The 72,089-nt window shown below is 36.8% G+C and overlaps 2 protein-coding genes across 4 annotated transcripts; one reads left to right on the top strand and one right to left on the bottom strand.

The window, feature by feature from the left end:
* Nucleotides 1-24,203: 24,203 nt before the first annotated feature.
* LOC135775286 (solute carrier family 41 member 3) lies at nucleotides 24,204-45,983 on the top strand. Of its 3 annotated transcripts, none has more exons than XM_065285362.2 (11): nucleotides 24,204-24,418; nucleotides 26,046-26,360; nucleotides 32,684-32,791; nucleotides 33,633-33,704; nucleotides 34,419-34,563; nucleotides 36,016-36,162; nucleotides 36,655-36,799; nucleotides 39,680-39,759; nucleotides 40,725-40,859; nucleotides 40,972-41,120; nucleotides 44,598-45,983. In XM_065285362.2, the coding sequence occupies exons 2-11, from the start codon at nucleotides 26,070-26,072 to the stop codon at nucleotides 44,769-44,771; spliced, it is 1,446 nt and encodes a 481-aa protein (XP_065141434.1). In that variant the 5' UTR covers nucleotides 24,204-24,418; nucleotides 26,046-26,069; the 3' UTR covers nucleotides 44,772-45,983. The 3 variants fall into 3 exon arrangements, with proteins under 3 accessions (XP_065141434.1, XP_065141433.1, XP_065141435.1); XM_065285361.1 differs by lacking the exon at nucleotides 24,204-24,418 and adding an exon at nucleotides 25,037-25,176; XM_065285363.2 differs by lacking the exons at nucleotides 24,204-24,418; nucleotides 26,046-26,360 and adding an exon at nucleotides 29,568-30,608.
* A 1,269-nt stretch (nucleotides 45,984-47,252) lies between these two features.
* LOC135775287 (carbohydrate sulfotransferase 11) lies at nucleotides 47,253-71,695 on the bottom strand. Its single transcript, XM_065285364.2, has 3 exons — nucleotides 71,222-71,695; nucleotides 52,502-52,584; nucleotides 47,253-50,507 (listed from the first exon to the last, which is right to left on the bottom strand). Exons 1-3 carry the CDS (start codon nucleotides 71,313-71,315, stop codon nucleotides 49,662-49,664), a joined length of 1,023 nt encoding a protein of 340 aa, XP_065141436.1. The 5' UTR covers nucleotides 71,316-71,695; the 3' UTR covers nucleotides 47,253-49,661.
* Between the last annotated feature and the right edge of the window lie 394 nt (nucleotides 71,696-72,089).

Here is a 72,089-nt window from a genome sequence, read left to right as displayed (position 1 = left end):
TTGTGAAATACTCAGACCGGCCTGTCTGGCACCAACAACCATGCCACGCTCCAAATTGCTTAAATCACCGTTCTTTCCCATTCTGACATTCAGTTTGGAGTTCAGGAGATTGTCTAGACCAAGACCATACCCCTAAATGCATTGAAGCAACTGCCATGTGATTGGTTGATTAGATAATTGCATTAATTACTAATACAAACCTCAGAGGTACTAATATACACCCTTTGGTACCAAATATGTACTGCTGAGGTACTAATATGCACCCTTTGGTACCAATATGTATATATTTAGTAACAATATGTACCTCTGAGTTACCAATATGAACTCTAAGGTACTAAAATATACTCTTTAGGTACACTTTTTGAAAGACTACTGCTGCCCTAGTGACAGTTACCATTTTTTTCTGACACTGTATGAGTTCCTTTGAATAAACTGCTCAGAAAGACTCATGAATCAGAGTAAACCTCATGATGTGTAAGGCTTGTGAGACTTTTTGTTTAAGTAAATGTGGTTTGTTAAGATGAGTTTAGTTAATAAATAGCATGAATGTTTAAAAAAACATTAACAAAAATGTTCCCAAAAATAGTTTCCACAAAAGAATTGTTCATGAATAGTTTGAAGGAATGGATTCATCACTCAGTGCTAAACAGCTGCTGTACTCATTGTTGAACTCATATGAGCAAATGTACCATGTTTCAGAGCCAAAAAACACAGTGTAAATAATTCTGTGGAGGAATGAGAGAGAGTGAAATTAAACTTGGTTTCAAGCAATCAAAGCTCAATCAAAACCAGCTTGTTTTTTGTGTAAGAGAGAGTAAGACATACTTTAACAGATGTTGTCATATGTGTTTAGTACCTAACCAATGTACAGTATGCGAACAGACGCACAGTTCGGTCACAGTGGTGTGACAGTCAGCTGATATTAGTGGTGGAATACCAGAACACCCCCCCACTGTTTCCACAAACTTTCTGACATTGTGCCAGGATCACCGGAGAGCCTCAGGCTGCTTTGAAACCTCAATGACGGAGCTGAAGTCACAAGCTGGTTCTGCTGATCTTGCATGGTTGCGTTCACGTGCAGAGGTCTATTTATTTATTTGCTATTTCATACAGTAATAAAACCATGCAGCTGCATCTCAAAAATGGATGAAGAGAGTTTGTGTTAAAAACAAAAGCATGTGATGGTCTGAGGAATAGTGTGGTTTTCTTGTGGTTTTCATTAAGCATGTAAATTCTAAAGGCATGAAAACCTCCAAGGACATTCACAAGGGCTTTGATGAAAGTCACAACACGTTATTATGTCATTGCCCTGAATATAAAAAACATCCCACCCAGATTACACTAAGCACAATACATTACGGACACATAGACTGCCATTGGGACACACTTCTGCTTCAAAGCTACTCAATGGGGACAGTGTCTTTGTCTAAAAATATAAATTTACATAATCACATAATTTGTAATTTAATCTGAGCTGTTAAAAGGACACTCAATTTGTTTGAAAATATGCTCATTTTCCAGCTCCCCTAGAGTTAAACATTTGATTTTTACCTTTTTGGAATTCATTCAGCTAATCTCCGGGTCTGACGCTACCACTTTTAGCATAGCTTAGCATAATTCGTTGAATCTGATTAGACCATTAGCATCACCCTAAAAAATAACTAAAGAGTTTGGACATTTTTCCTATTTAAAACTTGACTAACTTACACGATGTAACTACAGAAGAGTCAAGTTTTAAATAGGAAAAATATCGAAACTCTTTGGTTATTTTTGAGCGTGATGCTAATGGTCTAATCAGATTCAATGGATTATGCTAAGCTATTCTAAAAGTGTTAGCGCCAGACCCGGAGATCAGGTGAATTGATTCCAAAAAGGTAAAAATCAAATGTTTAACTCTAGGGGAGCTGGAAAATGAGCATATTTTCAAAAAAAGTGGAGTGTCTCTTTAAACACTACTCTTTTATGAATAAACAAAAAAAAAATTAGCATAGCTAAGTTTTTATAAAGTGCTTTTTATAAAACATCAAAACAATTTTTGTGTCCAACATGAATGACTTTGCTTTATCCATAATGGCAAGTTTAGTGTTCTGGCTCTGGTTAAAACAGAGGAAAAGAGTCTTTCTGGATTACCTTACCTTGTAAACATGGTCATTTATCTTGATGGGGTTTTAAATTTGCGGTGCATGAGTTCTGTGTTTTACTGTATCCATCTGGATTCCAGCCTGCAGGCGCAGTAACGGAGCTGCGGTTTGAAAACTCGCAGTCCTAAAAACATTACGGCTGCAAAACTTCATTACATGTTTTCATAGTGTGGCACGGCCCGAGGCAGAAGTGCTGTTTCCTGAGCAGGCAGGGATTCGGCCCCACAAACACGTCGTCCCCCCTTTGGCCACTTATATTTACTGTACTGAATGTGGTTGAATATATACAACACTGGAAAATGGCAGGCATTTAAATTATAGTCATTTGACTCTGTGTAAATTAGACTTAACTGAACTGATACCACAGACTATTATAAGCACTCAGACTGGACCTGCTTTAACCAGTTATAGTTTTAATTGAGAGGGTGTACTGATCTTTAAAAGTTTTGTAGCATTTTCATTTTTCATAGTCTCCCAATAACGTTACTTTTGCATGAGAAGGTTCTTTGGGTGACCAGAAATGGCATTGAAGTGAAGGACACATTTGTTTTTAAGGGGTATGTAAATGACAGTGTTCGCATTGAAGGGGGCTGGTGGTCCCGGACCTCCTATAAGCATTGAGGAACCGCCTATAATGCACAAAAATATAAATTAGGGGGGTCCCCTAGTATTTATTAAAATTAAAATAGGCCAACTACATTAATTTAAAGAGGATATATCATGAAATCTGACTTTTTCATGTTTAAGTGCTCTAATTGGGTCCCCAGTGGCCAGTGCTTCTATCAACCTAGAAAATGTACAAAAGATCAACCCATTAATTTAGTTTTGGTAAACCATTTTCTGCAAGCATGTCAGAAAATAGGTCATTGAAATTTTGGCTCCTTTTGTGATGTCAGAAGGGGATAATACCACCCCTTAATCTGCACTATCCAACCAAGACACTTAGTGCAGGGATCAGCTCATTTGCATGTTAAAGACACACCCAAAAAAGCCAAATTTTTGCTCACACCTACAAAGTGGCAATTTTAACATGTTATAATAAATTATCTGATATTTTGAGCTAAAACTTCACATACGTACTCTGTGGACACCAAAGATTTATTTGACATCTTAAAAAAGTCTTGTCATGCTGCCCTGCTACAAAACAATACTGTCCATTATTTGTCCCAATGTCGCAATACTAATCCAAAAGATTTCTGTCTGAAATAAATGTAACATCTCAAGTGCGCCTCACACTGTTTTCTGAAGGAATTGACAGATTATTATTTCACATTATTCGAGGGGAAAAATGGTTAGGGTTTGAGTTAAGGGTAATTTGGGGTTTCTTTTATTATTGTTCCAGGGGGGCCCCCATTTACTTCCATAGTATTCTTTATTCCTACGATGGAAGTTAATGAGGTCCACGAATGGTTTGGTTACAAACATTTCTCAAAATATCTTCCTTTTTGTTCATCAGAAAAAATACATTTATGCAGGTTTGTAACAACATGAGAGTGAGTAAATGATGACAGTATTTTCATTTTTGGATGAACTATCCCTTTAAGGGACCATCACACTACACTTTTCTCTCCATTGACTACCATTCACAGTGTGGGGAAGTTGCTTTTAAAAGTAATGCATTACAATATTAAATTAATCCAAAATAAAGTAACTAATTGCGTTACTTAGTTACTTTTCATGGAAAGTAATGCTTACGTTACTTTTTCTTCTCTGAAGCTTGATCTCTTTCAGGCCTTGCAGATGTTTTTTATGACTGTTCTGCATATTTCATCACAACAATGTCGAGCTCTGGCCTGCCATCTCTGTTTCTGACTCAAACTGTTTCCACACAGGCGTGTACGCATAATCTGACTAAATTTAGTTTAATTCAGTACATATTTTTTTTAATCGCATTAATTAATTAAACTAAAAAGTAACTTGCATTACTTTTTTGAAAAAGAAACTAAAATATTAATGTGTACATTTAAAAAGTAATGCGTTAACTGGTTAACTGGTTACTTCAGAAAAGTAATATTATTATGTAATGCACGTTACTTGTAATGCGTTACCCCTGACCATTCATACGCATGTGAATATGTTACGCAAATGTGTTAGGATGCGATTTCATTGGTCTAAAAAAGCGCATGCTCAACGTCTATTGTGACCGCCCCTTTACACTGCTTTCTATGTGTACATATTTTAATGTGTTGCAATACCCTTAAATATATGATATTTGTACTCATAAACAATTTAATAAGAAATAATTTTGCATTCTACTGTTTCTGATTCGATTACATATTCATTGTTTCAACTCAATAGAGTAGTTCTTAAAACTTAATACAGACCTGGTTTCTATGGTTTAAGGCCTGGAAGTCTTTATTGAAGAGTTTGTTAAATGCTTTAGGAAGAAAATGAATGGGACAAATACTTCCAGAACCAAGATTGCCTAAAAGTTGGCAGTAACTTTACACACTTGATGATATTTAAATGACCTTTTTTGCAGTTTAATTTCTATTAAAAGTTTGTTTGCGAGGCAGCTGTGTCGAGAACCTTATAGTTCATTCAACACAAACTTTGTCATATATGTAGTGTTTCCGTAATATGTCTTCTTTAAATCTTTCTCTGCTTGTTTTTCAGTGCACTCTTTCATTATGCGAGAATCTGAATGAATGCCATGAATGTGTTCGGTTCTAGAAAGTAATGAAGTCTGGCCATCGCCAACATCAGAGATTATTTCCAGCAGCCACAGTGTTTGTGTTCTTTATAGACTACACATTTTAAGCCGCTATTGTATTTGCTTTTCTCCCCCCAGAGTTTCCTGCTTGCAATTGTGAATAGTTTAAAGCTCTGTAGCGTATTCCGGCTTGAACGTCTTAATTTAAAGGGACACGTATGATTCATCATCAAGGAGAGATGGTTTCATGCACCATTAAGACAAAAGAGTCATTTTTCTGCCACAACTTCATTTTTCAAGTATGAGTTTTCGTTCAAGTGAAACATGAAGAGAAGAAAGTGTTGCGTGTGTGTGCAAGAAGGGTGTCAATTTTTCTTTGATCACTTGACAGACAGACACATGCGCATATGATTTTGCTTGCATTTGTTTGCAACACCACAACAATCCAAATTCACCGGTGCAAATATTCAGCAAAGTCACTCAATCTGTTCACAGATAATTGATCAAAAATTATCATTCTAAACTTCAAATGGCTGGCCGGTCACAATTAAATGATCTGAGCCACATATTCACCATCTGTATCAGGCCATAATGTGTTTGCATGTCTCTGCAGTCACGCAACCACTCCCTTAAATCAATTTTTATTCAGTGCCTTTTTTAATAGGAAATGCATGCACTGTATTTTGTAATGGTGATACTAATGGACATTGCAGGAAGAGAGAAAGCGAACAGAGTGAATTGTCTGCTGCAAGAAAAGTACACGAGTTGGCAGTTCAGAGGGGAGATTGTGCCAGAGTCTCCATCAGAATGTCTGGAGGTGAAAGAAAATACTGAAACACAGCACACACACACGCACGCACGCACGCACGCACGCACACACACACACACACACACACACACACACACACAGAAGGTTTTGTACCGCACCATATAATTTGCGCTGGAATTTTGACAATGGCTCTCATAACAACTGTGGCTTGGCAATTTTGTAAACAGAAGTACAATGAAAATCAAAGTGTCAGGTGTGAGCGTTTAGCGACTTGAGATGGTAAAAGGTAGAAAAAACTTTACAAAGACTGAGGCATGTGGTTTCAGAAGGTTACTTGCTGTCCTTGTCCTACTTTTCATTTTTCTCACTTCATTCTTAAAGGTGCCAAAGAATGCATTGAAATAATGGGCCCTATTTTAATGATCTAAGCACAAGTCAAAAGGGGCGTGTCCGAATCCACTTTTGCTAATTTAACGACGGGAAAAAAAATTTTTTTGTGTTTGTGCGCACACGGTCGAAAAGGGTTGTTCCTATTCTTGTAATGAGTAATGGGTGTGTTTTGGGCGTAACGTGCAAAAAACCAATGAGAGTCTCAGCTCTCATCCCCTTTAAAAGCCAGTTGCACTTGCGCTATGTCTAATCCCTATTTAGATGTCGGACTTTGTAAACTGAAAAACAGTTTAACCAGTTTAAGATTAATGTTAAATAATTGTGTTGTTTTCATTTGTATTGAAATTGTTATTTAAAATAATTTACAAGTATGTAAAAAAGATAAAGTATTTACAAAGGTGCGGAAAGCCGTTTCAGCACTCGGACAGCGGCATGAGTTTTTAAAGCATTACTTAAAAATGTTTCTAATATCACCATATTCACAGGTACAGAGTCATCATATACAATAAATCTGTGTGGTAGCATTTAAAAAAACATTTAAAGTAGATGCAATATTTGCATTTGTTTAAAGCAAAACATTAATTACTTACCAGGCTGCAGGTAAAACATCTCTTTACGCCTTCTAACATCTCATAATCGGTCCTCATTTATGTCCAAGAGACTTAATAATAATCGTTTACATTTTAATACTTAAATTTTTCATATTATAAAAAGGGTTGTGTTCTGCTGCGCATCCATATGTGTGATTAATGTCATCCCGTATACGAACACGCTCATTAAATAACGAAACAATATTTTAGTTGCCTCAAAATAGCAATGTGCCTCTTTGTGTATGTAAACATTATGTTTGAGCCTTTATCAGACGAAAATACGAAATTTAAGGAATAATTATTATAATTGTTTGGAGATTGTTAATCGAAGTTTCTGAGTGGTAAGTTTGTGTTTACTGCAAAGTCAATAGTAGAACTTCAGCCTAAACGTTAGCATATAGCATGAACTAGCATATGGAGCTAACTCAGCAGTTACAACTTTGTTTTTAGCATTGTAACAACATTGTACTTAAAGGTCTCATTCTTTCTCTGTTCTTGAAGCTTTGATTGTGTTTACAGTGCGCAATATAACAGAAACGTGTAAAGAAACGTGGTATTTATCAATTTACTTATCTGTATACCGCTGTTTTCAGTGTCCTAAAAACGGGCTGATGACTTCCTTGTTCTATGAAGTCCCTCCTTCAGAAATACGTAACAAGTTCTGATTGTATAGCTTGTTTAGTGTGTTGTGATTTAGGGCTGCAACAAAAGATTATTTTGATAATCGACTAATCTATCGATTATTAGACCGATTAATCAACTAATCAACAATTATTTTAACGACTAATCAGTATGTTTTGAACAACTATTCAGCTTTTTCAATTAGTAAAAACATTAAGTTATTCATATTCTAACTAATAAATAAAAAAAGAAAATCACTTCAGCATTGGAAATAGTTGTTTTAATGAACTTTGAGCAGGTCATTCTCAAAGTTTTCGGATTTCTGTCCAACTCAAATTACAGACAAATTCTTTCTAATCGTTGTTTAAATATTCTGTTCTCTTAAAAAAAAAAAAAAACACTAAGCAGCATCACAGACAATATATATTTGCACTTGGTTTATAGAAGAAGATGGAAAACAATTGTGTTTGAAGCTTACGATATGTCATTACAATATACAGAACTCTTATTATTCATCTATAAATGCAGTTTTTCATTCTACGGCACCTTTAATATCTATATATAAGTGCATCTGACATATGACAAAAAACTGAAAGATAGTAAACACGTTAAAGGTTAAAGCACTAATTTTCCTCCTTAAAGGGACAGTTCACCCAAAACCCAAAAATTCTGTCATCATTTTCTCACTCTCAACCCTGTATAAATTTCTTTGTTCTGATGAACACACAGGAAGATATTTTGAGGAATGTTTGTAACTAAACCTCATTGACTTCCATTGTAGGAAAAAGGTACTATGTTTTTTTTTTTTTTGGGGAGGGGGGTGGGTGAACTATCTCTTTAAAGCCTGAAGCCAGGACCCGCAGTCTAGTAAACTATTCCTGGAAAGAGATTTTCTAGGAAACGGCAACAGAGAATAGTCAGGAATTTAGACCTGTTCAATCAAGCATGAGTAATACAATGCACTGATTCTATGTAATGCTTATTTGTTTCATTTATTAACATTCCACATTTGAACATTTTTGACATTTCACAGCACTACAAGAATGCAGATGATTTATTTTCACTTTGTTGTCGGAATTTCTTTCTTATGTGGAGCACTAAAGTAAATTTTAGGCATGTTGGTGACTGACAGGCTTGGTATTCACTGTCATTGCATGCACAAAATAGCAGCACATTTTTAATGCACTTTCTTCAGATTTCTCATTTTGTTGTGGCATGCAAGTAAGAAATTTACACGAGCATGGGTTGACATAAGGGTGAGTGAATGATGACATGCTGTTCTCTTGAACATGTACTTCACTTGAAGCTTTGCAATGCACTTTGGGCTTAAATTTTGTACTTTAGCTCCTATAGAAGAAGATGAAAGATCAGGGTTAACACAGAAACTGAAAAAATATTTATTTTAAGTATACTGTGCGTCATTATATATGGATAAATGGGTCTAAACCATCTGCACAATCCTTTAATATGGTGTTTAATGGAAGTGCTGCATAAGCACCCCACTTACCGAGATCAGTTTGATCTTCTCAGGGATCTGAAAGGTGACATTATTTTGCTTCCAGAAGTGTTCGTAAATTCACCCTTTGAGTTTAGATTTTTATCTATTTCTTTCTGCGTCCTTTCATTTCGTTTACTTCGTTCATATTTTATATGCTTGTTTAGGTTGGAATGGGACATGGGTGTGCTTTTTGCACTAGTATCGCTACAGTGTGCTTGTTTTTACAGTAGAAATCAGTTCTCTGTTTAATAGTTTTTCCTCTTATGTAGGTTCAATCTGCAGGTTTGGCTCCTGGGAAATGCTTTCACAAGTCACAGAGTACCTAAAGGGCCGCCTGATTCATAAGAAAACTTGATAATGCTTACAGTAAGTTAAAAGCACAGTGATCACATCCAGCTAAGGGTGATACTCGCTGTTCCCAGCACTGTTGGATGACGAAGCAAAACAATGTATCTGTGACTGTGTATTCGACCTGTGAAATCCTATACAGGATTGTTTTAAAAGTGTTTGAGCAAGAACCAAAAAACTTTCATACACGACCAATGAGAATTTTAGATAGGTGGGTCCATTTTTGCGTCGGCCAATGAGAATTTAAAAGAGGCGCGTCAAAGCCAGTATTCCTATCTGTCACGCGGACACTAAGAGTTGTGTTTACATTGCAATGATTGTTTGTTCAAAACAACTGTTCTGTTTTGGGATCCTGAAAAGGCAAACTTTTGAGTACAGGGGTTTCAAAATGTATGTTTTTGATAACAACGCCTCCGTGTAAACTACAAAAGCGTGAATCTGTGATAATGGTGACGTCATGCACATGGGCATACACGAGTATAACCAAAACATGCTGCTCATATTGCGTTTATTTATGCGTCTCCAACAAACTTCACACAGTTTTGCCACTTTATAGTCCATGGTCACTTGTAATAAACCAACTTTGTCATCCATCTAAATGGGACTGTTTGATGCTTTCCCCGTCTTTATTTAAAAAAAAAATAAAGTGTTTCTTTACAAGGTAACATCGCCATCTACTGGTCTGTCATGAATAAAGCACTGTATTTAGTCATCTTTGCGTATACGTGTAAATGTAGATCTATTTAATATTGTCTTGTGAAATTTGTCAATAATGCAAAGTAAAGTTTTTTTTTGTGTTTGTGTAAACATAACTTAAGTTAGTGTAGGCTGTTTGGATAACCAGAAGATGACCGTGTCAGTAAAGAGCATGTTTAAGATGAAATGTGTTTAAAATGTCAAATACAATATATAGACTTGGAGGAAATTATTTATTATTGTTACGTATATGTCCACTGTGTTTCAACATAATAACAATAGCAATAACCGAATTCTTCTACTGCAAATGCAAATACACTTGTGTATTAACATGGCTGGACATTGTTAGTAGACAAATTGAATAAACTAGCTAGAAGTGTGCTATAAAAGAGGCTATTTTGTAAAAGGAAATACCAAAATGTGACAACCTTTGTGTAGTTTTTAAAACACTGAGACCTCTATAGTCTGTGGCAGCTTTACTCACATAGAGATCATCTTACTGTAGTTGAAGCCATTGGATTCGAGAGAGAGAGAAAAGATAGAAAGAGAAAATTAAACATTACCACATGGCCAACAGAGAATTGTGATGGAGCCCAGATGTGTATGTACGAGAGAGCCAACATTAGCTGCTTTTGGACTGAAACTAGACCAGATTATACATAATTTTGTTGTCCAACACTGATGGTTTGGAGCGATTGTATGCATTCGAATGAGGCTGATTGCCTGCTCGTAGATCCTATGGATTTTTAAACACACACAACCACAATGAATGAAGGTCATGGACAAAGCGTTTGTTGATTTAAACCTTAATGACCAAGCAACTCAATATTTCAAGTACACTCGGTCTCATTCAAGATGTGTTTGTAACGCTGTAAAAAAATAAAATGTTCGATTAATGTGGATAAATTTATCACACTTTTTTGTGGCTTTAAATGAAGCCTTACAGGCTAAATTGATTCATTGTTGTATTACTTTACGTCAATAAATAAACTACCATATGTTGTATTTGAAAGCTGTATCTGTAACTTTTTGGGGGTTAAAATAGATAAATATCAGTTATTGAGTAAGTACATAAACTGTCAGTGTTTAAAATGTCTACTTAGCCTACTTTAGATTAATGTTTAGATTTAGGCATGTAGCTGAGGTTTTATCTAAATCGGAAAACAGCAAAGCGAAAACAATAAAAAAATACAAATCTTTACCTCAATACAAAAATAAGCGGAGTTGTTGGGTCAGATTTTGTGGAAAATAGCTGTTTCTTAACAAACATAAAGATAAGTACGTAATGTATCCTGCAATTGTATGTTTCAAACATAGATGGTGATAGAGAGGCAAATGTTACGGATTGCAGCTTAGGAATTCACCCAAAAATAGAAATTTGCCCCCATAATTCACCTTAAAGGCGCTCTAAGCGAATAATGTGCGACGTCACTTCCTGTTGATGTTTGAACTGTTTTCAAACAGACAGAGCGTAGCTAACTCCTCCCCCTCCCCCTCCCTTCCGTGCTTTCATGAACGCGCCCAACCCCCACCCCCAAATCCTTCTTGTCGTTTATTGGCTGGAATACTTTGTTTTGTTTTGTGCTGGCTAGGTTTGGCCATTTGTTGATATTGCCGTTTGTGAAGCCTGGGCTGTCTACAGAGATCGCGTTTTTTTACAGTTTGATCAGCGGACAGGCAGCAAGCAGATAGTGAGGAGATGTTTCCGGTATGTAACAAAAAATGTTTTATGGTCTAAAACGCTTCAATTCGCTTTGAGCACCTTTAAAGTCATAATAAGTAAGAAAGTCATATACATCTAGCTACACTGTAAAAATGCAGCATTTTATTAATATGTTTTTATATTACTTTAACATAAAAAAATGTAGTTCAACAATTTCAACTTATCACAAATACCAACTTAAACCCTTTAACTATCACTGTCCCACAGTTGGGGCGTTTGACATTACATATTAAACATTTCTTAGTCTTAAACAGCTATAAGAATGCAGTTTTTCATTAATAATGATGCAGTGACAGTAATTTATTAATTTGTGATTTGTAAGTATTCAACAAGCCATTGACATCTAGCCTTTGTTGGTACTTCATACGAATATATTCATAATTGTAATATCTTATTATAAATCTTCAAAAATCTTGACAAACAATATATCATTGGAAAGCTCTAAGAATGTAGTTTTTCATTTTAATAATGATGCAGTGACAGTAATTTATTAATTTGTGATTTGTAAGTATGCAACAAGCCGTTGACATCTAGCCTTTGTTGGTAAAACTACAATAAAAGTGTGATAAAAACCTAATTGTTGGTGATTTTAACTTGAAATTTGCATAATAACTAGTTGAGACATTATGGCTTTATTTATCCAGCCTTTTGGGAGTGAAACATTTTCCCGTTTTATGGGTTTTAAATAGTGCTGGGCAATGATTAATCGCGATTAATCACATACAAAATTGATTTTGGGCATAATATATGAGTGTGTGCTGTGTAATGCTACAGTAATTATTATGTATATATAAATACACACACATTCATGTGTTCATATATTTTTATATATTCTATATTATATATAAATAAATAAAATTATTTATATAAATAAAAAAAATTCTGCAGTGAATACATGTATGTGTGTGTGGTTAAATATACATAATAATTATACACAGTACACACACATATATTATGCAAAAAAATCACTTTTATTTTGTTAATCACGATTAATCTTTGCCCAGCACTAGTCTTAAATATAAAATATATACTTTATTGCATTATTTTTTTTATTATTATTTTAATTATTTTAAATAAACTTAAACTGCTATAACTCTTTTTTTATTTAATATTCACAACTCCATTAATATTCACAACTCCAGACAATTCAGTAAAAAACCTGAAAGGGTCTTCTTTAAAAAGAGACCAAGATTTTACTTCTAGACCAAAGAATGCTGCATTTTTTTTTTACAGTGTTGGATGGCATAAATGTGAGTAATTATGAGCTAATTTTCATTTTTGGGTGAACTATTCCTTTAATATGTGTAATGCATGGGTGATTTCCCACGAAATCCCATTAATGTAGTCATAAAATAAATGCATTAGGTGCAGCTCTAATTTAAAAAGTAAGTTGATTATAAGTAATAAAAAATCTAGTGTTTAAAGCAAACAGTGCTAAAAGGGGTATAACAGCGCTCAGGCTAACTTATGTAATAGCGTTGAAGGCAGCCAGAAATACCATTCCACTCACCATCATCATCTTGCATATCATGTTTAATGTTACCCTTCCTCATTACGTTCCCCTCCATTTTAAGAGTGTGGAGATGCTGGTGTTGGCTTTCCAAGAAAGTCTGGGGCCAAGCTTTCAGCGTGCTGTAACACAATAATGACTGTTGCAAATCACAACCAGAAGATAGACAAGCTTTGCCATTCGCTGGGATCTTTTGTGATTGGCCATGCAAGCGCATTTTTGACTTTATGTGCTAAAACAATCTTTAAGGATGCGGTTTTTATAGGCTTAGATTTCTTAATAAGATCGTTTTGTTAATCGTCCGCAGGTTGAGATTTGTGTTGAGAAATCGTACAAACACATAATGGGCTCTATTTTAACGATCTGAAACGCAAGTGCGAAGCGCAACGCGCAAGTGAGTTTGTGGGCGGATCTTGGGCGCTGTTGCTATTTTCCCGGCGTGAGAAATAACTCTTGCGCCGGGCGCAAATCAATAAGGGGTTGGTCTGAAGTAGGTTCATTATTCATAGGTGTGGTTTGGGCGTAACGTCAAATAAACCAATCAGAACGCTAGCCAACATTCCCTTTAAACGCAAGGGCGCAAGTTCCATGGCGGGTTGCTATTATTATGACGGATTTACCAGGCGCACGCCAGGAGTGGTTCACAGCCGAGGAGACCGACGTCCTTGTACGGGGGAATCCCACGCTTGCCAGCATAAATCGGGCACGCCGTGTAACGGGAGGTGGATCTGCCTCAGGACTTGACGCCAGCAGAGGACATCGCTGCGTCCACCCTCACCGCTGAAAGGGTTTGGGGGCTTTGAAATCGGACCCAAGAAACGCAAGCAAGGTCCAACCCCAAAGTACTCTTACAAATCAAGTTCATATACATTAAGGTTTCTTATGAAAACATTTTAACTATTATTTACATTAAATAAACGTAATACAGCCACACAACAAAGTTATGAAAATATTTTAATCGTTATTTGCATGAGAATAAATAAAAACTATCACCACAATGCTCACCACTATGATTCCCCTTATCTCGTGTATTAATATTTTTAAGTGTAACAATTTATGATTTGCAAAAATAACTGTTGCATCTGTGTAGATTAGATAAGCAAAGTGTATGCGCGTTGTGCACGCTATACATTATGGTCAAGCATGCGCCCTTAAAATAGCATAATGAACCACGCGCAACGCGCCACTGACTTTAGACTAGTTTTTTTTGGTTAGTAGCGCAATTGTTTTTTGAAACTGCAAAATAGCATAAGAGATGGTTTGCGCCGCAACACGCCTCCTTTTTGCGCTGAACCGCCCAGGGAGCGCAAGTTCATTCCCTAGTTTGCTGACGTGCATCTGTGGAGGGAAAAACCCCGCTGTGCGCCGGCGCAAAATACGAATGATACATGCGTCACTGACAAAGTCAATTGCGCTGGGTGCAAGATAGGGCCCAATGTGTTTTTAACAAGCATACTTTAGCAAAGACATGTGACTTGAAATAAAAAGTAAGGATTATGATGTGTCAAATAGCTTTGCATTTAATCTGTGATCCAAATATTCTGTTCTGAATTTTTGCAGGTGATTGTAGATTATTGTAAGATGCCTCGGCTAGCCTGGACCTGTTTTTATAGCAAGTGGGGAACATGTTTACCCATGGTGGATTTCAAAGGATTTACAGAAAAGATAATAGTCAGTTATACTTAGAATTGTGATGAAAGATCCTGAAAAATGTAGATTTATACCGGCTCTCATGACACAGCTGGTCTGACCTGTTGTGTTTAAATACACATGTATCAAAGCCCACACTCTTCGAACTACTGAGCTGCAGTATGTATGGTGTCTCTGATGAACCTTTAATTTCCTGGACATTCTTACTTGGCAAACGTTGGAAGTTGTTAAAGGGACAAAAAATTTCGAAAATATGCTTATTTTCCAGCTTCCCTAGAGTTAAACATTTGATTTTTACCACTTTGGAATCCATTCAACCGATCTCTGGGTCTGATGCTAACACTTTTAGCATAGCTTAGCATAATCCCTTGAATCTGATTAGACCATTAGCAGCACGCTAAAAAATAACCAAAGAGTTTCAATATTTGTCCTATTTAAAACTTGACTCTTCTGTAGTTACATTGTGTACTAAGACTGACAGAAAATTAAAAGTTGTGATTTTCTAGGCAAATATGGCTAGGAACTATGCTCTTGTTCTGGCGTAATAATCAAGGACTTTGCTGCCGTAATATGGCTGCAAGAGGCGCAATGATATTACGCAGCAGCCGAAAATAGTCCCCTTAGTATCTTTCTATAGCAGGGGACTTTTTTCGGGCAATGCATAATATCATTGCGCCTCCTCCAGCCATGTTACAGCATCAAAGTCCTTCAATATTACGCCAGAATGAGAGTATAGTTCCAAGCCATATCTGCCTAGAAAATCACAATTTTTTATTTTCTTCATACACAATGTAACTACAGAAGAGTCAAGTTTTAACTCTTTTGGTTTTTGGGGCCATGCTAATGGTCTAATCAAATTCAATGGATTATGCTAAGCTATGCTAAAAGTGCTACCACCAGACCCGGAGATCAGCTGAATGGATTCCAAAACTCTAAAAATAAAAACGTTTAATTCTAAAAGAGCTGGAAAATGAGCATACTTTCAAAAAACGTGAACTGTCCCTTTAAAGGTGAGGTGTGTATGCAAGATTGGAGTTTGAAATAAACTTTGTGAAGATCATCTGCAACATAAGCCCTATTCGGACGGGATTAGTTTTACAGGGGGACCTCTGAGAAAATGGAGCTTCTCAGAGGTCCTCTGAGAAATGTAATCCCGTCCGGATGCAAATGTCTGTGTTTGCCCGCAATATCTTTTGAAAACGCGGTTCATTTCATGTTTTGGCCAACGTGATCTGCCGTAAGGTCTTACTAATGCGCCTATATTTTATTTCCTGAGTCCCATTCATTCAGATGTTTTTTCCCATTCGGCAAAATAAAATAATTAAATCAAGACGAGCTGAATATCAAACAAAGCTAAGACTGGCCACTGTAATATCAGTAACGTTATAAGGTAAGAAACTCCGTTCAAAGTTGTTAAACTGGAACGTTAATAAAGATAATAAACTGTTATTAATCAATATTTCTTCATTTCTTTGAGTTTATTATAAGCAGACAGTTATATAAAACACGTAGGCTAACGTTACTTTAGTAGGATTTGTATATTTTATTTTTATTAAATTAATAAATTTCATGTTCTGTCATAATTTTACATTTAAAGCCAAATATTAAACATTACAAACACGCGTATCCAGAGCACGTGCTCTTCTGCAATGCCCATATGCATGAAACAGACACTCCCATCTCTGGAATAGCCTGAGAATTTTTATCCCATCCGAATCGGTACATCAAATCACAGACGTCCTGGGGGACACGTTGAAACTCAAACGTTGTTTGGAAAACTATAATCCTGTCCGAATAGTGCTATAGTTTATTTTTAATATATTATATTTTAACTCGTTTTAACATTATGAAAAAACTCAGATATTTCAGATGTCTTAATGTAGGTTTTACACACACTATAAATGTTAACCCATGCTGGGTAAGTATTGGACAGAATACACCTCTGGGTTCAAATTGATGCAATGCTGGATTGTTTTACCTCAACTGCTGGGTTATTATAACCCATGGTTGCATAACAACAACAACAACAACCCAACATTGGGTCATTTTTAACCCAGCATGTGTTTTGCCCAATATTTACCAAGTATGGTTAAAAAAAATAAACCAGCCATTTTTAGAGTGCATGATACATCAGAAATATATAACCTGTTTACATTAACATTTGTGGCTAGTTTTTTATATATTATTATTACATTTAGTAAATAAAGTGGTTTTGGTTCTTATTTCCGCATCCCTACATTTGGACATTTGAATAATGCAAACATTATAATATAAAACATTATTAATTGGCCAATAATAAAAGCATTTAAAGTTGATGACTTGAGAAGCATAACATTCCCATGATAAAATCTGTTCAGTTCAATTAAAATGTTATGCCTAAGAATTATTGTTTTAATATCTTTGTAAAATAACCATTATAAAAGTATGTAAATCCAGTCTTGGATCCCTGCTTCTCCTCTTTATCCATTTAAGGGGTCCTTTGCCTGACAAAGGTTGAAGACCTCTGCCATAGAGGGTGTAAGTCCTTCCACTTTCTAAAAATGTTTATGGCTTATCACAAGTAGCAGCAAACATCTCCTCAATAAGCCTCCCAACAAATGCTGCAGGATATGTTGCGTGCCAAAGTTCAGTACTTACAGAATATAGGGGTTTGTTTAAATCCTATACTCTAAACATAAGCGACAGTAATAGTGATGCATGTCATAGCAAATCCTCATTAGATGCTGTCACCTCTTACTGTCTGTGTACAGGGTTTATTCTGACAGAGTTTGATTGACAGTCAGTGTGTTTGTCTGCACCTGTAAATATGGTGTTGTAATGCTCACTGAAAGCTCAAGGCTCGCTCTGTGAGTCGCTATTCAATGTTATGACGTCAATGAATGGCTCACTGTCACAGTTGATTTCAGAGGCTTTTTTTCTCACTTCTATATGGATTAATAAAATATTTGTGCATGCTGGAAAATAAACAAATAAAAAGCATACATTTATATACGTGTTTTCCAGTAAAATATCTTGACAGATTTACCCAAGAAAATTAATTTCCAATTATAGTAGGTAAGCAAATTAACTTATCTCAGTTCAATTCAGGGAAAACAAGTTATTTTTCTTATGCTACTGGCATTAAATGTAGTTTTTATATAAAAATGGTCAAAGTATGTAACCCAGCTGTCACTGGGGCATGCATTACCCTTAAAATGGTCCCTTAGGTATGCATACATTTATATACCTGTGAGATACCAAAATGTACCTCTGAGGTACTAATATGAACTCCATAGGTGCACTTCTTGAAAGGGTGGGAACATATTTTGACAATTTTTCTGACAGTGTATGCATTGTTGTTTGTTTCACAACTTTAATATATTACTTTTGACAAAGTTTAAATATTTGAAAATATATTAAACCCCAAAAAGATATTTTTGCAGTGAAAAGGAGCAGTAAAATCAGATGTTCACTGAGATGCCCATAAATCATTGAATCCTTGCTTGCGTAACATGGGTTAATGAGTAAACAATGCAAGAACTGCAACATTTGTTCAAAATTAGGTCTCCTCAGAAGACCTTTATCTGTGCTTAAAGTGCAGTGCGCAGAGTTTGCGTCGTTTCAACATGCACATGTTGTGACATGAATAAGGTTCGGCCCATGAAACCGGATGGCTCGGATTTGCACCGTCCCGCCGGCAGATTGCTGAAATGATATAAAGAATGGACACTTGGCAGTGTAGAGAAACGAGAGCAACTCATCAATCACCCTGTAGTGTTATGTAATAGAGCTCTGTCGGAGAGGGTGGAGATCCACACGAACAGCTGTGGCCGATCCGAGCACGCTAAGCAAAGGAAAGCAGAGCTGTGGGAAAGCAAAGGATTGTGGGAGTGGCGGAGGAAAACAGTTACACCGCATTCATCCTGCGGCTAACATCAGGAATGGCACATGATCATTTTCTTATTTCAATTAACTTTTGCATGTGTAATGCAGCTTGGTGTTATAGATTTGATGAAGGAAAACCAAAAAGTTTCCTGCTTAAAGGGACACTTCATTTTTTTAAAATATGCTCATTTTCCAACTCCCCTAGAGTTAAACATTTGACTTTTACGGTTTTGGAATCCATTCAGCCGATATCCGGATCTGGCGAAACTCTCTGGTCTTTTTTAGGTGCGATGCTAATGGTCTAATCAGATTCAATGGATTATGCTAAGCTATGCTAAAAGTGGTAGCGCCAGACCCGGAGATCGGCTGAATGGATTCCAAAACGGTACAATTTAAATGTTTAACTCTAGGAGAGCAGGAAAATGAGCATATTTTCAAAAAAAGTGGAATGCCCCTTTAAGTCGCCTTGGTTGACTCTGAATATATGCAAAAATGTGCTTGAAATGCCTGCCAAAAAAGAGTGCATAAAATTGGCAATTGCTCTTCATGCACATGCTGCATTTTCTCAAAATTGTGAATGTGCATGAACAATACATACTTGTATGTTCACCTTATGAATCCTACACAAATAAATGCTGGGTTATTTTCTGGGTCAATAAAGGATGTACCCAACCCGCTAGTTTGTAATTTGGTGGTTTTAACCTATGACTGGGTCAAGTATAAACTGGGTTAATTTTGTGTTTTGTCCCTTTCTGGCCCAATGCTGGGTTTAAAATTACCCAGCATTTTTATATTGTATAAAATGAACTGGAATTAAAACATTGTACTGGTTGCAGGTTCAATCCCTTCAAGGATCCAGAAATTAATTTTTACCATTGAGCCCTCAAGCAAGACACTTACAGTAAGCCCTTAAGCAAGCACCGTTGACAGCATGTAAATGTTGTGAAAAAATTTACATGATGAAGACTGTTCTCTATCTACTATATTCATCTTCAGTACTCTTTGGCACCAACCCTCACAAACAGGTTTAATCATGCTGAATTCTCATTGGCAAGCCATTTGACATCTACAATAAGACTTATGTGCCAAGATTATTTTTTTCATTCAGCATGTGCCATGACAGTCTGACTCTTTCCTCTTGGATGAAACTGCACCAGCGTAACGGCTCAATGCATGTTGTTTTAGTGACAACATGTGAACCGCCAGTATACAATCACCACTTCATACAGAGGTTGTTGTAAGTTCATGTAATTTAATTGGTAGAGCATTGCACTGCAGCGCAAAAGATCACGTGTTTGACCCCTGGGTGACACACATACTAATAAAATGTATACTTTGTGATGTAATGTTGGATAAAAGCATTAAAGAAACACTATGTAGTTTTTTTACCTTTAAATAATGTCTCTAAAATTATTTCAGTGATAGAACAACTTTTAATTGGACAAATTGTACTGTTGCTGCAAGCTGAGCAGCCTCCTAGCTGCTACAAGCACACTCTGAAAGTGGCGGTGGAGGGTAGGAAACACAGCCCCGCCCCTCCCCCTGCCTGCAGAAGAGTGTCTGATACCAGGCACTGTTGCGCTTTTCAACCACATGGGGGAGCTGTAAGTCATTTTTACATGGAAACTACATAGTGTTGCTTTAATGTAAGTGTTTTAGATGAACTCACACAGCAAAAAATGACTTTCTTAGTTTTTTTGTCTTGTTTTTAGTAGAAATATAAAAAAAATCTTAAATCAAGATATATTTTCTTGATGAGCATAATGATCGAAGAAAAAAATCTAGTTTTTAGACAAAAATCATAAAATTTTATTCAATTTGTGCTTAAAACAAGCAAAAATATTGGGTAATAAGATTATTTTTTCTTAAAAATTTTATTCAAGTAATATTTTCTCATCTCATTGGCAGATATTTTTGCTTGTTTTAAGCACAAATTTACTTAAATTGTATTTTTTTGTCTAAAACTAGATTTTTTCTTAGGTCATTTTGCTCATCAAAGAAAATGCATCTCAATGTTTCATATGTTTTAAATGTCTTTATGCCATAATTAAATATATATGCTAAATACATTTTGTAGAAGGTAAAGCTTAATTAAATATATTTTTGATTTAAAAAAAATATATTTAGTTTTAAACTTCAAATATTAACATATATTTGAAAAAGTATTTCAGGAGTAACAAATACTGTACTTTTCTAATTTTACAACCCATATAGCAAAAAATACATCTTTTCTTCACCAAAATTTTGAAGTTTGTATAAAATGTATAAAGTATAAGTATAAAATGAATAAGTATAACACATAAAATTATATGTATATTTTTTGCAGTTGAAAATATATTTAATTTTATCTTTTTAAACCTGTTATGTTTACAGGTTTATAACAAAAAATTTGGTTTTGCAAGTCAATTTAACCTACTATTTTAAGTTTTGGCTTGTAAAAAGTTGACATAACTTATACAATCTAGTTGAGATCGTTTACCTTATTTTTTAAGTTAAAGTAACAAAAAAATATATGTTGATTTGACAAAAAATGGCTGCATATTTTTTAAAGTGTACAAAGTTTGTATTCCAATGCAATTTGAATATAAATGCTTTAAAATATATTCATTTTTAAAATATACAAAAAATGGCCAAAAAATATATTGGTGAAAATGGTAAACATATTTAAAAAAATAAATAACACATTTATTTTTTGGCCAATAATTGTGTATTTTACAATTACATTTGAAAATATATTTTCTGCCGTATGGGTGAACAAACCAAAAGGGACTGGCAACAAAATGTTCATCTCATCATATTCATTATAACACCTCAAAAACGTTGTCCCTCGCTGTACCTCTTCAAAAAGTACACATTTGTACCTTAAGAGTGCATATTAGTACTTTACAGATACATATTAGTACCTCACAGGTACATATTTTTACCTAACTGGTACATTTTAGGACCTTTTTAAAGGTTACCATCCCAGTGACAGCTTTTGTACCTTTTATCTGACAGTGTAACAATTACTTCATTTGTGCTATTTCTTCCAATATGGAAGGCTTAGGGATTTTACAAAGGTGCTAAGCTCTTTGAAATGTGTCGACACTAATCCCAATTTTAATTTACCTATTAAACCATCTAATAGGTTTTGATTCATCTGTTCCCCGCTAAGACCTTGTTAACAGGCGCAAAGCTACTGCATTTCAGGAAAGGTCAAACTTTATCTGCTTTGCTGTTAGTCAATGTTGCCGTCTGTTGGAGTAGGCTACACTAGACTTTAAACATGTGTACTTTTGCTTTTCGTAATAGCTTGGCTGCGTCTTGCCTTGTAATTTTTGTGGAAACGGGTCTTGTTTACTCGGTACTGTGATTGCTTTTGATGTGACAGCTTTACGGGCAATGTTTGAAGCAATCTGCTCCGAGGAAGCAATTAGACATCTTTTCCTGGTTTAGAAGTGGGAAGAAGCCACTTGTCAACATTTGAATTAATGACTTTGTTAGGCATTTGTAAGCTTGAAGATGTGTACGAGATGGCTGCGATATTTCAACTTTGCATTATATGGAACGACAGGACACAGTTATTGTCTCTCTTTCATTCCTCATTATCAAACGAAAGTTGACCTTGTGTGATCTGAGCGCAGTTTGCAACATTGTTGTGCTCCCCTTCTGAAACTCAGGCCAACACTTAAGTCTGTTTTTTTTAAAAATCTTAATTTGTAATCTCATTAATATCTATAAGAAACTACTGAAATATTAAAAAAGGTGTCATTTGTGAGATTTATTGCTTCTCTTTCCTTTGATGTTTGAGATGAAAGAACAAACAGCTGGGGTGTCTGGATCTAAAGGAAGAGTGTGGGAGGTGGCTTAAAGTGAAAGTGAAGCATTGTGGGTAAGTGCTCGTGTGTAGGCTGTGTGTGACAGGTGTCCACAGTGTCTCAATGGAAAGGGACATGAGCTATATTTAGCACCTCCAACAAGTTTCCAGCACTCCTGTCAGGCTATCGCATACCCATGAGTGGCTTTCTATTTTACTGAGTTTGTATTAATCTTGTATTTTGACAGCAGAGGTCCACAGGGGGCATCGTGGGAGTTGTTGTCATGTCTGTAACTCATCTAGCAACAAATTGTGCTTTCTACTTCTATTTGTGGGTCTTTGTAATGCTTCATTACCATGCAAGCCCTGTAATTCATTAAAACGGCTCATTAGTTGAAATTTACATGATAATTACTAAAACAGGTTTTGTATGTTCCCCTCAGTAACATTCACGTGGCTTTTTCTATTCGGCGAAGAGGTGCACATTATCCTGTACTTTCCTACCACCTAGTGGACCAAACCGGCATTACATTGAAAGCAGAAAGTGTCAGGTGGCCAGAAATGTGTCCCTTTGCTTAATATTACAAATTACAGTGAATGACACACTGAAAGCAGAATGCTATATTTATTTATTTATTTATTTTATTTATTATTTTTCAATGCAATATAAACAAGAAGTCACCAGAAGTATACACACTGCAAAAAATGATTTTCAAGAAAAACATTTCTTAATATTTTTGTCTTGTTTTCAGTAAAAATTAGTAAATTAAGATGCTTTTTCTTGATGAGCAAAACGACCCAAGAAAATAAGTCTAGTTTTTAGACCAAAAATTTAAGTGATTTTGTGCATAAAACAAGTAAAAAAAATCTGCCAATGGCAATGGGGTAAGCAAATGGTTCTTGAATTTTTCTTGAAAAAGATTTTTTTGCTTATTTTATGCACAAAATCACTTAAATTTGATATTTTTGGTCTAAAAACTAGACTTATTTTCATGGGCCGTTTTGCTCATCAAGAAAAAGCATCTTAATTTAAGGATTTTTAGATATTTTCACTAAAAACAAGACAAAATACTAAGATGTTTTTTATTGAAAATCATTTTTTGCAGTGTAATGATATCTGGATGCTATTTAAATTTACATTCTTTATGTATTAGTCAGGCACTTTTATCCAAAGGAACTTACAAGCCCTTCTAAAAAAATCCAGCTAAGACCAGCCTAAGATGGTAGCTGGTTTTAGCTGGTTTAAGGTGGCATAGCTGGTTTTGCTGGTGTAGCAAGCTGGTCTAGCTGTGTTTTGGTCACTTTTTAAGCTGGTCTAGCTGTGTTTTGGTAACTTTTTAAGCTGGTCTAGCTGGCAAACCAGCTGACTCACCAGCTTGACCAGCTTTGACAGGCCGGGAGGACCAGCTTATATCAGCTATGCCACCTTAAACCAGCTACCATCTTAGGCTGGTCTTAGCTAGATTTTTCAGTAGGGAGTGCATACAAAGTATACATTTCATCTGTAAGTGTTTTATCTTGGGATCAAACATATTACCTTTGTGCTGCAAGTGCAATGCTTACATGCAAAATGATGAGGTCATGTGACAATACAGCAGTTTGAAACATTTAGCACGGAGTAATGTCCACTGTGTACTTAATTTTCAAGGATGCAATATATATAATTTATTATTCAGTAGGCTAGTATTTTATGTTTATAAATTTGTTGCTGAAACAAAAGGGGGATGTTTGAATACTAAAACCTACTTCTTTAGCTTCTTTCTGCAAAAATGGAGTTAAATAACAATTCTGTGTGATAAAACGACAAAAAATACATACCTGGCCAGTCCTCAAATGCTGTGCCCTTTAACATATTTGCATAATTACACTACCAAATTAGGTGCAAAAGCTGTCATTTCAGACTGACTTGTAGTAAAGTGACTGTAATATGATGTTCTTTGAAGGGTATGGAGTGGTGGGTTTCCCTGTCAACACCATTAGCTCAATGGCAGATGAGGTCAGACAGAAGGGGAGTGTTGTAAACTGCCAACAAGATGAAATTTAAGACACTCTTCAAGGCCGTCCCCCATCTGTGACTCCTCCAATCCAAACTCACGTGGTTATTCTCGGTGTCCTCAAGATTTTTTCAGTTTAAGCTGATCTTTCCTTTGCTCTACGACACTGTTGTTGGTAAGATCTATGTTAGATCTGCATGACATAGTACACATGTACAGTACTTGTAGAACGAATAGCTGGATTTGAGTTTATTGTATTTGATCTCCCCAGAAATTATTCATTCATTCATTCATTTTTAAGTTGCCAGCCTGATATGCAATTTTTCTTGACCTTTGAAAGATAAATGCATGGACAGCTTCAATGGGACAAATGCATGATATAGAAGTAACATTATTAACCTGCATGTTTATTTATTTGCACTAGAAATAAAAGTAGCAATTGCTGAGGACATACAGTAATTGTTAGTATTTTTTAATGTATTTTTTTATTATGGATTTTCATTTTATTATTTAAAACATAGTAAAATGTCACTTATAACAGAACAGTACAACAAACCAATCTTTAAATAGATGTTAAATTCGTAACTTTTTTCGAAATAGTATACATTTTTGTAATCATACATTTAAAATGTTATATTTTGTTTTGTCCACTACAAAATCACTGCACAAAATCGTTCAGCTCATAAATATTAATTGAGTGATCCGGTTGTTGATTCGTAACCTTCCAAGCGCGTCCGGTCACGTGGTAATTAATAATCATGAGACAAGCTTTCTCCGTAATTTGATTGGTAGGATCGCCCCCTAATCTAGGAAGTGAAGCATTCTCGAGTGGTGAACGCGCTTAGGTGTTTACAATGAAGGATGTTGACATCGATGGCGATGCCTAATGTAATATAATGAATATAAACGCAAACGATCGTCTAAATTGACACGGTAGGCTTTTCTTCACGTGACTTTCTTTTTGTTGATGTACAGCACGCGGCAGGATGATTGCATACTGTGTAACCTATAATTACAATCACCATTTACTTCACAATAAGGCAATAATTCCTAATATGATTTGCATGGCATACACTATTACATACATACACTATTTTATTTATTCAAGCATTCATCAGTAAATGTCTGAGATTGGACGTACGATTTTGGATTACCATGGCAACGTGTCATCCATCCATCATTAGCAATCGTTAAGCGTATAAGAAATCAGGTTACCGCAAACCATTCAGATTACACATCGCAAAACATTATTAATACTTTAACAGACGATGAAAAACATCTGTTTTGAAGGTTGCATATGTCTGCCCTTATGAAAATTAACTTGGTTTCACTACAGTAACCATAGTTTAACTAGGAATTTGCATTGTTGCAACCTTTGCAACCTTGTTACAGTACCCATAGCTTAGGTATTTATTGTAAAACCACAGTAACCACAAATTTATTATTTCACTACCCATAGTTTAGGGATTTGTAGTAAAACCATAGTAACCACAAATTTATCATTGTCTCACTACAGTACCCATCGTTTAGGTATTTGTAGTAAAACCGTAGTAACCACATATTTACCATTGTTTACACCCACTAGACTCCAGAGGAACCATAGTATAATCATGATTTTTGTAGTAAAACTGTGGCAATACAAATGGGAAGCAATCTACCACAAAAACAAGATTACCATGTTTACTATAATAAAACCATTGTTAATTTTCAGGGTCTCTATGTTCCGGACTAAATTAAATTAGTTTATTTTTTGGCTGTGCCTTTCTTGGTTCTCAAACTGTGTTTGACTCTCTGTTGTTCAGAGGCGGTGGAACGGAGACTCCACCATGCCCGGAGAAGAAGTTCGACAAAGGAAAGGAGGAGGGCGCAAGAAGTCCAAGAAAGGCAAAGGAAAGGGACAGGGTGGCCTAGATCGGACAAACAGTGTCGATGGGCAAAATGACCTGCTCTTACCCCCTCCTGCCACACCACCTAAGAAGCTTGTGGAAAAGCCCAAAACGGCCCAGGCTAAGGTAGAGGAGGAGTCTGCCATCTCTATCTGTCTGCAGGTGATGTTCCCCTACCTGCTGGCTGGGATGGGGATGGTGATGGCTGGCATGGTACTGGACAGCGTGCAGGTAAGACAACTCTGGAGTTTGTGGCTTTCTTCATAAATATTTAGATTTTTTTATATAAACTTTTTGTTTTCTTCATATTTCAATGATCCCATTTTGCATCACTAAATTGTGTTTAAAAGCCATTGAAAAGCATATCGGTTCACCACTAATTAAAACATGATTATCATCAAACCAAAGCTAATGTGATTTGAACCGATGATTTAGGTTGTTTTATACATTTTACATTAATATATTTTACAGACGCTTTTATCCAAAGCGGCTTAAAGTGCATTTAAGCTATGTTTATTCATTATGTGTCCCCCCCAATAATCAAACCCATTACCTTTGGCACTGCTAGCACGGTGCTTTACTAATTGAGCTATCCATCCTGACTAAACAAATAACTAGACACAAAGTGGCTGGTCAAATGTAAACATTTCTAAAACTGTTATAATGGTTGTTACTGTTTGATCTTGGTGCCATTTCAATGCAGTTATAAATGCCTGACTGGTTCTATGGCAGCTAATGTAGCTGTTAATTGTTAATTGTGGACTGTTGAGTCAGGTGGTATTTATGGCCCACAGTTAGTATCACAGACTTTAAGTTAAATGAATGGGACAATTTTCAAGGAAAGTGTGAAAAGTACTCTAACCATGAAGCGTTATTTTGGAAGTTGTCAAGTGATCTTGCAAATCAAAGCAATTTATTGATCATCAAAGATAACTCTGGATGTATGCTGCAGTATAACAAATCAAATCAAATTTATATCGCACTTTTTACAGTTTTTAAGGCTGATTTATACTTCTACATCAGACCTATGTTGTAGTAAAGATATTCAATATCAACAAAATGCATCACTGTTATTGCTATGAATGCGGGAGATCGCAACAGTCAATATTGCTGTTCTAGTTCCACCTTCCAGTAAAAAGACCAATCGTTATCTCTTTCCTTGCCAGCGTTTAAAAAAAAGTTGATATTTTTTATGATTTTCATGAATTTTAATGCCTTCCAGAAAATGTTTGTCTTGAAATATATAAACATACAATATGTCAAATGAAAGAACAGACCCTGCTTTCAAACAAAAAACCTGTTTCATCCTGTTCTCTTTTTATTGTAAAGTCAATTTATTGACTTTTGTTATAGATCAGATTCAGAATGATGATCAAAACATACACAGAGTTTTTACTGTTTTTGGATCAGTAGATGCTTTAGTGTTTAATAAGTTGTTTAAGTGTGCCACCTAGTGGATAATAGCAGAAATATGGATTGCCTTAAAAGTCGTCATTTTCTCAAAAGGATTTATCTGAACAAGCCACATGTTTTCTGTTATCAGAGTCATCTTTGCAAACTAAAAGCGGCTTGAACATTGAACCTATGAACATTTGCCTAAATATATGAAGAGTTTGGTTCCAAAATGTGATTAATGCCATTTAAAAAAAAGATTAGTTACCAACAGGTCAGTATTAAAAAGTAAAATCTTTATTTTACGCAAAATCTGATATCCGAATAATTGACGTGAGAGGCACTCGGGCGACAGAAAAATGCCGACTGTTGCTTGTTCTCGCATCAAGCTTCTGTCATGCTAACACAATGAGTACGTTTACATGCACAGAATAAGCGGATAACCATCAAAAATCTGCTTATAACATAAAACTGTTTTCATGCGTTTACATGCAAATCAATAACCCGGCTATGCAGACAACTGCGTTTACATGGGACTTGAATAATTATCAGTATTCTCGCAGGCAGTGACGATATAGTACACAATAGTCATTCAAAAAGTCAACGGCATATCTGTATTAAGCTGTACTGTTGTATCTCTTCTCGGGTCTGCAGAACCTGTAAATGTAACATGAGCTTCTATTTTAACAGTTTCTCTGCCAACTGCTTTAGTCAAGCGGAGAGTTTTATGCGTTACTTTGCGCTTACTTCCGCGTGTGACGTTTATCTTTTATACGCGGAGACATGCGCACATGCACAAAACCGTGAGAAAGCCGGTTAAGGTGTTTACATGCCACGCGAAATCGGCGTAATGAGCAAAAAACTACCTGTGCCGATCGGTTTTTGCTTACGCCGTTTATGGGCTTTCCCCGATAAAGGAAACCCGTTTTACGCGTTTACATGACCCCACGTGTTATCAGTTTATTAAGCATAATCGGCGTAAGACTGTGCATGTAAACGCACTCATTGACCCCAGGGGATCTTATGAAAAACTTTCCAATATTTTACTCAAAGTCAACGAAAATCGAGTAGGACCAAAACATTTTACAGCTGATCGCTGTCAATAAAGTTCAGCGACGACGTCCCAAGGATGACAGCAGCAATGACATTGTTATTAATATGACAAAGTGTTTTGATTTATGCCATTACTGTTTATTTTTTTAATCAGTGTATACCACTAGTCAACTAAATGAATATAACATGGCAAAGATGAATGCACATTTATATATTGATTCAGTGAATTTATTGCATTTCATATCAGTTTTTATAATAAATCTTTGAAAATCAAATTATGGATTAGAATTTTTTATGTTATTATAACCTTAAGATGCTATGTGAAAGTTTCTAACAGAAAATAGTGGTTTTCATCTTATCACTTTCTTGTTATAGAAAACACATTTTTACAGAAATTAGTCAAAATGGATTTATTGTGTTTTGGAACCAAACTCTTCATATACACGATGTTTCATTTGTTTCAAAAGGTACTAAAAGTGAAAAAAAAAGATGGGTTATTAATCTATTGACTAATATTTACAGTAAAAGTAATAATGTCTGTTCAAATAAAAATCCACCTGAAATCGACTAAACTTTAAAGGATTGGAATGTGATTGTCACTTTGAGACTGTTATGCAGGATTTACAGCAAGTGGCCGATGTAGCAAATTGCAAATGCACTTCATTTATTTACATTTATGCATCTGGCATACCCTTTTATCTGAGGTGACCAAAAGTGCATGTTTATTCCCTAGAATCAATCCCATATTCTTTTGCATTGCTTATGTCTGTTGAGCCACAGAAAAATACTTACCTACATTCTGAAAACAGTTCAGACGTCAATTTGGAAATCCATTGAGATCACAGTGGTGATGTGGGTTAGATTTGCTGCGTCATCATGTTGCTCACGATCGATTGGTTTCTTTAGCTGAATCATGCATCTCGCTCTCTACGTACTGTCAACCATTACGCTGGTGAATAATCAGATAACGCCGCTTTTACAACGCGGCAGGCTCTCAGTCTGTCTTTGTTTCTCATACACACACTTGTTCTCTCTCACGATCTATCTCTGCCTTCACCACTCGTCTGGAGTTCAGTGGTACATCACAGGCAGAGAGGAAGAGCGCAAGATAGTATGGGGACAGACGCAGGACATTATAGACAAGAATCAAGGGTCAGACGGCTGCCCTCTTATTCTCTAACCTCTAACGCTAGAAAAGAGAGGTTAAGAGGACTGCCTACATGAGGAAGTTAGAAGAGAGATTAAGAGAACTGCCTACAGGAGGAAGTGGCAAAAACTCCTTCAACACGTGTTTCTGTCATATTCCGGACCTGTTTGACTAGACCGGGTGATGTAGTGGCTTGATTGTTTGCCCGTGGCGAACCGGAGACACCAAACACATTCTGGAGATCTGGGTCCTATGTACATGGAGGTTCCAACAACTGGGGAGAGCAGAAAGAGGTTGCTTGGGAAGCGCACATCAAATGCTTAATGTTTTGAATTACTTATCTCTGTTTCTCATAGGCGAAGGAGTACAATATGCCAATCTGAAACCGCCTGGCACAATTTTAACTTTTCAGAAACCACGTGGCATTGATCAAAAAAATCTACATCTTGAAGAACTTTACGTTCATCAGCTGATTTGGGAGATTACCAACTTGCTTTATCGTTCAATCTCAAGAACATCCAGTTTTTTTCTTCAACCTTCGTTACTTTATGTTTCTCTGCCTAGAGGTGTTTTTATGTTCTTTTAAACTTCTGAAAGCAACCTCCAGGCACTCAAGTGGGTGTTAAAAGCTCTCAGGAACTCGGGGGCACCTCCGAGAAATCTACGTACATTTGCGGTCATTGGTAGCGGAGATGGTAGTCACACAGTTAGAACTGGAGCTCTGTTATCATGGGAAGAAGCTCAGAGGTTTCACCTGCAAACTCACACGCACGCCTCACGGCTTTTTGCCGGAGAGCTCGTACATCATCACTGCACAGGTCATACTGCCGTACCTTTTGGGAGGATTAGGAATGGTGGCGGCCGGTATCGTCATGGACAAAGTTCAAGTATGAGCGTTTTAAACGAACCTTGGTTTGATTTTGTATTTGTGTGCGTTATTAAAAATTCTCTTACTAGTTTTAACTGGGTTTTGTGGCATGCGTAGTGTAAGATTATAATAATACTGTGGTGTTTTGATTTTAAATACCATAAAATATCACATATGTAGGTCTCTTTTATCCATTTTGCAGTTGCTTTTATTTATAGGGACTTACAGCAGATTGCAAGGTATACAGTGTATACCCTAGATTTGATCCCACAACCACTGAGCTACAGGAACACATATGTTCCCACGGGTCCTTGAAATCCTTGAAAGTTTGTAAATTTGGGAAAAAATATTCAAGGCCCTTTGAAGTTTTTGAAAATATACATACATAGATACAGTTCATTGAAAGTGCTTGAATCTATTTTGTGCAAGAAGTTTTCTGGAAAAAATATCAATTATTCCCTGTGTAGTGTAGGATAACAAAATAAAAATTTGAGACTTTTTAAGCACACATGCTAAACTGTTAGTTTTAAATGCTTATATCTTCTGTATGCGAATTTTGATTCATACCAAAATGCTTTTTTGCATAGTTGCATGTTTAACACATGAAAACATATTTGGTTACGTATGCAACTGTTGTTCCCTGAGAAGGGAACGAGACGCTGCGTCTCCCTTGCCATACTTCCTGCGTTCCTGTAACGCCGTCTTTGGCAATATTTCAGATAGCGATATACTTCCTGGCTCCCGCGTCACCCTGTCTTTTTCGTTAAGCCTCACCATTGGTTGAATTTGATATACACATTCAGACGCACTTCCCCTTGGAGGCGTCCCCAAAGTGTCACTGCAGCGACGCAGCGCGAGTTCCCTCGAAAGGGAACTGTAACAATGTATCTTAAAAAGTAACACGATGTAACCTTGCACTCATTTGAAATGTGTCCCCACATTTAATCCTTGAGACCTGGAAAGTCCTTGAAAGGTCCTTGAATTTGAAGTTAACTAAGGTGTGGGAACCCTGCATACAGTATTTGGCATGGACTATGTTTATTAATTGAACTCCAATGGGAGTTGGAGAAAGTAAAACGGCTCATGTTTCTAAAAGGCTAAAATAGATCTAAAAATAATGGGCGAGTTCCAAGGACAGAGTTGTGATGGGACCCCAACCCTGTAAGCAGCAGCCTGGGCCACGTGTGACCGGTGTTTTTCGGCTGGTAAAAATACCAGGCCCTGTCTGGCTGGCACCGGTCTCTTATCTGTTCATTTAAAAATTACGGTTATTTTTAGCTGCCCGAGTGGAGAGAGTGCTCAGCTCATACAGTACACTGACACGTACTAAATATGGGACGACATCAAAAAGCCATTTATTTTTCTGCAAGATTTGTGCCGTAGTATGATCATTTTATGATGGTTTAATGACTAAAGAGAGTTACTGACATACTGATTTAATCTTTCACTCTTCCGGCGTTTTCATCAGATAGTTAAGAGCTCAATTTATGTCCAGACGTCATTTAGACGTCACTCAGTTGACTGTGATGCCAGATGTCTGTTATGACCTCCTGGAAAATATATGTGTGTATTTTTTTGGCTATGTTTGTGATGGAATAAACGATCAATGATGTTTCTGTGGCTCGGTGAATAGAGCGCTGTGTGTTAGCAATGCAAAGGCCATGGGATCGATCCAAGGAACACCCATACTGATGTCTTATTTGAATACATAGATTGAAAAGCATCTGCCAAATGGATAAATATAAGGATGATATGTTTCATAAGCAGTACATTTTGGCAATGCAATTTTGATTTTGGAGTAAACCATGAGCCAGTTTTCATAAGATTGGCTCTACTGTTGGTGTTTTGTAGTAAAATCATATGTTTGGGAGGAACACAGTCATGTTGGAGCCAGATACTAACTCAAGCTGTTCCTCTCTGCCTCCAAAACAACCAAATGTTTTTTGGCAGAGTTGCTTAATGATGTTTCTTTTAAATGTTTATTTCACAAATTCAGTACTAGCAACCGGTCAACCTCTGTATGGGTGAGAAGGAACACAATATAAAGTTTTAAACCGTCTATCTTAATGTTGTCTGTTTATATGTGTGTTTCAGCATTGGGATGTCTTTAAGGTGATCACAGAAGTCTTCATACTGGTACCTGCTCTTGTCGGGCTGAAGGGAAACCTGGAGATGACTCTCGCATCTCGTCTCTCCACTGCTGTATGTAAAAAAAATAAATGCAATGTATGCATTACTGTACAGTAGTGGTTCTCAAACGTTTTGGCTTTTTTGGGGAAAGAAAACTATATGACATAAAACAATCTCAAACATTGTACATGATACAATGTAGTGCTATTGGTTAGTAGCCTTGTTTTTGAGGTGTTGTTATGCAGAATTTATGATAAATTAATGTCTTTTTATTACATTTTTTATAAAACTGAGCCCCCCGGCCACATCTGACACCTCCCAGTTTGAGAACCACTGCTTTAAAGTATGTAAACATTAATTGTTACCAATATTAAGCTGTAAATATAGCATTTAATAAACTAAATGTGATCATATATGTCATATGTGATTTAATTATTAAAGGAAAACACCACCGTTTTCAATATTTTACTATGTTTTTACCTCAACTTAGACAAATTAATACATACCTATCTTTTTTTTAATGCATACACTTAATCTTTGTACAGCGCGTCGTGAATGTGTTAGCATTTAGCCTACCCCCATTCATTCCTTAGGATCCAAACAGGCTTGAATTTAGAAGCCACCAAACATTTCCATGTTTTCCCTATTTAAAGACTGTTACATGAGTAGTTACACGAGTATGGTGGCACAAAATACAACTTTTGTTTGGAGCCATAGGAATGAATGGGGCTAGGCTAACTGCTAACACATTCACGACACACTTTACAGAGATTAAGTGCACGCATTGAAAAAAGATAGGTATGTATTAATTCGTCTAAGTTAAGGTAAGAACGTAGTAAAATATTGAAAAACTGTGGTGTTTTCCTTTAAAATGAGATTATATTCAGATTGCTCATTGTTTTATTTTCTTCAGGCAAACACTGGGCAAATGGATGACCCAAAACAGAAATGGATGATGGTTACATGTAATCTTGCTCTTATTCAGGTGGGTATGAGTCACAAACATATACACCTAAGGCTGTTTAACCCAACATTATACAAAAAACAAGTAACACTTAAAAATGTTGTATTACATTCATTATAAACATTAACTAACAATGAGCAAAACAATGAGTTTTCAGCATTTATTTTCTTAGTTAAATGCCAAGACAATTGTTCATGTTAGTTCATTGTGCATTAACTAATGCTAACAGTAACAAATATTGATTTTTCAAAAATTTATCGTTTGCATTGTAAAATATGTATTGTTATTTGTTCCTATTAGCTATTGCATTAACTAATGTTAACAAATACAACTTTATTAAATTATTTTCTTACTTAATATTGATACATTTTTTCAGTTAACTTATTCTCAAAACAAAATACAATTTACAAAACAAGTTTATGCTTAAAATGTTAACATGTTTTAGTGCAAAACAAGAAAGAAAATATTGTTTTTGAAGTTTGAGATTATTTGGTATGAATCACCGAAACTAGTTTTCATCTATCAAATAGACATTACAAACACAAATAAAAAATTTTTATATCTAGAATAAAATGTAGAATAATGAGAGCAAGACTTCGTGCTGAGGAGCTCTTCAGTGTCTTGAATATCAATGAGTATAAAAATTCAATTTTAATCAGCATGGAATGATGAGTAAAGGGGGTCGTGATGAGTTGGTTAAGTTCAGATTGTGGATGTGGTGTTTTTTTCACACAGGTTCAGGCCACCGTTGTGGGATTTCTGGCAGCTCTGGCGGCTGTGGCAATGGGTGCTGTGTCCAGAGGAGGTGTAGAGCTGGACCAGGCAGCTGTGCTGTGTGCCAGCAGCGTCACCACTGCGTTTGTGGCTGCGCTGTCTTTAGGTATGTGTGTCTTTATATAGTAGCTTACAGCTGAAATCCTTACTTTTATAATAAATGGTCCCAGTCTTATTGTGTGAGTACATACATTTTTTTGTTGAAATATAGATATTTTTTTGCTTTTGAAATAACTAAACCCATGACATAATCAAGGCAATGTGGGCGAGGTAAAATGATGTTAGCCAGTAATATCACAGTTCAGTTTAAACAGTCAAATCCCAAATAATAAAAGCAAGTCTACCCTTTATTACAATCTACTTGTAATAGTTGTGTAAAGCAAAACTGTGTTTACAATATTTAAATATGGCATAAAGACATATATGTAAGGGATAATACTTTAATAATGTTAGTTATTATAATATTTATATTTGTCTCTGTAGAATAACCTTAAAGGACAAATCCAGATAATTTACTCACCACCATGTCACCACCATTCTTCTGTTCAATCTAGAAGAAATTATGTATTTTGAGGAAAACATTCCAGGATTTTTCTCATTTTAATTGACTTTAATGGATCCCAACACTTAACAGTTTTATGCAGTCTAAAATTGCAGTTTCAAAGGAATCTAAACAATCTCAAACGAGGCATAAGGGTCTTATCTAGCAAAATGATTGTCATTTTTGGCAAGAAAAATAAAAAATATGCACTTTTAAACCACAACTTCTCTTCTATGTCCGGTCATGTGACGCGCCAGCGCGACCTCACGTAATGCATCATCACGTCAAGAGGTCACGAATGACGTATCGAAACTATGCCACAGTGTGGAGAAAGAGGACCGTTCCGACGTTGTTGTATGTCGAATGATACAAATTAATGTCTTTGTGCAGTTTATTGTTTAAAATGGTCCGCAAATGTGTGTTTCATATATGTAACACGTGACCTTTCAACATCATTCGCGCTGTCAGAGGAAGAAGAGAAGTTGTGGGTTAAAAGTGCATATTTTTTATTTTTCCTGCCAAAAATGACAATCGTTTTGCTAGATAAGACCCTTATGCCTCGTTTGAGATAGTTTAGAGTTCATTGAAACTGCAATTTGAAACTGCGTTAAAACTGTTAAGTATTGGGGTCCATTAAAGTCCATTAAAATGAGAAAAATCCTGGAATGTTTTCATCAAAAAACATAATTTCTTCTCGAATGAACAAAGAAAGACTAAGTAAATTATCTGGATTTTTTAAGAAAATGGACTAATCCTTTCGATTCACAGTACCCAGAACAGGCTTTGTTATCAATCACAGGTTGTTATTGGGAAATGACAGACTAACCAATCAGACTCAAGTTGTGTAATACTCTAAAACCACGACTATTTTCAATGTGCATACATTTTAAAATAATTGTTGTAAAACATTTAAATGCCTGCCTAAAATCAGGACCATCCTGGATAATGCTATGTCTGTGTAATATGAGCCCAGGAGACACTAATAATAGCTCTTCTGGTCTTGGTGTTTATCTTCAGGTCTGGTGATGATTGGTGTGATCATTGGTTCCAGGAAGGTGGGCATCAACCCTGATAATGTGGCCACACCGATAGCCGCGAGTCTGGGTGATCTCATCACACTCAGTCTGCTGGCTGGAGTGAGCAACACGCTGTTTCAATACAAAGGTGAGAAACCATCTGCTTATGAACTCATCTGGACTGTTATGTAACCCAATGACTGTTACTTTTAGAAGAGAGTGCTAAAATAGCTAATGCATTTATAATGTCTAGAAGTGGTAAGTTACATGGTTGTATGTTTATTTATTTTGGTTTAAAGTACATGCCAATGTACAAACTAGTGCCAGAACTGTTTTAGATACAGATTTTTATGTAGCACTAGACTTATTCTTATTTACAGTACCACCTAGTACACAAGGCTATGTCTTAAAAGTTGAAAATGTCACAGATTTTCCATCAAGGCAACAGAAGAGGGCAGCAGCATTACACTAAAATATATTTTAACTTCACAGACTTTGATCTATACAGACAGACAGAAAGATGTTTGAATTCCCAACAATCCGGAGTTACTTACATAATACAGAATAAAATCTTAAAATATGTTTTTTTTCCAGTTTTTTTATGGCATCTGTGTGATAGAAATCATTTGTGTTTGTGTAGATGTGTGGTATTTGTCCCCGTTGGTGTGTGGATTTTTTCTTCTGCTCATCCCACTGTGGGTGATCATTGCTAGACGAAGTCCACAGATCAAAGAGATCCTGAAGTCCGGCTGGCAGCCTGTTATAGTGGCCATGTCCATCAGCAGGTACAAATACAGATATTAAAACACACTTTCTCATTCGTATGTCAAAATAAATATAATCACAAATGGTATTTTCTCAGTATTCAGTCATTTTTTTTTTTTATTAGAATGTCTATGCCTAAAACAGCAATGTTTACATTTACGCATTTGGCAGATGCTTTATACAAACCAACTTGCAGTGCATTAAAGGGGTCATATGGCATTACACCTTTCAAATTTATACGCAAAGAAGAAAGGCGTAACTGTTATTCTGACTGCAGTATTGTTGCTTCAGTGCTTTTAAAACAATGAGCTTTGTAAAAAGGTGGAGCACAGAGGAGCAACAATAATGTATGGTAGGTGTCTTCACGGGTCCACTTAGATCTGATTACCCGAGGCCCGACACAAGACCCGGGCAGGTTCGGTCTAAAAGTCTTACGTGTGCCTTACCCCGGATTTCCACCGACTGCGGAGCGGCTGCAGATCAGCTCCGCTGCGTTACGGCTCCGCACTCCGCCGTCCGCCAATACCCACCAGATCCGTATTTGTTGCAGAGCGGCTGCGTGCTGAAGTGACGAGGACCTATGAGGTCTCGCAAATTCACGTGATGATCGCGCGATACCTAGTTCTGTCTCTGCCCATTATGCCGTTGAATTATGACGTTTTTACAAACCAGCCCAGATCACAACACGAGATCTCGTGTAGACAGAGCAGTACATCAAATCCATCCAAAAATAAAAAAAATAAGAAGGCTGCTAAAACATTTATTTATGCTCTATCTTTAATGTATTTATTTGAAACTCCCCCTGGCTCTGTTCTTGTCTATTATTTGTTGTTTCTGACTTAATGACTTTATTTGTGTGTGTTTGTAATGTTTATATTGCAAATATTTAATTAAAAAAAAACACGAGTTCTCGCGTATTCAGGTATGATCCCGCGATAAAGTCATGGCTCCGCCCTGCGGAGCTGTCCGGCATCCGTCAAAAATAGAAGCTCTGCGTATTTGTGCCGGAGGGCTGCGGATGGCCGGAGCTGTGACGGATTCGGAGCGCAGTCAGTGGAAATACACACATTGACTTGAATGGAAACCGATTGACTCCGCCGCCGTTCCGCAACGGATCCGCAGCCGGTGGAAATCCGGGGTCAGACACGGGTCGGGTATTATATTAGCAGCATAAGGTCTCAGGTAATTTAAATTAAATTACCGTGTGGCTAATGTGCTGTTTACATTCAAGTCCAGTAGGGTTAAAAAAAATAACACTGGGTCGGGTCGGAAGGTCTAATTTTCTCAAGTTTGTCAGGTCTTTCTTTAAAAAAAAAAAGATTTATGCACATCTGGTTCAGGTAAAAGTTGATTTGGGTCATTTCGGGTCGGGTACATTTATTTGGACTTGAGAAGACCTCTAATGTGCTGTATGTGGAAAATAATGTGTTTTTTTTTATCTTAAAGGTGCTCCAAGCGATTTAACTCATTTTAGACCATAAAATTTTTTTGTTACATACAGCAAACATATCCTCACTATCTGCTTGCTGCCTGTCCGCTGATTGAACTGTAAACAAACGCCATCTCTGTAGACAGCCCAGGCTCTACAAACTTCAATATAAACACAGTGGCTAAACCTAGCACCACGAAACAAAACAAAGTGTTCCAGCCAATAAACGACAAGAAGGATTTGGGGGTGGGGGTTGGGCGCGTTCATGAAAGCACGGAAGGGAGGGGGAGGAGTTAGCTACGCTCCGTTTGTTTGAAAACAGTTCAAACATCAACAAAAAGTGATGTATCGCAGATTCGCTTAGAGCGCCTTTAAACCGCATAAACGGACTGCATTACACCAAATACACAAAATAATGTTCTTTTTATTGTGCGTTCACACCAGACGCAGAAGAGGCGTCAAAATGCTTGAACATTTTGAGTTCACTCGCTTCATTCGCGTGTGAAAGTCGCACTTGAAATGCTAGTCATTTGAGACATTCATCCGTAAATTTGCATTATGGGAGGGGCTTATATAGCTCAAACTGAGTAAATTTACCAGATTGTTTGACCCACTCACTCATTTTTCTTCTTAATAAGATCCTTTTAATTCCTGTAAAAGTATGAAGATGTCTCCTGTAGCGATGATGATTGTCCCCCATTGTTGTTTTGTTTTTCTGCCTGAAAATATTCCCTTGCTATTGAAAGTAACCAAGGGGACTATTTTTGGCTGCAACGTAATATTACTACGCCTGCTGCAGCCGTGTTACATCAGCAAAGTCACTGATTATTACGCCAGTTAGAGAATGTAGTTCCTAGCCATATCTGTCTAGAAAATTGCAGCTTTTAATTTTCCGTCGGTCTTAGTACACCATGTAACTACAAAAGAGTCAAAAGTTTTAAATATCGAAACTCTTTGGTTATTTTTTAGCGCGATGCTAATGGTCTAATCAGATTCAATGGATTATGCTAAGCTATGCTAAAAGTTGTACCGCCAGACCCGGAGATCAGCTGAATGGATTCCAAAATGGTAAAAATCAAATGTTACTCTAGGGACCCGGAAAATGAGGGTATTTTCAAAAACAGTGGAGTGTCCCTTTAATTCCTATTTAATGCCTATTTGCGGCTTTGTATTGACTTAACATGTAAATCACTCATGCTTGCCGCCTCTTCCATGTCTGATGTGAACGCACGATTAGCAATGTCATACAGTATGTTCCCTTTAAAGGTGTTTTTCATCATTATGTGTGTTCCTGTAGAATAAACCCACAACCTTTCCGTTGCTAAAGCAGTGCTCTTGTAGAGCTACAGCAACACAGAATGTCCATGCTTAAACCTGAAGTGTATACATTTTTTAATGCAATACTTTTTCATATATAGTTTAGTTTGCAAAGTGTTAAAGTGACTTATGTGTTTAATCTTTTCAAATAAAGCTTTGGTGGTTTAATTCTTGATAAGACTGTGAGCGATCCGAACTTCGAGGGCATGGCTGTCTTCACCCCTGTTATTAATGGTGAGTGCACACATTAATACCTTTTCACATAATATATTTCACATTCTCTTTCTTTTCACATCTATATGAGTTATTCTTGATAGGTGACATATTCTCATACTAGGCAGTTCTGAATAAAAAATTAGCCTGAATAACAAGTTTGGTCATTTAAGGCTTCATTTTTTCTCCTATTCCCTCATCTCAGCAGAACGAATCTCATCTCTCATTCTTGGTTTACATTAGTTGTGGATAGAGCGACCAGACTGCCAAAATAAAACCAGTTTCATTCCAAATTGCCACAATTAATCAGGGCGCTCGATCTGTTTGCATATTTCTATTATGCAAGAAAGACCTTAAATATTTTGATGGGAGTTTAAACGACCGAGCTGAAAAGCCAGCTGAGACTTTCAAAGGGTTGAATTTGTTCGTTTTTTCATAAAATATCACTTGTGGAGATTTGTCATCCTTAGCAATCTGGTTTAGATTTCCCCTATTTGTCCTAAACTTTCTACCCTACCGCAAATGTGCACTCATCCCATTGGGTATAGACTTTGTAACAACTAACCTAGTATTGCATGACATAATCTAACCCTAATCTTGCAGCACGGAAACTAACCTCTTATCCGTAGAATCTGGCGCCCGTCTGACAAATTTTCCAGCTGGATCCTGCTACAAACAACCCTTAATGGGGAACATTAGGTATCTGTGATTCAGGAACTCATTCAATACTTTATTAATTGATTTGGATATTCACATGGAGGAATGCTTTCCTGCTGTCACATTCCCTGGAGGCTGTCAGGCAGCGTTATGAGCTCAAGTTTAAATGTGGAAAAGCTATTTATTGTGCACTTAATACTCTAATGGTGGTGAAAAATGCAAATTTAAATCAGCGTGCATACTTGCCCCGGGCACGTGCACGCTTCTGTTTGTTTTCAAGGAAATGTGAGACTTGGAGGGATATAAAATTCTTTCCTCTGTATTTTTAGGTGTAGGAGGAAATCTGGTGGCCATCCAAGCCAGTCGGATTTCCACCTATCTTCATTTCTGGAGCATACCTGGAGTTTTGCCCTATAAGATGAGACAGCACTGGCCCAACCCCTGCGTCACATTTTGCTCCTCAGGTGAAACTAAATCTGAATCATCTCACTCCTTGAGAAGTCAGGCATTTAAATGGATTTTTAATCATTTTGAGATGATTGAATATTAAGGTTCTTCTGTGTCACTTGTCTTCAGGAGTAAACTCTAAATCAGCCCGGGTGCTGTTTTTGCTGGTGGTGCCTGGTCATCTCTTATTTCTCTTTGCCATTAATATGCTTCAAGGAGGTCACACTGCCATCACTCCTGTATTTATCTGCTTTTACTTGATTGCTGCTCTGCTTCAGGTAAGAGTGTTATTGGTGCTCCTGTTTAACTTAATATATAGTGCCCTTCATAAGTATTAGGACAATAATGGCAAAATTTCTCTTTTTGCTGTACGGTCAAGAAATGTCTAAACCCGGGGTGCCCAAACTCCATCTGGAGGGCCGGTGTCCTGGTTTGTTGAAATTGAAACTCAATTGTGCTGTCAATTATTTTTTTCTCCCTTTCTCTCTGCACTAAATGGCAGTGCCATGGTTGGATTGTGCAGATTAAGGGCGGTATTATTAGGGGTTCAAGCGCGAAGTGCCGTAAAACTGATCATGCAGACCAAACTGTAAGGCCTAGAAACTTAAACCTAATTTGGGGTGAGGTTTACAGAGTATGACCCAGATCGGCCTATGGGGGCGCTACAGCAATGGCCAAAGCATTAATGCTAATCCCTCCCACAATTTTTGTCCAAATATCAAGTGTCTTATATCCTTGTGTTCCTTGGCTCAAAACGACACCAAATTTGGTACACACATATATGGGCCCAATCTGGGGTCACGTACAAAAAATTGTGTCGCTTGCCCACTAGTTGGCACTATACCACCACCTCACCTTACTATATCTACAGAAGTCTTAGTCCGATCAACTTGAAACTTGGCACGTGTGCTCTTGGTCTAGGGTACTATTAATGTCTTAAAGGACTTTTGAGTAGCTCAAAAAACATGGCCGTCATCGGCCAATCAAAAACCAGCAGCTATTAGACAGGGTTAATGGAACGCGGTGGGCCTGTTTGACCCTTGGCCCTAAAGGTCTGTGCAGAGTATGAAAAAAATCGGCTGCCGAGGGGCACTGTCACATTTGTGTTTAAGTGTTTGTGTATTATGCAACGTTTCAGACATAAACAAGATCCTCATATCATTTGATAGATCTTCTTATTCTGAACAACTTTACCTCAAGAACCACTTGTCTCAGTCGAATGGTTTGTTAGATATTCACGATTATTTTTGAAAACCTACTTTTGTGAACTAGTCCTAGGCCGATTGGAACCAATCCAGTGCTGAAATATTCTTTAGACACCGAATATCAATTATTATCAAAACATTTTTTAACTTTCGACTTGTCGTCGCAACACCACAGTTCGAAAGGGTTGGACCACATTAACTTATATGGCTATCATTTATGATAGGACGAAGATATTAACACCAAACGTGGTACACTTATGTATGGGCCCAGGCTGAGGTCACATGCAATAAATTGCAGAGTTTGACCACTAGATGGCGCTGTAACAAAATTCCAAGTAGTCTTCAAATCTAAATGTTGAAAAGAAATGTGGGCTAGTTTATATTCAAACTTACAGGCAGTCAAAGAACATCACATAGACATGTGGGTTGGTTTAATTAATTCATACTGGGTGTCAAGGTCCTAAAAACACTTGAACCCTGGTAATTGCTGCTTGCAGCTATATTTGTAATTAAACTTGCTAACTACCACACACAAAACAGGCGAAACCTGAATGACCTAATTTTTCACATGCTTGCAGAGAATGGTTATGAAAGCAAAGTTACTGGGTTGTTCTTTTTCATGTTTTCTTGGTTGATAGAAGTTTTGTCTTTACTTATCTCCATAAGTATACATACCTTACCCTGTATAATGTACCTTCTGTATTTACATTTTTTTTGGACTTTGAACCCTGCATTGTGTACTGTATATATACATTTGCATTGAACCACTTTCTGCTTTGCACTCCATAAAGATCATTATTGTATATACACACATATTTATATTCATTTATACGAGGAGTTCAGATGCAAAACCCTCTAAGTGCGTCTGACATGTTTTTTCTTCTTGTAAATGAGCATTTTATCAGAGTCTTCTGTTTAGGTTCAGTAATTTCACTTTAATGCCAATGAAAATGTTATTAGTCAGTTATTGAAATGCCTTATTTTCTCAAATGTCACTTTTGTCATTTCATTGTAATTTAACAAATTTGACTTTAGCTGCAAAACCCTCTAAGTGCATATACGCTTTTTTGCAAAAACCTTTAAAAAAATCCACTTCTGAAAAAGTAAACGGTTGCAAATTACTAAGAATGCAACTAGAAACATTGCAAATAATAAAAGTCAGAGTGTAAAAATAAAGAAACTGAACCGCACATTAGGGGGCGCTGTTATCCATGTGACTGCCACATACAAGTTGTATTCAGGTCCAAGTACTAAGAGGGGACACAAGTTTGAATGGACGTCTAAATTCATCCTCTGTGCACTTTTGGGATTAAGCACTTTTGAAGCAAAGGTATTTGATGATAATAAATGCCAAAAGCATTTATCAGTTTTTCAATAAGCATTTGTCAATTATCTAATTTCTCATTTTTGCCGCAAGTTGCATTTAGCGGCTTTTGCATCTGAGCTCCTTATATACATATTAACAAATCACTCTTTTTTTTTTACTTTTTCAAGTCGCTAAGTATTTGCTGAAAGACTAAATGTAAATATTGATATTTGCATGTCGTGTTAGATGTTAACCCCATTTCATGGGCTCTGTAATAATAAAAAATATTTTTCATTATAATAAAAATAAAATAATGACAATAATAAAGTCTAATCTAATCCTAATCTAATTTAATAATAATGCTAATGTAATCCTAATCTAATCTAATAATTTATATTACCCTAATAATGACTGGACATTAAGTTACATGTTACCTAAAAATGTAAGGAAAAGTCCTATAGAGTGAGTCACATAGTCTCAAAATAGAGAGACTCATGGTGATGACTTCGTGACATTTCCTGTGAAAAGTAAGTTTTTGTGATTTACTGTTTTCTACATATACACACATATTTTGTGAAAATATAATCTTGATATCTTTAACTCTTTCACCGCCAGCGTTTTTAAAAAAAGTTGCCAGCCAGCGCCAGCGTTTTTCATGATTTTCACCAAAGTTTAATGCCTTCCAGAAAATGTTCTTCTTTAAATATATAAACATACAATATACCAAATGAAAGAACAGACACTCTGCTTTAAAACAAAAAAAAAACCGTTTCATCCTACCTTTAGTGGTTCTTTTGCAATCAGCTTTTGAATATGGGTAGGTTTTTGCAAAAACACCATATTTTGAGCAAAAATCAATGATAACTCCATTTTTATGACGGACTTTTCATAGAGATCCCATTCAGAGCGATCTTTAAAACAGACACGGACATGCAGCAGCTTGCCATAGGGCAATACTTCCGGTTTTAAAAAGTTGCGGAAGGGCGCCACCTGGTGGATAAAAGCGGTATTGCGGAAAGACGGAAAATCTCGTCATTGGCGGGGAAGCGTTTTCTCTTAATTGACGAGATATCTCGTCAATGGCGGGGAAAGAGTTAATATTGACTAAGATCAGTCATGTCAAAGATTGTTAAAGAAAGTTAAAGTGAAATCAAACATTATAAGACTTAAGCCTGGATTTCCCAGTCAGGGTCACATAAAACCTACAATATGCATGTAACAAAAGTCTTGTTTTTTCCTCACAGGTTGGGATCCTTATTTATACAGCTGACTTAATTGTGCGCTTAATGTGGAGGAAAGGACTGGACCCGGATAACTTCTCCATCCCATACCTCACCGCACTGGGAGATCTGTTGGGTACTGGTTTCCTCGCCCTGTGTTTCCGTCTGGTCATGTTAGTTGAGGGACTCGGTCTGTAAGGCTCTGGCCACCTCCATCCCTTTGGACCCCCGCTATCTTTTGGGCCCTTGTTATGGCCCAGGCTGGCTACAGTGGCTTTGAAGAAACTTGGGAAGTGAAGTATGGTATGGACATTGATTCTGTGCCAACAGAATGGGTTGACTGGAAACCGACAGAAAGCACTACATACAATAACACTACACTTTATAACTAGTTGTGTTGTACCGCTGCCTGTATGCAGCTTTCAAGCCAACTGTATATTAAAAGGATAGTTTTCCCAAAAATTACAGATGAATTCTGTTATCATTTACTCACCCTCAAGTTCTTACAAATTTGGATAATTTTCTTTGTTCTGCTGAACACGAAGATATTTGTGTTATTTTTAAGTGTAGCTCAGTGGTTTGCAGCGCAAAAGGTCATGGGAACACACATACTGTTAAAACACTGTATACCTTGTAATGCACTATATGTCGCTTTTAGGCTTGTTGCGATAGTCGGTGAAACGGTGATTACCGGTGCTTCAACCTCTCACCGGTTAGATCACTTGCCCACCGTGACACCGTCTTTCACCGTCGTTTTGATATTTTCTTGTAATTAAATCATTTAGTTTCATTAGAGAGAGCAAACACACTAACAACTGAATGTGTCTGCTGCCTGAATTCAGCGGAGCTCAACGCGCGTCACGTCACAGAGCAGCAAGTGTCAGATTTCATTTATTCCTGGCAGACTGCGGCGAGTTTACTGACCAGACGATCATGGCAGAAGCCGCGTGCTTACTCGTTTTTGTTATAAGATACATATATGATGTTAAATATAAGTGAGATCATTTTGTTGTTGTGTTTTTCATTAAGAATAATAATAAACCCATCATTCAAGCAGCGCTTTATGGAGGAATAGCCGGTTGCTCTGCTTGGGACTGGCGGGTTTCTGTCAGAAGTACCTGTGCACATTGACTCAAGCACTTAAACCAGCTGTTGCACTCGCATTTGCACGCAAATTCATACATGATTACACGCAGCGTACGCAAGTGCTGGATTTAAACAACAGTGGCATCTAATTCAAAAGTGAAAGTAAAATGCGCACATCTGTATGTGCATTTATAAGCCCCTCCCACCCGGTGAAACTGGTATCACCGGGTTTGTCACGCGCTGATTAACCGGTGGGAAAATTCTGTCACCGCAACAACCCTAGTCGCTTTGGATAAAAGCATCTGCCAAATGCATAAATATAAATATATATATATATATATATATATATATATAAAATCAAGCAGGACCATTAACTTTCATAGCTGTGATTGGGATATTCGTGTTCAGCAGAACAAAGAAATTTAAACAGGTTTGCCCAGGTGAAAAAGTCCCCTTAAATACAATTTTATTAGTAAATGTACTATTTTTATGCACTAATTTTGTACCTAATGTAGAAACAAGTTAGTTTTTAGTGCTTCTTAAAGGGATCAGTCACCCAAAAATGAAAATTCTGTCATAATTTTCTCATCGTCATGTTGTTTTTAACCTATATCGAGTATTTTTATTTTGATGAACACAAAAAAGATATTTTAATAAATGATGGTAAGCACAGCGTTGATGCTATTGAATTCCATTATATTTGTTTTCCTACTATGGAAGTCAATGGTTAGAATCAGCTGTGTGCTTATCATCATTTATCAAAATATATTTTGTGTTCATCAGAAAAAAAGAAATTCATACAGATTTCCAACCACATAAGGGGGAGAAAATGATAAAATTTTCATTTTTGAGGAACTATCCCTTTAAGATAAACTCAAGAGCATCCAAGTGTACTGAACTGTGCTATTTTGATGTAATACACTAAAAATCTATTTCATTATTACTGGTATTTAGTATACTTTCTCAAGTGCACTGAAGTAAGTATGAATGAAGGAGAACCAACATTTAATTTGCATATTTATATTGTATAATTATTTAACACAAAATAACAAATGTACTTGCGCGCTTTAAGTGCTGCAGAAAGGTGCTATACAGTATAAATGTAACAAATTATTATTAAATATATTTTAGTACATTCCAGTATAGTATACTATATATTTTTTCCTGGGTGGAACACTTAAAGTTGAGTAAATGATGACAGATTTTTCATTTTTGGGTGAACTATCCCTTTAAGATCTAACTTTAGATGTGGGCATCACAAATGTTTAATTATTATTTTGAACGTGCCATGTATAAATCAAATTTGAAGTTTACAAGATGAGATTGTGAATGATAACAAGAAGGATTCTGGTATAACATGTTCCTGCAGTTAGATACTTTTTAACTAATCTATTTTAAAGTTTAAGTCTCAAAACTGTTAGATGTCATTCCTAAGCTGTTTTATTAAATGCATACAAGGTTAAAAATACTGCTGGATATTGTTTACTAGATATGTCACAGAAATGCATACTGTAGTGTGCTTCACAATTAGTTTTTTTTATCTAAATTGTTAAGTTATTAAATGTTTTTGCACAAATGAACAGTCGACAACAATGAAAATGTGGCACTTTTATTTAAGACATTTGTAATTTCTTCATTTTAAGGCTGAATTGTACTTATTCACATAATTTCTCTACAGTTTGTGTAACGGTTCCTAATAAAGTAAAAAAAAAGCACCCAGGAATTTCTTGATGCTCATACTGGACAATTTACTTTTTATATATTTGAAATGAATGTAAAGAAACACCATGTTTGTTCAAATGTGTTTCCTGCTGTACACAGAAAAATAATGGTTTCAAAGCAAAACTCCATACTGGCTAGTGCACATTAGCATTCACAGTTAAACGGTACGTGACCACAGGCTTTCAAAACAGATGCAAACTGTTAGTTACATCACAGAGTACTTACCACACTCACAACCGTTCATCTCATACAACAGATGGCTTCCTTAACCTCACATTTTTCAAACATATGAATTAGCTTGCTAAATACATTCATACATTTCAAATCTGAATCAATAAGGTTTTGCTAGGACAGAGTGTCGTGTACCTTTCAAATCAAGAAGTTATAACAGATTTGTCCTTCAGGCAATGAAATATTGCTTGTTGATAGGTTTTATTAGATGCATGAATGAATGCATCCCGTTGCCCATATTGTATCTGAAATGGAAGATGTCAACTGTGACTAACTAGTAAGCCAGAAAACATTTTCTAACAGAAAAACACTTGCGATTCTAATAACCAACCACAAATAGATAAGCATTGCTTTGGGTTACATTCCTAGTCTAGTACACAGCAGGAACCTTGCAAGCAACATTGCATAATCTTTTAGTCACAAACCCACAAAGATCAATCAGTCATTTTCAGCTCTTCCAATAAGATTTATCATGATTCAGCTGTAAAAATCTTTCCATTAACTGGAAAAAATCCCAAGTGTTAATTGTTTTTGGATTGAGACTGGACATACTACTACATACTATTGACCCAAATAACAGCACAGGGTTGGGAAAGGACTGTTTTCCAACCTGTGGCAGTCAGATGGATGGAGTGTTTGGATACTTATATTTACGGTTTCTGTTTGGTCCTGCCAGTGGCACAGAAGTTACACATTTACTTTTATTCAAGTGTTAATAAACCACAAGAACATTAAATACACTTTTTTTTGCAAAAGCTCCATTTGTAGCAGGACTCTAAACTGTGCTGTTCTATAGTGCAGCGGTCCCAGACTACGTCCCTGGAGCACCCCCAAAAAACATTATTCAATGTCTCTCTTATCTGGCACACATTAAGAAGGTCTTCAAGTACTCTACTAATGAGACAAGGTACTAGTGAGGTGTTTAATCAGGGAGGCATCCAAAATACTGTTTAGAGTCATCCAGGAATAAAGTTAGGGAACACTGCTATAGCACAACAGGTTCATGTAAAGCTTTAAAAGGTTTGTAAAGAATGATTTAAAGTTCAACATCTTACAACGCATTTCAAAGCATAAATTCATAGATACCGGTACTTAATTTATTGCACTTCAACCCTTATTAAAAATTCAAGACGAGTGTTCCTTTCCAAGACTCTACTGATGTTTGACCTGCAATACCCAGTGGATAGTTTGCACCTCACCCTGTATCCATAACTCAACAAGAGGGGCACTGATGAGGGTCTACCTTTCCCAACCACAGCTATGCACTGTTTACCCAGCCCGACGTATGCTTAATAAAGGGGTGACTCTGTGAGAATGTTTCATTCCAGAAGAGGTGAACTGGCCAGTGTAGACAGCCCAGTTTAGATTATAACTAAAAGAAGAAGGGAGGTGGTCTAAATTCATCCCTGTATTTGACTCCCCCAACACTGCTATCTTTACTAGTTGAAAAACAATTGATGATTTGCTACCTTGAGATTTGGACAAATGGAAACTAGATATGTTCCTGGTACGGGCTTATGGTCTTAAATAACATCCAGGGAATGCTAGATGGTGAGCTTCGAGATCAGCCACAATACTTTTCTCAAGGAATTTATTCAAGATTGAAGAAGTCAAGGCTTTGCTCGTTCCATTTCAAGAGCAAAGCCTACAATAAATATGCAATGTAAACAATACCATAAATATCATTTGGGTGGCAAAGATTGAAGGAGGTGAAACATTCATGGCATCTGTCCGTTGATGAAGAATCCCGCTTCACTTATCAACATTAAGAAGGACAAAGGCACATAGTTGAAAATCAGTCATCAAGTCACAAAGCCAAAGAAATTACAGACAGTATTTTGTCAACTCTCATGGGTCGCAACAGTCATTCCAGCAGTAATTCGTTCACAGCGATGAATTTTGCCTCAAGGCAGTCAAGGTGACGCCACAGTCAAGGTCCTTCCCTTAGGAACCTCACTCCAGATCTAGACCCAAGAATGAAATATAAACCTCGAGACACATTCATGTGCAAATGAATGTGGTATCATTTCAATCAAGTTGTGCAAACCATCAACTTAACTTCAAGTATTCTGGCACAGAGTAGTTGAAAAGTAAGAAGTCCATTCGGTAAAGGTTAAAGAGCTTCTTCTGGTAAAATGGGCTGATGTTGTCAAAGAACTTTGCGGCCATGTCTCCCGTTGTCCTGGTGCTCTTGGAATTGGTCGGGAATTTGACCTCCCCATCCGCACCTGCTAGTTTCAGCACGTAGCGTGAATCCTGCGCGAGCGTTTCGTATTTTCCCACCATGTCATAATGGATGAGGCAAGGGTGGCAAAGCGAGTGAACCCTTTCCCAGTGTTCATTAAACGGTTCCTCTCTCTGAGTTTGTGGGTCTACTAAATAATACACAAATTCCTCAAACGAGACATCGTTACCTTTTTCCAAAGCCTCGGATTGGGGGTCAGCGCGATGCCTCCTGATGATTTTAGTTCCGTAACGTTTATGGAACGCCGTGTTGTAGCTACGAGTAAACTTGTTCCGATAGGCGGAGACGAGTCTCTCGAAGGGCTCACGCACAAAAATGAATTTCAGGTACGTCCGTAACCGCTTGTTGATCTCGGATGTGGAATACTCCGACAACGAACGCAGGTTGCCCGCTACGTGAGCCTCGTTGGCCGGAATGGCTAGTGGATCACGGTATCGGCCGTCGCCTGTTAACACCATCATTACACGTTTCCAGTTTGTGCATGCTACTTTAGGGACATAACAGTACAGTAATTTGTGTTTATCGTCCACTATGAGGTGGCGGAGGTCCTCCGGGCTGAGAACACGTCTTTTACGAGTGTAGGTTTGACAGGTTTCCTCCAAGAGTTCCCTTCGCTCCTGTATAGTGGCCTTAACTGCAGAGTAATCCAGCTGAAAGATTAAATGATATAATTAACCATAATATTTTCAAAACCAACTGGTCAACTAAATCAACTTGACATGTCCCATTAAATCTAACAGCATGCTATTATCACAGTTAAATTTATGAAATTGAAAAAGATGTAATGTACAGGTAGCCAAGAATCGGTTCTTCTTAGATTAGTTGATTCTTGTATTAGCCAAACATCGTGAACTACTCAGCTTGGGTTGACACTGAACAGGAAAAAAAAAAAAATCTTGTGTTTAACTCTTTCCCCGCCATTGACGAGATATCTCGTCAATTAAGAGAAAACGCTTCCCCGCCAATGACGAGATTTTCCGTCTTTCCGCAATACCGCTATTATTGCCCTTCCGCAACTTTTTAAAACCGGAAGTATTGCCCTATGGCAAGCTGCTGCATGTCCGTGTCTGTTTTAAAGATCGCTCTGAATGGGATCTCTATGAAAAGTCCGTCATAAAAATGGAATTATCTCTGCTTTTTGCTCAAAATATGGTGTTTTTGCAAAAACCTACCCATATTCAAAAGTTGATTGCAAAAGAACCACTAAAGGTAGGATGAAACATTTTTTTTTTGTTTGAAAGCAGAGGGTCTGTTCTTTCATTTGGTATATTGTATGTTTATATATTTAAAGAAGAACATTTTCTGGAAGGCATTAAACTTTGGTGAAAATCATGAAAAACGCTGGCGCTGGCTGGCAACTTTTTTTTTAAACGCTGGCGGTGAAAGAGTTAATTACAGTTCAGTGCATTACGTAATGTTATAAACAACAAAACTGCATAAACAAGAGTTTAGTGGATGCAACCACAAGCATGTTTTTCATAACTTTATGGTAACCAAATACCGTAACACATGCCGACAAACGTATCTAAGTGACATGTGACAGGGTAGTTGCTCTGTTTTCGGAAAGTCCGTGTGAAGACATGAGACACACAGATGTCTCACAGGATGATCCACAGATGGGTTTGATATCGACAAATAATAGATTAGACTTAGATAAGCTGCTTGTGCTTTAAAAGGAAGCGTCTGACTTTCAAAGAGAACTTTATAAGAATACTTCCCAAAAAGTACTTCATTAAAAGGATTTTTGTGTACATTACACTTATATTTAGTGTAGAATACTAATGTCAGTTACTTACGCACATAAGTGGCCAAAAGTAATGTCGAACTTTTATCAAATTCCATCTTTGTACTTTGTCGTGTGCGATTGGAGTATAAACTGAAGCTTAGCATTGGCAAAAGATTACACTCAACACGCATGCAAAGTTTATAAGGGCAGCCCAGGACATTGACTACCAAATATTACCAGAAAAGAGGATCAACAAATATTAATAACAGATAAAACTGTAGTCAACGTATGCGTATGCTTTATTAGCTATGAGTTTTTTGTTTCTTTATGCATTTTTTTTTATATATAAACATAAAACCCAGATTCCTCAATGTACAGTGGTATTCCTTTTTGCCAAAGTGTTTTATTTAATAAATACCTTTAGGAGTGGTTTCCCGGACAGGGTTTAGATTAATCCAGGACTAGGTCTTAGTTTAGTTATAGTAGGACATTTAATTTGTTTTTACAAATATACCTAACAAAAGAAAATTAATTACTGCCGTGCACCTTGCGACAAAACAATGGCACTGATATACGTATGTGGACAGCCAGGTCTTACGAGGTTAATCTGGAAAATCTGCTGGCAAATTTGTAATGCATTCGGTTTCATGTATGGTTGGTTTCATGTCTGTTAGTTTGTGAGCGTCTTTATGAAATGATGGTGTATGTCTAAGGTGTGTGAAGTGAGTCGCTGCAGGAATGCAAGGTTGTTATTTCAGTAATTCAACTTCCTCTGCAAGTTAAAATCTGTCCCTTCAATATCAGGAGCCCGAGGAATGCACAGGGTCCCGTTAACCCAACATCTACCAATACCAAAATAACCTTCAAACCTAGCCTTAACTGTTGCTCAAGGTTAATTTTGTCCATTTAGATACATACCTGATCATTTTCTTGTAGTGTTTGTAGAGGACTTCTTCCGGATTTAACAGAGAAACCGTTCTGACCCGAAAGTTGTTCGGAACCTACAACCACATCACAAAAGCAAAAGATGAGAAATGGCAAACAATTAAACCAAATGGAAACAGAAACAGTAAAACATATATACATACATACATACTGTACCCCCCAAAAAAATGACATCTATAGCAGTTATTAAATTGGATGATACCAAATATAGAAGTATAGTACAGTTTTTACACATTTGTGAGGGTTGCGTGACACAAATTTCGTCATCAACTGTATGCGTGCAATGTAAGCTGTCAACAGACCCATGGCCATCCAAAGCGCTTTACAAGTTGCCTCACTTTCACTCATTCACTCATTCATACACCGTCGGTACACATGGGAGTCAAAAAAACGATTTGCAAGGCTGTGCGTGCGACCGTGCATGCATTTGTTTGTGTACACGTAAAAAACCTATACTCCAGGATTAATTGTTGGCTGTTGGCTGATAAAACAGGCATAAAATTTACACTTATGGACCTGAGCCATATAGGCCAGAAAGTCAGAGACTGTGACACCCTTTTTGGATGGGTGTGCAACACCCCTGCCCTCACCTAGAAAACAGAGCTACGTAACAGCACGCTCAAAACACTTATGTCATCTTATCATACGCATATCATCTGACTTGAAACAACTCGCAAACGTAAACCACTTTCTTCGTTACTTTGAGGTTAAGAGGCTTCTGACCTCGTGTGTGAAGATCAAAGCACTCGGGTTCTGATCCATCACGTTATTGAGCTATAAAAGATAGAGCTGTTAATTCTGACCACATGGAGACATGTTTGGCTCAACCGGCCTTCTCCGACTACTGCACTTCCATAAAATTCCTGCATTTACATTCTCTATACACTGTAAAAAATAATATGCCCCATCTACTCAATAAAATTGTGGCAACAGATTACAAGCAATATCATTAATTACATTAAACAAATCAAAATTGATTTAGATTTACTCTATAAACTCCTTAATATTTACATATTCAAAAAGCCAAACTGCAATTTGCAATTAAAATTTTTATTAAAATTTAAACAAAAATATTGGGTATACTAGACAAAGATCTAGCACTATACAATAAAAAATATTATGCCATATCTACTCAATTAAAGTGTGGCAACAGATTACAAGCAATATCATTAATTAAATTCAACAAATAAAAATTGTGTTAGAATCACTCCATAAACTCTTTAATAGTAACCCATTCAAAAAGGTTAACTGCAATTTGCAATTAGAAATTAATTTAAATTTAAACAAAATATTGGGTATACAGGACAAAGACCTAGCACTATACAATAAATTCTATTCAATTATACTATTTTAATTTAACATCATCCATTAATATTTTTATTAGTAATGAGTATTATATCTGATTTCAGAATGACAGACAAAAATGAATCAATTCTTATTTTATTGCAGTCAAAAGAACAGGAAAGCATCTCATTTTAATGATGTATTTGTAACAGTGTAAACTTCAAAAAGTATTTTACAGTCTTTAAAGAAAACCGTCCACATTTCCCGACGAAAGGTTCCATGTTTGTGTTCTGTTACATTGATTCACACCCAGAAAATCAGACAGCAGTTTAGACTTACTGTACTGTAATCAGTTCATAAACTTTGAAAAATCCAGCTCCAAGAAAAGTTTCTGAAACACCTGAAAAGATGCCTGGGATACTGGAGATTCAATGCATAGATCCAAGGATAAAGCATGCCCTGTGAACACCTTTAAGGCCTCAATAACAATTCCAGCATCCTTTGGGCTTCCACTCCTAGAAAATCCATTCTTTACAATTACAGCCATCACAAGCTGCTCAAGTCCCGCCTCTTCATCTTTATCCTGCAACATTAAACAGCAAATATGTCTTAAAACCTTTATAAATGTATACAGCTTGAATATTGAAATAATCCACACATTAAACTTGTATATTAAAATGTTTTAAAGAAAACTGGAAGATATGTGCAATGGAGTTCATCTGAGTTTGTGGCTTATTAGGTATGTTTGAAATGTGCAATAATATTGAAAACTGATAAAAAAATTCTCATTAGAATCACAAATAATATCAATTTTTTTTTTAAAGATATATAATCTATATTTATAATTAGGGCAAATCTTTTCCCTACATTTTTTCTGTCACACGATAGGATACAGTCACATATTTATTTGTTAACCAAGTTACTCACATGTGTATATACACACACATACACTATATACACAATATAATTATGTACAATATATTTATTTAATAATATTCCTCACCTTTTGTTGTGAATAAAGTTCTCCCTCAGCAATGTTTCACGTTGCCTGCAGGAAGCTGCAGTACGTTACAGGCCTTCATGAACACACAATTTAGATAATAGGTCGCGAAATTAATAGTGAATGTTCAATTTACATTATGTAGAAAGCTTAAACATTTTAAAAAGACAACTTATACATTTAATATCTTACTCACCTTTTGTGGAATTAAATGAATAATGTTATATTTCCCCTCAGTAATGATACTGTACTCGCGGGAAAATTCAACACAGGGCGTCGCAATTGAGCACACAATTAATTTACAGCGAAGAATAGTTTTACATTACCAATTTATTCGAATACTTTGTGGATATAGTTAACACAAAACTAAATAAACCGAAAAATACCGCAGTAAAGTCACATTTATTTTTATAACACGAACCAAGCGAGAGAGCGAGCAGAATTTGTCATAATAGATAGATACATGATACATATCTATGAGAGTTAGTGATAAGAGAACCCACCCATTCAGAGAAACAGTATGATTGGTCAGTTTTTCTGTCACTCAAAATGAGTTGCATCTGGACCACCAATCGCAGCATGCGAATCGACGAATGCATCCTAGATATGCGACCTCCTGGGTCCTAAAGCTGAAGTTATGTCCAAAACCAGTTCATATTAATCCTTATTGTAATTAATATTTACAAATTACAAACAAATTATACAAAGAAACCCTGCTTATAGACTTATAAGACTTAAGATTGCCCGTTAAATTTACCCGAAATGAATTTTATCCACAGTTTAAACACTACATTGACGTCACAGCCAGCGGAGATTTTCAGCGACAATGGCCGAGGTGAGGCGACGTTGTCCGGTATATTTACGCGCGGAGCGCCGGATGATTATCTGGAGCTCCCATCGCCACAAAACTCGAAGGAAATGTTTAAATAGGCGATATCTTTATGAACCTACTGCAGATTCTTGTTTAAAAAACATACATTCTCGACTGAAATGCTTTCAAAACTTTGAATTTTGGCACAATAACAGAAATATTTCCTAAATCCGTCTGCTCAGCGCTCACGACCTGCAATACAACCCGGAATGGTTTTTGATTTAAAACAGCTGATTAATATTACGTTGGATTTATTCAGTATTCGCTACATGCGCAGATACACAATAAGAATAGCTAAATCCTTCACAAAAACAATACGTTGTTTTTATTCCAGTCATTTTTAAAGAATTTTAACACAAAAAAATAACAAACTACATGAAATTAATTTTATTAAATAAAGTTTACATATTCAATTTCATAAAATCTACAAGCCTGCAGAATGACTTTTTACAGTGTAGGTACACTGTGTTCTCTCCAGTCCAAGTAAGTTTCCCCCTTTACTCCCCTTCCCACCCAGCATACACACACATCTTCACCCCCCCTCGTTCCACACTGGGGCCCTCGCCGGCGAACGCAAGTGATTGGTTTTGCACATGTGCCAGCTAAGTCAAAGGGATCCTTTAACTTCAAGAGAGCGTGAGAGCACAGTCTAGGTGACTGGGACGGCGAAAGGAAAGCGAACGAGTGTGGTAAATGCACCAATGATCCAGTAAAACTAAGATAAGTAGGTGCTATGGATGCTATAAGAAACCATATGAGGGAAACAGATGAAATAGTGGAAAGAAGGAAACGGGGAGGGGGTTGAGTACATATACAGACCTAAATCTGTTGCACGAGCAGCACTGAGTACTTCCCCAGTCTTTATGTATGGTCGTTGTATATACATACATACATTTATATGACAGCTCATTCAGCTTAACGCATAAGAGTAGTTGATATGAAATACATCAGTGTTTCCGCTATATACATTCAACCGTGGCGGGCCGCCACGCCTAAAACATCCCCGCCACGCCTGCGGTTGTGGATAGAAGGGATACAGCAAACGAAATCTCGCCGGATGGGCACTGTTTTATCCTAATCCTTCACCCAAACCCAACTCTAAACACAACATTTCACAGGATTGTAGGATGTATGTGTATCTCATGTAGCCAGAGCCGCTGTTTTCATCCTAAAAATCCTACCTCCAAATCTAATCCTAAACTTTTTGCCATTTTCTGTATCCCTTCTAGACAAAACCCACAGCCGCAGCTCGCAAAATAAATTAAGCTATACCGAAATGTCCGCCCAGCAAGAAAGAAAAAAATTCCTTTCTGGATTCGCGTTGTTCACTCATTTATAAATGAATCTCCTAAAATATCATTATTTCCCCCATGGGTTTAGTTCATGCACAAATAGATTTAAATCAATGGATGATGATTAGGCTACGTCTCTGTTTTGAGAAATAATAATAAAATAAATAAGTCTACACGAAATATGTTATAATTATCAGATTGACAAAACGAATAAAAAAGTTTTGAGTTGCTGTTCTTTTTTTGTGATGCGCTGTTAAACCAAAGCAGCAGAAAGCACGTCATGTTTTTAATTATTTTAAATAAGCACAAGGTTTTCTCCTTATTGTGAGTTTACATAAATAAAAATACACAATTTACAGATTCGAATGTTATTTTACTTTTATCTGTCTGGCAATAAATTAAGGGTAATTTAAGTTGCAAGGTCATCAAGCGTATGCTGTTCAGGCTGTGCGCAGGGCTGCGAGAAAAGACATGATTAAACTTTCGATTTAACATATTACGAGTTTTTTGGACATTCATTTGTAATCACTGTACTCATATTATCAACTTATCTGGCCATTAGTTATTCAGTATAGGCTATAAGCGCAGCGCGCTGCTGACCGCTCAGCTGTCAGTCAATCTGTGCTTTAGATCGACACTCACAAAGTTTCACATTAAATGATAAGATATTTGTCCAAAAACAAAAGGCTAAATACTGAATACAACTCATATAGGACTGCAAGACATAAGTTGAATCTGTTTGGAAGGAAACTTATTCCCGTGGAAGAGAAGGACGTTGGTAATAAAAACTGGAGGCAGACGGTGAGACTGTTTCATCTGTTTTCAGACGAAACAACAGGGTCGGGGTACCCGCGGGTGAAACTTCTAATATTTGATGTAACGGGTGTAATAATATTAACGTGTTATATGCGTTGTAGATCCAGGTCGGGACTCAATATGCGAGAGTAAACTGCGGGTCTAACATCCAAGAACAGAATTCGACTCGATTCCGATAGGTAACAGATTTTAAATGTCCCCGTGCTTATTTGTGTTTAAGATCTGTCTGCGAAGGGCATAAAGGTTTCTATAACTGCGCGATTTGCGGTGTGACCGGGTCGGGGTCTTTATGTCAGACAGGCCGGGTGTGGAATAAAATTGCTGCCTGCTGATGTCGGATAAATGTTCTGTCAATCACAGCGGTGCGGATTATCAAACAGGACTGTGCGTGACTTTGCAACAGCAAACCCGAGCACGAACTTGCACACTACATTAAAACTACAATGAAAGATCCCTATGAAGCTATAAAACTTACGTATTTTTAAGAAAATACAGTTTAGATCAAACATAGAAAAGCAATATGCTATAAATATAAGGAAAAGTAAATGACAGCATGAAAATGATAAAAAATACATGTTAGTTTACTGTAGCCTATTTTCTACATTAAAAAAAAATAATGTACATTTATAATCATCATGGGCGCCCCCTGCCGCCACAGCTGGAAAAAATCCTAGAGGAAACACTGTACATGGGGCTGAGTGTTCACATGATATACTTCAAAAATCTTTAAACAGCATTATGATCATTCTTTTAATGTTTATTACATTCATGTATTTAGCAGATGCTTTGGTCTAAAGTGGCTTTATTAATATGCATGTTTTTTGGGGTTTAAACCCACAACTTTTGCACAGCTAATGCAATGCTCTACCAGTTGAGCTACAGGAATGCTTTGTTATGCATATCAATTGTATAGTCTCTTATTATTTATATACAAATAATATAGCACATGTTCCCAACGTAAAGGTATTGGTTTAGGGCTGCAACTAACGTTCATTTTCATAATCGTTTAATCTGGCGATCATTTTTCAATTAATCGACTTATCGGATAAAAACCAAACATTTACGCAATTAATTTTTTTCACTTGTTATAGCTAAATAAGGCACTAAATTAGTGTTTACATGTGTAGATGTGTACTTTTAACCGTGCAAAAGCCACACACTACTAGAGTAATATAATTTACTAATATAAATTATAATCTTCTTGATTTTGATATTTTTAGCATTATTTAAATAAAAAAAACAGTTTGTGCAGGGATAGTGATATACATGTGTTGTTACAGTAAATTAAACCTGGATACTTAGTTTGTGGTTTATACTATTTTTATGAAACCCAACAATAATTAAACAAATACCAACTCACTTATTTTAAAGGACATGATAACCTTTATTAACCAGCATTCGTTTGTGCTTTTGCTTCCATCATTGTCCTGTCAATGTTGCCAGATCCTCATAACAAAACCAGCCCAATGGCCATTCAAAATTAGTCCAAAAGCCTCCCAATGACTATTCACAGCCCAAGAACTACCAACAACGTATGAACCAAATCTTTCCACATCAACATCAACCTGCAGAAACCGTTTAAAAGTGTCCCAATTCAGAACGATGCCGAAAGGCAGAGCATCTGGCAATGCTGCCTTGCTTTTAACTCCTTCCCGCCAACGGGTTTTTTTTTTTTTAAGTTGCTAGCCAGCGACAGCATTTTTATGATTTTCACAAAAGTTTAATGCCTTCCAGAAAAATTTCTTCTTAAAATATATAAACATAATATTGTCAAAAAAAAAAAAAACAGACCCACTGCTTTCAAACAAGAACAAACAACACACACAAAAAAAACGTTTCATCCTACCTTCATTAGTTCTCTTTTTATCACCTCTCAAATATGGGTACGTTTCTCCAAAAACACCAAATTTTGAGCAAAAAGCTGAGATAATTACATTTTTGTGAAGAACTTTTGATAGATATCAGATTCAGAGCAATCCTCAAAACTTACACGGACATACTTTCTGTATATATATTATATCAATTAGTTGTTGGAGCACCTTTATTGATTTAAGCTGACATGACCACTGACCAGCAGTGTTTTGAAAATACCACAGTGCTTTGCCTCAACATATTAAACATGGATATAAAAAAGCATTTTATTGTTATAATAAACCTAAACAAAAGCACTTTAAATATATTTATTTTATATACGTTTTAAATCCCATAAAATTTTATAATATAGTATCTAATATATAGTATATCCTTCATAGCTATGTCTGGCTCTCTCTCAAGGCTTTTTCCTCCAAATAAAATTAGGGTTTTTCTCATTGGTTTTTTTTAACCCTTAGTGATTCAGCTTACATTGGCTTAACTAAGAACTCTGTTCTATAGACGGTTTCAGTAACGACATAAACAAGCAGCTTTCGTGGTCAACGCGTGACTTCCAGTTAACTCCGCTAAAAACAAAGTCCTTTTAAAGTAGTATTTATATAACAAGCAAAATAAACAACACGTAGATTACCTAGGAAACCAAAACATTTGTTATTTTCGATGAGGTATCTGCTCAAGAGTAGTTTAGCAACTAGTCAGACCATTAAACAAACAGAAACCGGAAGTAAAGTTCTGACCAGACGCGTAATCACGTCACCGCACATGTGTCTGATGAAACCGTCTATACTCCGCTCGCAGGACGGTTTAATTTTAGCCCCTGTACTATCCTCCTTTTGTTGTCCCCTGTTTTTTCCTGCTTTCATTAATGTAAAGCTGCTTTGAAACAATTAAACAATTGTGAAAGGCGCTATATAAATAAATCTCTTTAAAACAGAAGCGCAGTGTTATGAAATGTCAAAATCTGAGCCGAGCACAAGCATATCAGAGTTGCCATCAAAAAATTGACATCTTTTCGCAAGACACACTTAATAATCATCCCCAGATGAGAATCATTTTTAAGAGGAAGTCTTAAAGTGTGCGGAAGAGACGGTTATGAGCTGTCTTACCACAGAACATCGTGAATGAGAGCTCACTTCCTCTTATGTACGATCAGTTTGTTACAGGAACATAAACCGATGATTCCACAGAAAATTGAGCAAAAACTGAACTGATGAAATTAGACAAAATTAACAATGATTTCCTGAAAACAATACTAAGCTAGCATGTAGACAAAGAGCACTGAAGGACTTCCATAATGAGCAGGGCAACAATGAGACCCATTCTTAACCTTATTAGTATGCACTATGAGTGAGTTTCCTCAAGTCGACTGAGGCCGGGCGGGCGCCGGCAACAACAAAGATTGTTTGCTGGAATGCTCCACAGGCTTGCGGCCATTTATGCCGGGTCGAGAGGGTTTCACGAGGACATCACACAAATCAGCAGGTTTTAATCGAAAGTTCGCAAGGTGGCGAGGGGAGGAAGACCTCCTGCCGTCACACAGCTGATCGCTTACTAATCGAATTCTGCTTAGAGAGAGTCTTTGTTTAATGCTGTGGCATTTGAATTTTGGTTTACACACTAAATAAACTGATTTATTGACTGGCGGATGGTGTTCATAGCACTACGGTCTAAATATAATCAGGCTTTGATACACAAAACAACTTTGTGGATCATATATCTCTGGTGACATTTACCAGCTACCAGGAAATACTTTAAACGACAAATGGAAATATATGCATAAGAGCTCTTACTTCCTGATGGTATCATGTAGATAGATGTGTTAGGTGTTGTGAAACCTAACAGAATTAACAGATCAGTCCAAGGTGGAGTTAAATATCAAACAAATCAAATGTGCAATGTGCATAAAACTGTCATGACTCCACACATTTCTACACTTCAGAAAAAAAATGTACAAAAACTTTCACTGGGGCAGCCAGCAACTTTCCAAAAAGTACACCTTTGTACCTAAAGGGTACATATTAGTACCTCAAAGGTATGTATTAGGACCTTTCTAAAAGGATTGCACCAATGACCTTTCTTCTGACAATGAAGGAAAGTGATGTAATGACCAATAAATGGTAACCCATACTTGGAATGCTACCTTTGCATTTAACCCTGTGGTTAAGGTGCCTTGCCCAAGTGAGCCTCAGCTGGTTGTGAGACTCGAACCGGCAATTCTCGAGTTACAAGCCTGACTCTCTAACCATTAGGCCAATGTTTCCCAAACTTTTTCTGCCATGGCAGTTTTCATAAGTAAAAAAAAATCATACGGCACACCACTATCACAATAAGCATTAACAGAACTGCTCTCAGTACTCTCATTTAATGTGAAACTTGGCTGTAACTGCTTCGAGCAGTTTTTCGTGTTATTTTTCCACGGCACACCAAACAAACGGTTACGGCACACTAGTGTGGTCGCGGCACAGTGGTTGGGAAACACTGCATTATGCCCCAACTGCCCACAGTGTACAAGAAGCTTACGAAACAAAAAAACAATAAAACAACCCTATTATTTTATTTAAAAATAAAATAGCAAAGAAATTGTAAAACAATTTTCACCACATTATGCACACGTGATCACGTGGGGTTCGAATGTGATTCACACAAAAATGTCCCATAAACACACATTTCACATGTGTTTTTTCGGATGTGAAATTCATGTGGTTTTTCTGTAGTTAAATATAGGTTACTAAAATGCCAAAAAAACAACAACATTACAATAAAACCATGGTATACTTCTGTAAGAAAATAAGAAGTGAAAAGCTAAATGAGTTAAAAAGTCATCAACAAAAGTAGATGAACTGGGCTTCACCTCTCTGTTCATAATTAAATTAGTCCAAAGATTCTAGTTTTGACATTTTAATGTCCACCTGCCAGTAAACACTTTTGAACCTGGTGTGAGTCGAGAAATAGAGAGTTTTGTCTAGGTTTACAGGAATGTATCTGTATTCGGTTATATTATTCAGTTTACATTTTCGTCCTTTGGTGAAGGCTCATAAGACCTTCACCAAGGTACAAAAATGCGAATTTCACATTTTTTACAAAAACCTTTTACAAAGAGGTTCTAAAGTGTTCTGGGGACAGAAAGTAATAGGTAATTTCATCAAGCGTTTATTTGTCTTTTTTAAGAAAACTTGGAACCAGTGTTTGTCTTAACACACCATAAAGCAAAATCCATTATAGAATGAGGAATGTGCTTCATCAGAGATTTGGATAAAGTTACATTCACTCACAGTGGCACAGCGTGTGGTACTACACAGTCCTCCATTCATAACATGAACTTTACTTTCATAACTATACATGATATTTTAAAAGGAGAGAGAGAGAGGAGAGAGAGAGAGAGAGAGAGAGAGAGAGAGAGAGAGAGAGAGAGACTGGAAAAAATGAGAATCTAAAAATAGTTTTAATTTCCCTTTCATTTTCCTTAAAGAGTAACTATGGTCTAATTCATGATTTTACACTTCCTTTGGTGTAAACAAAGTAAGTGATGACGTGAGTTATCGTTTCCAACATAAATCTCTTTTCTTGGACTACAACAAACACACGGATTGTAGGCAACAGTTTACTTCCTGGTCCTGTTAAGACCGACGTAGATAAGACCGACATTATCATAATTCCTCCCACAGCCTGTAAGTTATCTCCTGTCAGCATTACATTGTGAGCGAATCCTTCAAACATGGTAAGGAGCGTCACATTTCCGGCTGACGTCAGAGGTATTCAGACCAATCACAACGTACAGATTAGCTAGCCAATCAGGGATACAGAGCTTTTCAGATCCATGAGTTTAGTACAAAATCAGGGTTAGGGTTAGGTTAGGGTTAGGTGTTTGAGGAAAGCAGTATATCCAGAGCTACAAAAATGTACGGTTTGTGGAAAATAATGTGTTTCTTAAACCATAAACCACGCAAACACATTATATTATACCAAATATACAAAATAACATTGTTTTTAGCAATTAAATAAGCACTTTAAAACAAAGCAATAGTAAAATAAGTATTTTAAAAACCCATAAATATGGTCAATTTTAACACAGTATGCATAAAGCAAACTACTTGTATTTGCATAATACAGACAGACTGTCGCAACAAATGTGGCCAGTATTAATGCACTGTTTGCGCATCCGTGAAAGCAAAGTACAATGAACGCGCGATTTTAATTAGGAATGAGATTGTGTGGGTGTTTGAATCGGGATCATGGTCATTATTTCGATAAATCATGCAGCTAGTTGATAATGATAAAAGGTGTAGAAAGACTAACCTTGTCTCCCTTTCTTATCAGAGACTCCCTGACTAACATACTAGCTGACTTTTTATACCAAATCCCAAAATTCTAAAGTATGGAGATTTAACCATATTTAATAAAAAAATGTCCCTTTGTCAGTGCCAAAGAGTTAAACCAAACCTCAAAACCAAAAAGGAGGAACAAACTTGTGATGCTCAAGCATTGCTTAATCAGGAAGTTGTCAATATCTGATAGTTTTGCAATCACACAATCTTATCAAGTCATCTAGTATGATCAACATTAAAATACAGCTGCATTTAAGTTAGTCTTAGATGTCTGAAAGATGCTGCCCAATGACCAAGCATTTCACTGGCAAGATAAATCAAAACATCTTGTGTACAGTTCCTCGAGAAAACATAAAACAGGTCTGTCATGAAACTTGGCCCTTTAGAGCGGAGCAACTTTATAGGCGGTGGTGTAATGGTTGGACAAAACTAGCACTGCTGATGACGCTATAACCACACTTATTTGCCTGGAGGGCCGAATGACGAAGTGCTTCAGGACTGCGGGACGTTAACGTATTTGTGCAAGAGCATTTGTATTATGGTTGGCAACATTAAGGAGACATTAACCTATTCCACCTAGTGCATTATCGTGTTTCACTAAAGTCTTAGACTGTAGCAGCTTGGGTGGTTTTACTCAAAATCAACAAGGTTAATAGAAGAAACCTGCACTATCAATCACCAGATTATACAACAACTCGAGGATAAATGAGTAGAAAACACGTAAATTATTTTGGTTTACAATTGAGCAAAAAATGTTGGCCGCATTACTACAAAAATTCAACTTAGTTCCACTTTGAACTTGGCAGTGCATAGCGTCACTAATACTTCAATGTTTAAAGACAGTTTTGCTTTTGTGTCTCTGTTTTTTGCAAGCGATAATTGCCCTGATTGTCAGTGAACTACAGCTTTGTGTAGTAAATGCCGCTCTATCTGAAAGCAGGTGATGGCGATGTACTACTAATCAAGGAACTGTCTTTACTGACGAGATACACATGACAATCACATGCAATTTATCGTGCAGTCCTAAGGTGTAATAAGTGTTTTTTAGCGACTTCTAGTGGCGAGGTTGCAAATTGCAACTAACCTCAATTTCAAAACGCAAAGAGAAGCTACGGTAGCTGCCACAGGACAAACTTTTCATCGTCTGATGGATTTAAAAGTACACACCCAAAAACGGCACATTTTCGCTCACACCTACAAAGTGGCAATTTTAACGTGCTATAATAAATTATCCATGTGGTATTTTTTACATACATACTTTGGGGACACCAAAGACTTATTTGACATCTTAAAAAGTCGAAATGTCCCCTTTAAGTACGCATGAGTGTGTGCCGTTTCCTTACGGTGATATTTACATTTATGCAACAAACTAAAGTACGTTTCAAAGTGCATTCTTCTTTCAAATGGTCAATAAGTGGGTTCCCCGGAGATCGAACCCATTAACTTTGCTTTCTAGCGATGCTCACGACCAAATGAGCTATAGGCAAATATTATCGCTCCTTTCATAAACCAAGATCTACTAAATGAAGTCAGAATAGATGCATTGAGACCTGGACAGGCTGTAAATTCTCTAGTTAGAGATTAAATATTTAGTCTCGGCCGAACCATTATGTGACTATCAAAACCGAGAATGCCTCCTATAGTTGAATACACAATTTTATCAGAGAAACTGTAAGGGACTTCAGTAAAACTACGCCTAACTGGTGTGATTAAGCAGCCTGTCAGTGTCAAATTATACAACAAGAGAAGTGTTACGTATGGCAAGCCCTACTGATGGTGTTAAGACAAGAAATGACACTCTCTGTACTGCACATTCAGCAAACACATTAATATCGTTTTTTTAAAAGAGAACATAAATGTCCCAGTATGCCGTCGCAAATAACACTGGGAGAGTTAAACAGCAATAAAATGTAGATAAGCATTCAATAGTACAAAGCCATTTTACTGTTTACATTCATGCATTTGTCGCTTTTATCCAAAGTGATTTACAGCGCAGTTGTGTGATGTGCATTGGTTTCTTTGTGTTTTATTTAATCAAACCTGCAATCTTGGTGTTGCAAGCGCCATGCTCCAACAGCTGACATTGTTGGATTCTTACAAAATCATTTAAAACTGACCACAGTTCTGTTTAGTCAACAGATGTGACTCAAATGGATCTGAGGACTAAGGAAAAACCCTTATTTACTGTAAATGTTTAAAGGACTTTTGACAGCTCACCCACGATCCTGTTGCTAATCTGATCTCTGCTCTCACTGATGTTATGCCTTTTTACGGAAAAACCTCTACAAGTTTATTGTCTGTGTTATCGCCAACCCCCTTCAAGTTTGTTTTGATGCTGACGTTAGGTGAACAGAGGCACGTCAGCAGAATGGAAGGGGACAACGTATCTAAACATCTGTCCTATGGTGAAGTTGATTACAAACACCTGAAAAAGCTAAATATGCATGTAAAAATATCTAAAAATTCTTAAATTAAGATGCTTTTTCTTGATAAAAAAGTTTTTAGACCAAAAATATCACATTTAAGTGATTTTGTTCATAAAACAACAGCAAATTTTTGCTTGTTTTATGCACAAAATCATTTTTTGCAGTGTATATTCCTACATAAACAGGTAAGCAATTTAGGGATGCACCGATAAATCAGCTGATGATGCTTGCTATGGTTCAAATGCTATTTCAGTTGGCTAATTCGTATCAATTCATACGACCACATTCATAAGTTTTGGTACATTTTGCCTTGACCCCTGTGAAGTTGGGGTTAGGGGTTTGGTTTGGTTTTGTTGTTGTTTATTTAATGAGAATCTAGGGATGCGCGACAATTTGCATGCGATAGTTATTGCGCATCTCGTCAGCGAAGCCGGTTCCTTGATTAGTAGTAAATGGCCATCACCTGCTTTCAGATGGAGCGGCATTTACTACACAAAGCCGTAGTTTAGTGACAAGCTGAGCATAGATTATCGCAGGGCCTATTATAAGTTAACTACGGCTTTGTGCAGTAAATCCATCTGAAAGCAGGTGATGGCAATTTATTACTAATTAAAGAACCGGCATTACTGACTAGATGCACAATGACTATCGCATGCAACTTATCGCGCATCCCTATAAGAATAGTACAATTTTGCATTATTAACTTTCCTATGAATTGATAAAAATTTGTCGATTCGTAAAATATGTACGATTTCCCGTGAGATCAGGCTGTATGTTTCTCAAAGAATTACGCTGAAATGCCACTACTTAAAAAATCTAGAGGGCGCTCTCGTGCAGAAACTAAATATGGGCCGCAGAAGAAGAACCATTTCAAATGCATGTTATAAACGACTCAAACTAAAAATGATTTCAGATCGATAAGGACTAGGGCTGCACGATTTGGGTAATTTTTCCCATTGCGGTTATTGATGCTAAAATTGCGATGTGCAATTGCGATTATACTAAATGGTATCATGAGTCAACTTGATGGGTTTTAAGAAAAATCCACACACAGTTTAGCTAAAATTTGTATTTGTAAAACTAGAAATGTTTTCGTATTGCCACGTGATGTAGCAACTGCTCATTGTCAGTAATCCTAAATCCAAAATACCGCCATACAACAGACAGAGGTTTTTTTAGCTACCAGATCACTGTCAACCTCCTCTGCATCCATCTTCGCTCTGGTATAAGTGACGACGCACCCCACACACGTGCATGCCACACGTGCACTGCCTTTTTTGTTCCTTTTTCTTTCTTTTTTTAAACAGCAAGGAAAATCATCAAACTGTTATCAGAAAGTTTGTGTTAACAAGTCCACACATTTATTTATTAAATATAATTCCAACATTTTGCTGTCATATAATTGCACAGGCTGACATCGCGATTGCGATTGCGATGCGATTAATTGTGCAGCACTAATAAGGACTCACTGATCAAAAGCCATAGTACATGAAATAGTTGTGCATAATACCGGCTGTCTTCAGAATAGTTATCGGCCAGGTATTATTAGTGTATATCTGCATTTTTCATCGCATCCCTAGAGTCATTTTCAAGGCAATTCGTCATTAAAGCTGCAAGCATGTGTTTCTATAGCTCAGTAGTACAGCATTGCGTTCATAGTGCGAGTTATCTCGTTAATAAAGAGAGAATGCTTCCCTGCCAATGACGATTTTTTCTACAATCCATATTTTTGCTATTATCCACTAGGTGGCGCTCTTACCCGAATTCACGGTTTCAAAAACAGTAAAAACTCTCTGTATGTTTTGATCATCATTCTGAATCTGATCTCTAATGCCGGGTACACACCAAAAGATCTTTTAGATCTTGTAAGATTTTCTAAATGTGATAGGGAACAAACAATCCTAGATTTAACTGTTTTGCACCTATAGTGTGTGGTGTGACATGATGTATCAAAGACAGCACACCACACACGAAGAGATTTCCAACCAGAGTCTTGACTGTGAACATAGGAAATCTTGCAAAATCTCACGAGACTTCCGAATAAACATGGCGGACGATATGCAGGAAGAAATTTCAATGATAGTGTTTGTAATACTTTTTACAGAAAATTCAAGGAAAAACAAGAAAATGGTTCGGGTGAAGTCGTGGAGACAGCGGGAACATGGTCTGTACAAGTTCACTTTGCATCAACTTCACTTCTACTGCGCAATTACTGCTTCCATCATCTCGCTTTCTGATCGGATATTATTTGATTTCACGTGATAATCTCAAGAGCATGCGCGCGTTTATCCTCGGGGTTCCCCCACACATCAGGATTTCTGATCGTAAATATTAAACATGTTTAATATTTACGATTCGTGATCGGGGCGGCTCCGACGTTCTTCTGATCAGGTTTGAGATAATCGGGACATAGCTAGGATTGTCGGAAGGGGGAAAATCGGCCCAAAATCAGCCTATTTATCTTTTGGTGTATACCAAGCATAACAAAAGTCCTTTACAAAAACGCAATTATCTCAAGTTTTTGCTCAAAATTTTGTATTTTTAAAGAAACCACATTTGAGAGTATATCAAATATATCAATATATCAAATGAAAGAACAGACCCTTTGCTTTCAAACAAAACATTTGTTTTCTTTGAAAGCAAAGGGTCTGTTCTTTCATTTGATATATTGTGTGTTTATATATTTAAAGAAAAAGTTAACTGGAAGTCATTGAACTTTTGTGAAAATCACAGAAACAGCTTTTTTACTGGCAGGGAAAGAGTTCTTAGTAACTCTGTCCGAATTTGTAACTGGTATTGTATATATCTGAACTTCCTGTATGTCTAATTGACAGTATACATGAGACATCTGCGAAGTGTGACCCTGTGACCACTGAAGATCTGAGTGTACTTAAGTGCATGCGTTCATGCAACCAGTGAGAAATTAGGTGAAAATGTGATAAAGTTTTCATCCTATAATGCTCACACCATAACCCTTACTCCAACTTAAAATCAAACTGGGTAAGATCCATCAGCATTTCAGTTTTGCTTAACGTACAAGTTAAAATATTTATAAACACCTGATCGAGAGAGACAAATGAAGGACCACGTGATGCTGTTAAGCTATTCGCCTCTGGCTGCATGACTTTCCGGGTCATATCCTGAACTCATTTTGAGCAGTATGTACCGTAAAGCTCCTGTACTCTATAATAACAAGTCTAGGCAAGAATAAGTTGGCCAGATGCGTCAGAGGATGCGTACTAGGGAGTTAATTTGTAAATCTAGACAGGTCTTGGCTCACCAAAACTCTTTGTATCCCCTAAACCTGGCTGCAGTGTACGAAAACTGATGCTTTGTTGTGTAAATAATGAAATAAGGAGATTAGCAATCAGGCCAATGTCCTCATATAGATATTCATGCAATGGCTCTACACGTGACTTTGTGTTTTAGAGCATACACAGGTGGTTTTCATAGACAGATTTATCCCATATGCCTTCAAAAATGTAAATAATACCTGGGTCAAACATCTGACTTGGTCATATAAAGCCTGTAAGCGACTGACCTCCATCTCTAATCTCATACCCCCATCTTACAGTAACCTCCAACAAGGTAAGGCATTCGTGGGCATCAGGGGTAAGGTTGAATACCCCAGAGTCTCTCCGGGGGGTTTTCCAAACATTCCAAGGCAGTTTTTCCTCACTCTCTGCTTTGTTCCCAGTGGGTTTGAACAGTCTTTTATTGTTCACTTGCTGCTCTAAACAGACTTACATCCACACGTGGACTCTGAGGACAGACTGCTGTCTTTTTCGTTTGTAGTGGAGAGGAACGTGGCATGAATGTTTGCATTGAACCATGCTGCTAAACTTTACGTATAGTTAACCTTGTCAAATGGTAATGATGTAAGCATCGAAGATGATTAGGAGCATCAAAGTTGGATTTCGACATGGTCTTAGTCAATAATATGAAAGATATCAGGGTTATATTTTCACAGAATGATCTTTAGATTTTGTAAAATGATTTTTATATTTTAGATGGGTTTTACAGGAAGGATCACAAATACTGTTTACCAAAAACCCCAAAACTGTGACAGCGCTGTTCTGACAGACAGCAGTGACAAAATGGAAAGATATTGCAAATAATAAAGCCCAGCTGAATCAGCAAGAGTCCAACTCAATGTCTCCTTAATGGTCCATACTTACGGTCCCTGGATATTTAGGATGTCTAGACCTGGGAGGAGCCACAGGGAGAACGCTTGCATCTTTCAGTTAAGTTACAAAAACCCAGTACGTGTCGTCATGAATTTAGGATGTGGTAACTTACGTTACAAAAATAACTGATTTGTATCTTAACAGTCCTGATGTGAAACAGGTCAGCTAACTACTTATATCTGATTCTTTTTTTATCTTGAAAACTAGATGACAGAATCAAATATTAAACACACTGAATATTAAGCAATGCAAATATCACCAGAGATCAAAATGGGAATACAAAAAAAAACTCTTACAAAATGAACCAAGGGTTTGATGATAGCAAAAGTAGTTACTAGGCTACTATATTTTTTGGTGTAGCCCATCTCCTACAATTAGTTAAAAATTAGCTAAACTGTGGCTGCTGTAGCAAAAACATTTAGTAAACATTGTGTAATTATCTGTATTTTTATTTTATTTGTAAGTTAGTAAAACCATGGTTAATTTTCGTAAGGGAAAGATCACGACTTTACATTCCGGTATAGAGATGAATGTAAACCAGACTCTTAATGTAAACCAGACTCTTTTAATGTAAACCAAACTCTTAATGTAAACCAGACTTAATTTTAAAAGAGACTCACCTGATCTCGTGCTGTTTTGGAAGTATAAAATAAGGATGAAAAACGACCCGACGCATGTCGCCAAAAACACCCGACCCACTTTCGGCTTAAACATTCTGATATAAATGCCCGACTCTCGCCCGGCGAGGGAAGTCGGTCGGAAAGGGACTGAACAATCCTGAGAGCGTCTTTATTATAAGTTCCTCATTTTAACAGAAATCCACGAACCCTTGACGAGAAACTCTCAGCTGTGTGTTTTATCCGATACGCTGTTGCGCCCGTAGCAACCCGCTGGATCAGAGAATAGCCCGCTTGTCTCGAGGTTGTGTGTTACGAGCCTTTCAAAAAACTTTAAAGGTTGCTGCTCTGTTTCAGCGAGTCCACGCGTACAGTAGCCTATGCATTATTCCCATTGAACGTCTGTGACTTCTATCCGGTGCGTCACATGTTGTCGTTGTCTTGTCAGCAACGCTAAACTTCCCCTAAACATGGAGGGCACGGTTTCAAAGTTTTTGCCTATGACGTCACGCCCACTGGCATATAGCAGGCCACGCGGAAGGGGGGACGTGATTCTGACGTAACGTAAAACTGTAATCGTAAAACAGTATGAGAGAATATTGTATTTATTGTACTGTATGATCAATTCACTTTTCAGACTGAAATAGATGAATAATTCACTCCAAAAATAAAAACAAAAGTAAAAAAAGTTTAACTATTTAAAAGCCTCAAACCACTTATAATCGCTGTTTTAATCTTGCACATTTATTTATACGTCTATATTTAAAGGTATGATAGATTTTAAAGCGCTTTGGTAAAAACAACGTACTTTTAGTGCCATCTGGTGGTAAACGTCGGAAAATTCACACATAGACTGCAAAAACGCTTTTTA

This window comes from Paramisgurnus dabryanus, chromosome 21 (assembly GCF_030506205.2).
Source record: "Paramisgurnus dabryanus chromosome 21, PD_genome_1.1, whole genome shotgun sequence".
Taxonomy (NCBI): Eukaryota; Metazoa; Chordata; class Actinopteri; order Cypriniformes; family Cobitidae; genus Paramisgurnus; species Paramisgurnus dabryanus.
Note: the sequence above shows the minus strand (reverse complement) of the source record. Positions and strands in the feature narration are given on the sequence as shown.

Coding starts and splice junctions, on each gene's coding strand:
- LOC135775286 (XM_065285362.2), top strand. CDS start 26,070: ATGCCCGGAGAAGAAGTTCGACAAAGGAAAGGAGGAGGGCGCAAGAAG. Junction 32,792..33,632: donor CATCTCGTCTCTCCACTGCT/GTATGTAAAAAA, acceptor TATTTTCTTCAG/GCAAACACTGGGCAAATGGA. Junction 41,121..44,597: donor TGATTGCTGCTCTGCTTCAG/GTAAGAGTGTTA, acceptor TTTTCCTCACAG/GTTGGGATCCTTATTTATAC.
- LOC135775287 (XM_065285364.2), bottom strand. CDS start 71,315: ATGTTTAAGCCGAAAGTGGGTCGGGTGTTTTTGGCGACATGCGTCGGG. Junction 52,585..71,221: donor CCAAAACAGCACGAGATCAG/GTGAGTCTCTTT, acceptor ATGTGGTTGTAG/GTTCCGAACAACTTTCGGGT. Junction 50,508..52,501: donor CACTACAAGAAAATGATCAG/GTATGTATCTAA, acceptor TTAATCTTTCAG/CTGGATTACTCTGCAGTTAA.